The 72,089-nt window shown below is 45.3% G+C and overlaps 1 protein-coding gene and 1 pseudogene across 7 annotated transcripts; both read left to right on the top strand.

Annotated features, from left to right (window-relative positions):
* The first annotated feature begins 19,432 nt into the window (after positions 1–19,432).
* Positions 19,433–65,596, top strand: LOC148345619 (uncharacterized). Of its 7 annotated transcripts, XR_015848579.1 has the most exons (8): positions 19,433–19,587; positions 49,239–49,399; positions 62,082–62,264; positions 62,723–62,870; positions 62,966–63,015; positions 63,174–63,295; positions 63,399–63,603; positions 65,297–65,596. XR_015848579.1 is itself a non-coding variant. In XM_088325882.1 (7 exons), exons 1-7 carry the CDS (start codon positions 19,464–19,466, stop codon positions 65,409–65,411), a joined length of 903 nt encoding a protein of 300 aa, XP_088182008.1. In that variant the 5' UTR covers positions 19,433–19,463; the 3' UTR covers positions 65,412–65,596. The 7 variants fall into 7 exon arrangements, 4 of the variants coding, with proteins under 4 accessions (XP_088182008.1, XP_088182009.1, XP_088182007.1 ...); XR_015848578.1 differs by having other exon boundaries at positions 63,174–63,603; positions 65,302–65,596; XR_015848577.1 differs by having other exon boundaries at positions 63,174–63,603.
* Positions 49,570–51,141, top strand: LOC148345620 (uncharacterized; annotated as a pseudogene).
* Positions 65,597–72,089: the final 6,493 nt, after the last annotated feature.

The following is a 72,089-nucleotide window of genomic DNA, read 5'->3' as shown; positions in this document are numbered from 1 at the left end:
GAATGGCTGGATGTATTTCCAATGGTAGCTGCATTGCCGCAAAAACACCACGAAAAGGTCACTCATTAAATCAGCGGCCGTTCATTTCGAATGGCTAAGTGTATTTCCAATGGTAGCTGCATTGCCGCAAAAACGCCACCGGAGGGAGCTCATTAAATCGGCGGCCGTTCATTTCCAACAGCTCAATGTATTTTCAATGGTAGCTGCATTGCCCCAACAACACCACCGGAAGGCACTCTTTTAGTCGGCAGCCATCCATTTCGAACGGCTGGATGTATTTCCAATGGTAGCTGCATTGCCACAAAAACGCCAACTGAGGGGACTCATTAAATCGGTGGCCGTTCATTTTGAATGGCTGGATGTATTTCCAATGGTAGCTGCATTGCTGCGAAAACGCCACCGGAGGGAGTTCATTAAATCGGCGGCCGTTCATTTCCAACGGCTCTATGTATTTTCATTGGTAGCTGCATTGCCCAAACAACGCCACCAGAGGGCACTCTTTAATTCAGCTGCCATTCATTTCGAACGGCTGGATGTATTTGCAATGGTTGCTGCATTGCCGCAAAAACGCCACCGGAGGGCACTCATTAAATTGGCGGCCGTTCAATTCCAACGGCTGGATGTATTTCAAATGGTTGCTGCATTTCCGCAAAAACGCCACCGGAGGATCCTCATTAAATCGGCGGCCGTTCATTTCGAACGGCTGGATGTTATTTCAATGGTAGCTGCATTGCCGCAAAACGCCATCGGAGGACACTCATTGAATTGGTGGTTGTTCATTTCGAACGGCGGGATGTACTTCCAATGGTAACTGCATTGCCGCAAAAATGCCACCTGAGGGAACTCATTAAATTGGCAGGCATTAATTTCCAACGGCTGGATGTATTTCCAATGGTAGTTCTATTTGGGCAAAAATGCCAACGGATGGCACTCATTAAATCGGAGCCGTTCATTTCCAACGGCTCAATGTATTTCCAATGGTAGCTGCATTGCCACAACAACGCCAACTAAGGGGACCCATTAAATCGGTGGCCGTTCATTTTGAATGACTGGATGTATTTCCAATGGTAGCTGCATTGCCGCAAAAAAGCCACTGGAGGGAGCTCATTAAATGGCGGCCATTCATTTCCAACGGCTCAATGTATTTTTAATGGTAGCTGCATCGCCCCAACAACGCCACCGGAGGGCACTCATTAATTCGGCTGCTGTTCATTTCCGACGGCTGGATGTATTTCCAATGGTAGCTGCATTGCCCTAACAACGCCACAGAGGTCAATCATGATATAGGCGGCCATTCATTTCGAATGGCTGGATGTATTCCCAATGGTAGCCACATTGCCGCAGAAACGCAACCGGAGGGCACTTATTAAATAAGCAGCCGTTCATTTCCAACGGCTGGATGTATTTTCAATGGTAGCTGCATTGCCCCAAAATACCACTGGAGGGAACACATTAAAAGGGCAGGCGTTCATTTCGAAAGGCTGGATGTTTTTCCAATGGTAGCTGCATTGCCGCAAAAACGCCACCGGAGGGCACTCATTAATTCGGCGGCTGTTCATTTCGAATGGCTAGATGTATTTCTAATGTTAGCTGCATTGCCGCAAAAACGCCACCGGAGGGAGCTCATTAAATCGGTGGCCATTCATTTCCAACGGCTCAATGTATTTTTAATGGTGGCTGCATTGCCCCAACAACGCCACCAGAGGGCACTCTTTAAGTCAGCTGCCATTTATTTCGAACGGCACGATGTAATTGCAATGGTTGCTGCATTGCCGCAAAAACGCCACCGGAGGGCACTCATTAAATTGGCGGCCGTTTAATTCCAACGGCTGGATGTATTTCAAATGGTTGCTGCATTTCCGCAAAAACGCCACCCGAGGGTACTCATTAAATTGGCGGCCGTTCATTTCGAACGGCTTGATATATTACCAATGGTAGCTGCATTGCCGAAAAACGCCACCGTAGGACACTCAAAAAATTGGCGGTGTTTCATTTCGAACGGCGGGATGTACTTCCAATGGACGCTGCATTGCTGCAAAAACGCCACCTGAGGGCGCTCATTAAATTGGCAGGCATTCATTTCCAACGGCTGGATGTATTTCCGATGATAGCTGCATTGCCGCAAAAACTCCACCGGAGGACAGTCATTAAATTGGCGGCCGTTAATTTCGAATGGCTAGATGTATTTCCAATGGTAGCTGCATTGCCGCAAAAACGCCACCGGAGGGAGCTCATTAAATCGGCGGCCGTTCATTTCCAATGGCTCATTGTATTTTCAATGGTAGCTGCATTGCCCCAACAACACCACCGGAAGGCACTCTTTTAGTCGGCAGCCATCCATTTCGAACGGCTGGATGTATTTCCAATGGTAGCTGCATTGCCACGAAAACGCCAACTGAGGGGACTCATTAAATCGGTGGCCGTTAATTTTGAATGGCTGGATATATTTCCAATGGTAGCTGCATTGCTGCGAAAACGCCACCGGAGGGAGCTCATTAAATCGACGGCCGTTCATTTCCAACGGCTCTATGTATTTTCAATGGTAGCTGCATTGCCCAAACAACACCTCCAGAGGGCACTCTAAGTCAGCTGCCATTCATTGTGAACGGCTGGATGTATTTGCAATGGTTGCTGCATTGCCGCAAAAACGCCACTGGAGGGCACTCATTGAATTGGCGGCCGTTCAATTCCAACGGCTGGATGTATTTCAAATGGTTGCTGCATTTCCACAGAAACGCCACCGGAGGGTACTCATTAAATTGGCGGCCGTTCATTTTGAACGGCTAAATGTATTACCAATGGTAACTGCATTGCCGCAAAACGCCACCGTAGGACACTCAAAAAATTGGCGGTTGTTCATTTCGAACGGCGGGATGTACTTCCAATGGACGCTGCATTGCCGCAAAAACACCACCTGAGGGCACTCATTAAATTGGCAGGCATTCATATCCAACGGTTGGATGTATTTCCGATGATAGCTGCATTGCCGCAAAAACTCCACCGGAGGACAGTCATTAAATCGGCGGCCGTTAATTTCCAAAGGCTGGATGAATTTCCATAGGTAGCTACATTGCCGCAAAAACGCCACCGGAGGGCACTCATTAAATCGTCGGCCGTTCATCTTGAACGGCTGGATGTTTTTCCAATGGTAGCTGCATTTCCTCAAACACGCCACCGAAGTGAACTCATTAAATCGGCAGCTGTTCATTTCCGACGGCTGGATGTATTTCCAATGGTACCTGTATTGGGGCAAATATGCCAACAGAGGGCACTCATTAAATCGATGGCCGTTAATTTCCAACGGCTCAATGTATTTCCAATGGTAGCTGCATTGCCACAAAAACGCCAACTGAGGGGACTCATTAAACTGGTGGCCGTTCATTTTGAATGGCTGGATGTATTTCCGATGGTAGCTGCATTGCTGCAAAAACGCCACCTGAGGGCACTCATTGAATTGGCGAGCATTCATTTCCAACGGCTGGATGTATATAATAATAATAATAATAATAATAATTTCCTTGTATTGTCATTCTGTGTAACAATGTACACAGAACGAAATGTCGATTGCACCTGACCCGTTGTAGCGAGCCGATGCAGCCGCAGCCAACAGAGGGCGCCGCCGACCACGTTATCCAATGGTAGCTGCATTGCCACAAAAACGCCACCGGAGGAGACTCTTTAAATCGGCGGTTGTTCATTTCCGACGGTTGGATGTATTTCCAATGGTAGCTGTATTGGGGCAAAAATGCCAACGGATGGCACTCAATAAATCGGAACCGTTGATTTTCAACGGCTCAATGTAATTCCAATTGTAGCTGCATTGCCACAAAAACGCCAACTGAGGGGACTCATTAAATCGGTGGCCGTTCAATTCGAATGGCTGGATGTATTTGCAATGGTTGCTGCATTGCCGCAAAAACGCCACCGGAGGGCACTCATAAAAATGGCGGCCGTTTAATTCCAACGGCGGGATTCCGCAAAAACGCCACCGAAGGGTACTCATTAAATCGGCGGCCGTTCATTTCGAACGGTTTGATATATTACCAATGGTAGCTGCATTGCCGCAAAACGCCACCGTAGGACACTCAAAAAATTGGCGGTTGTTCATTTCGAACGGCGGGATGTACTTCCAATGGACGCTGCATTGCCGCAAAAACGCCACCTGAGGGCACTCATTAAATTCGCAGGCATTCATTTCCAACGGCTGGATGTATTTACGATGATAGCTGCATTGCCGCAAAAACTCCACCGGAGGACAGTCATTAAATCGGCGGCCGTTAATTTTCAAAGGCTGGATGAATTTCCAAAGGTAGCTACATTGCCGCAAAAACGCCACCAAAAGGTCACTAATTAAATCAGCGGCCGTTCATTTCGAATGGCTAGATGTATTTTCAATGGTAGCTGCATTGCCCCAACAACACCACCGGAAGCCACTCTTTTAGTCGGCAGCCATCCATTTCGAACGGCTGGATGTATTTCCAATGGTAGCTGTATTGGGGCAAAAATGCCAACGGATGGCACTCATTAAATCGGAACCGTTGATTTTCAACGGCTCAATGTAATTCCAATGGTAACTGCATTGCCGCAAAACGCCACCGTAGGACACTCAAAAAATTGGCGGTTGTTCATTTCGAACGGCGGGATGTACTTCCAATGGACGCTGCATTGCCGCAAAAACGCCACCTGAGGGCACTCATTAAATTGGCAGGCATTCATTTCCAACGGCTGGAAGTATTTCCGATGATAGCTGCATTGCCGCAAAAACTCCACCGGAGGACAGTCATTAATTTGGCGGCCGTTAATTTCCAAAGGCTGGATGAATTTCCAAAGGTAGCTACATTGCCGCAAAAACGCCACCGGAGGGCATTCATTAAATCGGCGGCCGTTCATTTTGAACGGCTGGATGTATTTCCAATTGTAGCTGCATTTCCGCAAACACGCCACCAAAGTGCACTCATTAAATCGGCAGCTGTTCATTTCCGACGGCTGGATGTAATTCCAATGGTACCTGTATTGGGGCAAAAATGCCAAAAGAGGGCACTCATTAAATCGGTTGCCGTTAATTTCCAACGGCTCAATGTATTTCCAATGGTAGCTGCATTGCCACAAAAACGCAACCGAAGGGCACTCATTAAATCGGCGGCCGTTCATTTTGAACTAATTAAATAAGCAGCCGTTTATTTCCAACGGCTGACTGTATTTCCAATGGTAGCTGCATTGCCCCAAAATACCACTGGAGGGAACACATTGAATGGGCAGGCGTTCATTTCCAACGGCTGGATGTATTTCCAATGGTAGCTGCATTGCTGCAAAAACTCCACCGGAGGGCACTCATTGAATTGGGCGCTGTTCATCTCCAAAGGATCGATTTATTTCCAATGGTAGCAGTGTGGCCGCAAAAACGCCACCAGAGGGCACTCATTAAATAGGCGGTCGTTCATTTCCAACGGCTGGATGTATTTCCAATGGTAGCTGCATTGCCGCAAAAACGCCACCGGAGGGAGCTCATTAAATCGGCAGCCGTTCATTTCCAACGGTTCAATATATTTCCAATGGTAGCTGCATTGCCCCATCAACGCCAACAGAGGGAACTCTTTAAGTCAGCTGCCATTCATTTCGAAACGGCTGGATGTATTTGCAATGGTAGCTGCATTGCCACAAAAATGCCACCGGAGGGCACTCATTAAATTGGCGGTCGTTCAATTCCAACGGCTGGATGTTTTTCCAATGGTTGCTGCATTTCCGCAAAAACGCCATCAGAGGGCACACATTAAATGGGCGGGCGTTCATTTCGAAAGATTGGATGTATTTCCAATGGTAGCTGCATTGCCCCAACAACACCACAGAGGGCACTCATTATATGGGCGGCCATTCATTTCGAATGGCTGGATGTATTTCCAATGGTAGCTGCATTGCCCCAAAAACGTCACCGGAGGGCACTCATTAAATAAGCAGCCGTTCATTTCCAATGGATGGATGTATTTCCAATGGTAGCCTCATTGCCCCAAAATACCACTGGAGGGAACACATTAAATGGGTAGGCGTTCATTTCGAAAGGCTGGATGTATTTCCAATGGTAGCTGCATTGCCGCAAAAACGCCACCGAAAGGCACTCTTTTAGTCGGCAGCCATTCATTTCGAACGGCTGGATGTATTTCCAATGGTAGCTGCATTGCCACAAAAATGCCAACTGAGGGGACTCTTTAAATCGGCGGCTGTTCATTTCCGACGGTTGGATGTATTTCCAATGGTAGCTGTATTGGGGCAAAAATGCCAACGGATGGCACTCATTAAATCGGAACCGTTGATTTTCAACGGCTCAATGTAATTCCAAATGTAGCTGCATTGCCACAAAAACGCCAACTGAGGGGACTCATTAAATCGGTGGCCGTTCATTTCGAATGGCTGGATGTATTTGCAATGGTTGCTGCATTGCCGCAAAAACGCCACCGGAGGGCACTCATTAAAATGGCGGCCGATTAATTCCAACGGCTGGATGTATTTCAAATGGTTGCTGCATTTCCGCAAAAACGCCACCGGAGGGCACTCATTAAAATGGCGGCCGATTAATTCCAACGGCTGGATGTATTTCAAATGGTAGCTGCATTGCCGCAAAAACACCTCCGGAGGGCACACATTAAATGGGCGGGCGTTCATTTCCGAAGGCTGGATGTATTTCCAATGGTAGCTGCATTGCCGCAAAACGCCACCGTAGGACACTCAAAAAATTGGCGGTTGTTCATTTCGAACGGCGGGATGTACTTCCAATGGACGCTGCATTGCCGCAAAAATGCCACCTGAGGGCACTCATTAAATTCGCAGGCATTCATTTCCAACGGCTGGATGTATTTACGATGATAGCTGCATTGCCGCAAAAACTCCACCGGAGGACAGTCATTAAATCGGCGGCTGTTAATTTTCAAAGGCTGGATGAATTTCCAAAGGTAGCTACATTGCCGCAAAAACGCCACCAAAAGGTCACTCATTAAATCAGCGGCCGTTCATTTCGAATGGCTAGATGTATTTTCAATGGTAGCTGCATTGCCCCAACAACACCACCGGAAGGCACTCTTTTAGTCGGCAGCCATCCATTTCGAACGGCTGGATGTATTTCCAATGGTAGCTGTATTGGGGCAAAAATGCCAACGGATGGCACTCATTAAATCGGAACCGTTGATTTTCAACGGCTCAATGTAATTCCAATGGTAACTGCATTTCCGCAAAACGCCACCGTAGGACACTCAAAAAATTGGCGGTTGTTCATTTCGAACGGCGGGATGTACTTCCAATGGACGCTGCATTGCCGCGAAAACGCCACCTGAGGGCACTCATTAAATTGGCAGGCATTCATTTCCAACGGCTGGATGTATTTCCGATGATAGCTGCATTGCCGCAAAAACTCCACCGGAGGACAGTCATTAAATCGGCGGCCGTTAATTTCCAAAGGCTGGATGAATTTCCAAAGGTAGCTACATTGCCGCAAAAACGCCACCGGAGGGCATTCATTAAATCGGTGGCCGTTCATTTTGAACGGCTGGATGTATTTCCAATGGTAGCTGCATTTCCGCAAACACGCTGCCGAAGTGCACTCATTAAATCGGCAGCTGTTCATTTCCGACGGCTGGATATATTTCCAATGGTACCTGTATTGGGGCAAAAATGCCAACAGAGGGCACTCATTAAATCGGTTGCCGTTAATTTCAAACGGCTCAATGTATTTCCAATGGTAGCTGCATTGCCACAAAAACGCAACCGAAGGGCACTCATTAAATCGGCGGCCGTTCATTTTGAACGGCTTGATGTATTTCCAATGATAGCTGCATTGCCGCAAAAATGCCACTGGAGGAGACTCTTTAAATCGGCGGCTGTTCATTTCCGACGGCTGGATGTATTTCCAATGGTAGCTATATTGGGGCAAAAATGCCAACGGATGGCACTCATTAAATCGAAACCGTTGATTTTCAACGGCTCAATGTAATTCCAATTGTAGCTGCATTGCCACAAAAACGCCAACTGACTGGACTCATTAAATCGGTGGCCGTTCATTTCGAATGGCTGGATGTAATTCCAATGGTAGCTGCATTGCCGCAAACAGGCCACCGGAGGGAGCTCATTAAATGGCGGCCGTTCATTTCCATCGGCTCAATGTATTTTTAATGGTAGCTGCATTGCCCAAACAAAGCCACCGGAGGGCACTCATTTAATCGGCGGCTGTTCATTTCCGATGGCTGGATGTATTTCCAATGGTAGCTGTATTGGGGCAAAAATGCCAACGGAGGGCACTCATTAAATCGGTGGCCGTTACTTTCCAACGGCTCAATGTATTTCCAATGGTAGCTGCATTGCCACAAAAACGCCAACTGAGGGGATTCATTAAATCGGTGGCCGTTCATTTCGAATGGCTGGATGTATTTCCAATGGTAGCTGCATTGACCCAAAAACGCCACCTGAGAGCACTCATTAAATGGGCGGCTGTTCATTTCGAATGGCTGGATGTATTTCCAATGGTAGCTGCATTGCCGCAAAAACGCCACCGGGGGGGTATCATTCAATCGGCTGCCGTTCATTTCCAACGGCTGGATGTATTTCCAATGGTAGCTGCATTGCCCCAAAATACCACTGGAGGGAACACATTGAATGGGCAGGCGTTCATTTCCAACGGCTGGATGTATTTCCAATGGTAGCTGCATTGCCGCAAAAACTGCACCGGAGGGCACTCATTGAATTGGGCGCTGTTCATCTCCAAAGGCTCGATTTATTTCCAATGGTAGCAGTGTGGCCGCAAAAACGCCACCAGAGGGCACTCATTAAATAGGCGGTTGTTCATTTCAAACGGCGGGATGTACTTCCAAGGGTAGCTGCACTGCCGCAAAAACGCCACCTGAGGGCACTCATTAAATTGGCGGGCGTTCATTTCCAACGGCTGGATGTATTTCCAATGGTAGCTGCATTGCCGCAAAAACGCCACCGGAGGGAGCTCATTAAATCGGCGGCCGTTCATTTCGAATGGCTGGATGTATTTCCAATGGTAGCTGCATTGACCCAAAAACGCCACCTGAGAGCACTCATTAAATGGGCAGCTGTTCATTTCGAATGGCTGGATGTATTTCCAATGGTAGCTGCATTGCCGCAAAAACGCCACCGGGGGGTATCATTCAATCGGCTGCCGTTCATTTCCAACGGCTGGATGTATTTCCAATGGTAGCTGCATTGCCCCAAAATACCACTGGAGGGAACACATTGAATGGGCAGGCGTTCATTTCCAACGGCTGGATGTATTTCCAATGGTAGCTGCATTGCCGCAAAAACTGCACCGGAGGGCACTCATTGAATTGGGCGCTGTTCATCTCCAAAGGCTCGATTTATTTCCAATGGTAGCAGTGTGGCTGCAAAAACGCCACCAGAGGGCACTCATTAAATAGGCGGTTGTTCATTTCAAACGGCGGGATGTACTTCCAAGGGTAGCTGCACTGCCGCAAAAACGCCACCTGAGGGCACTCATTAAATTGGCGGGCGTTCATTTCCAACGGCTGGATGTATTTCCAATGGTAGCTGCATTGCCGCAAAAACGCCACCGGAGGGAGCTCATTAAATCGGCGGCCGTTCATTTCCAACGGCTCAATATATTTCCAATGGTAGCTGCATTGCCCCATCAACGCCAACAGAGGGCACTCTTTAAGTCAGCTGCCATTCATTTCGAAACGGCTGGATGTATTTGCAATGGTAGCTGCATTGCCCCATCAACGCCAACAGAGGGCACTCTTTAAGTCAGCTGCCATTCATTTCGAAACGGCTGGATGTATTTGCAATGGTAGCTGCATTGCCGCAAAAACGCCACCGGAGGGCACTCATTAAATAAGCAGCCGTTCATTTCCAACGGATGGATGTATTTCCAATGGTAGCTGCATTGCCCCAAAATACCACTGGAGGGAACACATTAAATGGGCAGGCGTTCATTTCGAAAGGCTGGATGTATTTCCAATGGTAGCTGCATTGCCGCAAAAACGCCACCGAAAGGCACTCTTTTAGTCGGCAGCCATTCATTTCGAACGGCTGGATGTATTTCCAATGGTAGCTGCATTGCCACAAAAATGCCAACTGAGGGGACTCATTAAATCGGTGGCCGTTCATTTTGAATGGCTGGATGATTTCCAATGGTAGCTGCATTGCTGCGAAAACGCCACCGAAGGGAGTTCATTAAATCGGCGGCCGTTCATTTCCACCGGCTCAATGTATTTTCAATGGTAGCTGCATTGCCCCAACAACGCCACCAGAGGGCACTCTTTTTTTTTTTTTTTTTTAACTTTTTATTTCTCACACCGATTTTGACAGAGGTTTGATTCCCCCATCTTACATCAACACAAAATATATACACTTGACACATTCATAAATAACAGAAGGAACAACAAAGAACAAAAAATGCTATTAATAGAAAAGAAGAATAAATTCTCATACAATAAATCCATACAAAAAGAAATATATATATATATATATATATATATATATATATATATATATATATATACATATAAAATTAATAAATCAAAATATACACCCAAAGAAAAAAAAAAGAAAAAAAAAAAATACACACATAATAAATAGGGGGAGGTGTTTAGACATCAAGTAAAATTTGTGTGATAGGCTTCCATCTTTTCTCAAATTGGTCAAGTTTCAGTTGAAGTCTTGCAGTGATTTTTTCCATAATGTACATTTGCTTTAATTTGTCTCTCCATTGTTTTATGTCAGGAGGTTGTGGTTTCAGCCAGGACACTGTGATCATTTTCTTTGCTACCAGAAGCATTACCCTTAGTATATATTTCTGTTGACCAGACAGTAATTCTTCTGGCAAAATTCCTATTATGTAAGCCTTTGCGTCCAACCGCAACTCCCAGCCAGTGATTAATTTTATTTCTCTCTGGATACTTCTCCAAAAATTTGATATTACAGGGCAATTCCAGAAAATATGCGTAAAGTCTCCGACCCCCCCACAGTTACGCCAACATAGATTCGGGGTATTTTTATATTTTGAAGTGATAGAGGGTGTATAGAAGAATCGCATTTTTACTTTCCATTCAAACTCCCTCCATGTCGGGCTGTTGGTTATTTTGTGTCCCTCTTTCAATGTTTTTTCCCATTCGTTGTCTTTTATCGCTACATTAGTTTCTTGTTCCCATTTTTCCTTAACTGCCATGTCCTCATTACTGAGATCCATTCTCAGGGCTTTATATAGTTTTGATATAACCCCCTTTATTGATTGTCCTTTTGTATATGATATTAATAATTCCTCTACCTTAGTTGGCTCCTTACATATTTTCCCCCATTCCTCGTGTTTCTGGAGGTAATGCCTTAGTTGCAAATATTTGTAAAAATCATTTCTGGGTAGGTCAAATTCTTGTTGGAGTTGTTCGAATGATTTCATTGTCTGTGCTTCCAATACTTGGGTAATCAACATCAGTCCTTTTTGGCCCCATTTTTGAAACCCTACCTCCATAACCCCAGGTTTAAAGTCTGGATTTTTCGCTATTTTGGTAGCCCTATTCACAGATCTTGATATTTTTAATTTTTTTTGTATTGTTGACCAAGTTTTAATAGTTCCCTTAATCCATTCATTCTGGATTTTTAATTTCTTCCACCTCGTGACTGATATGTATGGTAACGATTCCACAGGCATATTTGGACAAGATCGCTGCTCCATGTCCACCCATATCGTATCTTTGTCTGTAGTAATCCACAAGATGAGTGCTCTAATTTGAGCTGCCCAATAGTAATATTTAATATTGGGTAGGTCTAGGCCCCCCTTTTCTTTAGGAGCTAACAGGGTTTTGTATTTTATTCTAGGTTTCTTGTTCTGCCAAAGGAATTTTGCTATCAACTTATTTAACATTTTAAATGTGGATGCCGGGATCAGAATTGGAAGGGATTGAAACAGAAATAATAGTCTTGGTAATATGTTCATCCTGATTGTTTCTATCCTGCCGATAAGACTTAAGGGCAAAATTTCCCATTTTTCCAAATCTTTCCTTATTTCTTTTATCAACATTCCATAATTTGCATCAAACAGTTGTGTGGTATGTGGTGTAATGGTCACCCCCAAATATTTAAACCCTTTATTTGTCCATTTAAAATCAAATCTTTCAATCACATCTGTTGGACATTTTCCTGATATCATCATTGCTATTGATTTGCTCTCATTATTTGAATACCCAGCTACTTCTCCATATATTTTAAGGCTCTCCAACAGTGGTGGTATTGATAACGAAGGTTCCTCCAGCATTACCAACAGGTCGTCTGCAAACAGTGATATTTTATGTTCTGTTCCTCCTTCATCAAATATCCCCCTTATTTGCTCATTTTGTCTAATAGATTCTGCGAGTGGTTCTATGCTTATTGCAAACAAGAGTGGGCTTAAACAATCTCCTTGCCGGACTCCTCTTTTGATTTCAAAGAAATCTGAACAGTGACCATTTACTCTAAGACGAGATTTAGGATTTTTATAGATTATTTTCACCCATTCAACAAATATTGGAGGGAAGCCAAAAGCTATAAGTGATTGATGTAAGAAGCTCCATTTCACCCCATCGAAAGCTTTTTGTGCATCCAAGCTCAGTAACATCGAGGGTTGGGTCTTAGATTTTGTGCTTGTAATTATGTTTAGTATCCTCCTAATATTGTTTGCACCCTGCCTCCCCGGAATAAACCCTGTTTGATCATTTCTAATTAATTTCGCTATAAATTTCTGCATTCTTTTTGCAAGTATGCTTGTAAGAATTTTTAGATCATTGCAAAGTAAACTAACTGGTCTATAGCTTTCACACAATATTGGGTCTTTTCCTTCTTTGTGCAGGACTGTTATGATGGCTTCCGACCATGCTTTGGGGGGATCTCCTTTTGTTAGAGCATAGTTAAATACTTTCTGCAGTACTGGTGTTAATTCTTCCTTAAAGCTTTTGTAGAACACCCCCGGGAATCCATCCGTTCCTGGTGATTTATTTATTTTTAAGTTATTTATTGTATCTTGTATTTCCTGTTTTGTAATGGGGCGAATAATTTCTAATGTATCCCCTCCTGTTAGTGTCGGTAAATGTAGTTTTCCTAAAAAGTTTTGTGCCGTGTAGTTATCTAAGTCATTTTCTGAGTCCTTGTATAATTCTTTATAATAATCTGCAAATGCTTCTGCTATACCTTTGGGTTTTACTAAACATTGTTTAGAGATAGGATGTTTTATTTGTGATATAATTCTATCCGTTTGGGCCTTTTTAAGTTGGAAGGCTAGCAGTCGACTGGCTCTATTGCCCATTTCATAGTATCTCTGGTTCACAAAGCGCAGAGCCCCTTCTGCTTTATTTGTCAAAAGTTCATCTAATTTGCTTCTGGTTGTTTTTAATACCTGTAATCTGGATTCGCTTGGTGTTTTTTTATGTTCTTCTTCTAGTTCCTTAATCTTATCCTCCAATTCCTTCTGATTCTTTAAGCGTATTCGTTTCAGCCGGGACGATATTTCAATTAATTTCCCCCTTATTACAGCTTTCCCTCCTTCCCATAATATTGATGGAGAAACCTCATTGTTGTCATTGATTTGGAAATATTCTTTTATACACCGTTTTATTTCCTGTACTACGTTTTTATCTGAGAGGAGAGATACATTCATCCTCCAATACCTAAAATGGGTTTCATTGTCTAAACTTAGTTTCAAAGTAATTGGAGAGTGGTCACTTATAGTAATATTCTCTATACCACACTCTACTACTGTATGCATATGTTGTCTTGAAATGTAAAAGTAATCAATTCTCGAATAGCTGCCATGCGGGTTTGAATAGAAAGTATAGTCTTTAGTTTGGGGATTTTTCTCTCTTCATGGATCTATCAATCCCAATTCTTTAGTTATGTTATTCAACATCCTCGACCTCTTTGTGTTTGTTCCATGTACTGAAGGATACTTGTCCACTTTGCAATTCTGTACAGTGTTAAAGTCACCTCCTAAAAGTAACATTCCCTTCGCACAGTTGGTTATTACTTTAGCTAATACTTGAAAAAATGTCCCCTTTTCCTCAACTGGTGCATAAACATTCATTATTGATATTTCCCAACCGGCCATTGACCCTATAATCATTATATATCGCCCCAGATTGTCCTTCACTTCTTTTTCGACTTTAAACGCCACCCCTTTTCCAAGTAAAATTGCTACTCCCCTCCTTTTACCATAGGATGCGTAGAACACCTGGTTCACCCATTCTCTTTTTAGCTTCTTATGTTCAATCTCGGTCAAATGTGTCTCTTGTAATAAGGCTATTGAGCTCTGCAATGTCTTGAGTTGATTCAATATCTTCTTTCTCTTGATGGGGTGGTTTAGCCCATGTACATTATATGAAACAATATTTAGATTGCTCATGCTTTGTATTGAGTCTCACTGATTTTTGAAGCATACAGAAACACTACGTTAATTACTAACACCTCCATTGACAAAACAAACCAAATTACTAACAAACATATTGACAAGCACACATAATTTCCCACCAAAAAGAAAAAAAACACACCCAAAAAACAAAAACCCATGTCTTCCAAGAGTCCAATTGGAGAGTTGTGGCTACCCTCCTGGAAATATGCACTCAGTGCGTGAACAACTTTTGTACCGTCGTCCATATTTATAACTAACTAAATATTTTAAAGTAGCTCTATGCCAATATATATACATACATTGTTTTGATTTAAAGATAACAATTTTACTTGGTATTTTACTTACTTCTAACTTATTGAATTTATAATAGAAAGGGCATATATGGTCCTTACTCTTTCTCCCCAAATCCGAATATGGCTTTGTTTTGCTCCATAGAAGCTTGTAAGTCACCTTCTATGATGGGGGTGTTCCCTTGTCTTCCTCTCGATTCCGGTCACTGTGGTCCAAATGTTCTTTGACAACATCTTTTGCAGTGTCTCCGTGTTGTCCTCTTCCACTTCGATCCCCATTTCTTTTAGCAATGTTGCTGCCTCCATCAGTGTAGAGAATGTTCTTATTCCTGAGTCCAAAAACATCTTCAGCTGGGCGGGATATGGTGATTGTGCCTTTACGTTCTTTTCCTTTAACTTTTTGATAACGTCCCTTACTTGTTTCCTCTTTTTTTGGATTTCTGTGGTGTAATCTTGGTTGAAGTAAACGGTCTTGCCTTCGTACATTGTCTTCTGCTTCCATGCTTCTTTCATTACGAATTCTTTCACTATGTAGTCGGTGAAACGTACGATAATTGCCCGTGGCAGTGCTTTACCTTGAAACTTGTTCCCCAGTGAGCGGTGTGCCCTCTCAATGCGCACATCCATATGTTCTGTTGTCGGAATGTTCGATTTAATAAAGTTTGTTATGAAGCCGATTGTGTCGTTTCTTTCGGCACCCTCAGGGATCCCATGAATTCTTATGTTGTTCCGCCGTGATCTCGACTCCAAGTCCTCACACTTTGTTGCTAGTTTGGCAGTTTGTTGGAGCAAGGAGAATGTTAATTGTTCTAGTTTTGACGTTCGCTCTTCCGTGTTAGCATGTAGCTCCTCCATGCTTTCCACCCTCCGCTCCAGCAACCCAGTGCGCTCCAGAAGTTCTTCGATGCTTTTTTCCAGTCTTGTCATCGCAATCTTGTTGTCCCGGGCTGCTTCCGTGTGTTCTTGCCGTAATTTACGGACTTCATGGAGGATGGCCGAGTCACGTCCTTCGTCAACCGATGACATTCCTTCTGCTCCCTCGATCTTTTTCTCCATAGCGCCCTTTTCCTCCACAAGTTTCCCCTTCTTGACCATGTTTTGTTGAAGAATTTCTCATAAATATGGGTCACAATTTGTACCCTTTCTGTCTTTCTCCAAGTAAGTATTACATTACTCTTTAGTGATTTTTGTCAGAGCTACTTTCCTTGCTGCCGTCTACCTCATTGCGCCACCGGAAGTCCCCCCCCAGAGGGCACTCTTTAAGTAGCTGCCATTCATTTCGAACGGCTGGATGTATTTGCAATGGTTGCTGCATTGCCGCAAAAACGCCACCGGAGGGCACTCATTAAATTGGCAGCCATTCAATTCTAACGGCTGGATGTATTTAAAATGGTTTCTGCATTTCCGCGAAAACGCCACCGGTGGGTCCTCATTAAATCGGCGGCCGTTAATTTCGAACGGCTGGATGTATTACCAATGGTAGCTGCATTGCCGCAAAAACGCCTCCGGAGGACACACATTAAATGGGCGGGCGTGTATTTCCAATGGCTGGATGCATTTCCAATTGTAGCTGCATTGCCGCAAAATGCCACCGGAGGGCACTCATTAAATTGGGGGTTGTTCATTTCGAACGGCGGGATGTACTTCCAATGTTAGCTGCATTGCCGCAAAAACGCCACCTGAGGGCACTCATTAAATTGGCGCGCAATAATTTCCAACGGCTGGATGTATTTCCAATGGTAGCTGCATTGCTAAAAACGCCACCGGAGGGCAGTCATTAAATCGGCGGCCGTTAAATTCCAACGGCTGGATATATTTCCAATGGTAGCTACATTACCAGAAAATACGCCACCGGAGGGCACTCATTAAATCGGCGGCTGTTCATTTCCGACGGCTGGATGTATTTCCAATGAAGCTGTATTGGGGCAAAAATGCTAACGGAGGGCACTCATTAAATCGGTGGCTTATAATTTCCAACGGCTCAATGTATTTCCAATGGTAGCTGCATTGCCACAAAAACGCCAACTGAGGGCACTGATTAAATCGGTGGCCGTTCATTTCGAACGGCTGGATGTATGCTAATGGTAGCTGCATTGCCGCAAAAACGCCACCGGAGGGCACTCATTAAATCGGCGGCCGTTCATTTTGAATGGCTGGATGTCTTTCCAATGGTAGCTGCATTGCCGCAAAAACGCCACCGGAGGGAACTCATTGGTGGCCGTTGTTTGCCCAATTCCGACTCCCGTACAGAATCCCACCTCTCGCATGAACACACATTCTGCTCCGCTTCCAACAAAAGCGATCGTATTCTATATAAAACGCTTATTAAAACAATAAAGCGAGCTATTCATAACAATGGGGGTTGTCTAGATAACGCGTTTATTTAAACATTAAAGCGTGATCGTATTCTACAAAATGCGTTTGTTCATGCGGATGAAAAAGTCACCAACGTCAATGGACGCTTCCGACAAATGCAATCGTATTCTATATAATACGCTTTTTAAAAAAATAAAGCGAGCTAATTGTAATAATTGGGAGATCCTAGTCTATATAACGCGTGTATTCAAATAATAAAGTGCGATCGTATTCTACAAAATGCGATTGTTATCGTGGATGAAAAATTCACCAACGTCAATGTACGCTATGATTTCCGCAATCACAACTAATTGTACACAAATAGCATTTATTTGATGTACTATAATAGCCTTATGTAATGTCTTTTTTATTGTGAATGAAACCGTGGTTGCATTGGATCCCGCGGTGTAAACAAATGGTTGTTGTTTTTTTCATTTAAAATTGGACTTCCCTGCCTATACTGTTTGCAAAATAAGACACGCTTTAAACCTTATGTTTTGGGGTTTTGGGATCCAACTACAGAGGAATACCTCCACTTTGCGATGTGTTACTGAATAGGTGTTCGACAGATCTAGTTCGTTTTTATTACTACTATTAATAATAATAATAGTAGTATTATGAGAAACGTCTGAAAGTTTTCAAATTCACTGTGCTGACATATTGATGCCACAGAAGGTTACTCTACAAGTTACAAGTCTGTATCTCCAACAGAGTCTATTTTAGCAAGGTAGTCAGATTTTTGCCTGCCCAAATTCCCCCCGCTAACTCCTGAATAAAAACTCCAAATGACCACAAATTCACTGTGATGACTTATTGATGCCACAGGAGGTTGCTCTTGAAAGTACAAGTCTGTATCTCCAACAGAGTCTATTTTAGCAGGGGAGTCAGATTTTGGTGGGTATGATGCCTGCCCATCCCCCCCCCCCTGCTAACTCCTGAATTAAAACTCCAAATGACCCCAAATTCACTGTGCTGACTTATTGATGCCACAGAAGGTTACTCTAGAAATTACAAGTCTGTATCTCCAACAGAGTCTATTTTAGCAGGGGAGTCAGATTTTGGTAGGTAAGATGCCTGCCCCCCCCCCCCCCCCCCCCCCCCCTGCTAACTCCTGAATTAAAACTCAAAATGACCCCAAATTCACTGTGCTGACTTATTGATGCCACAGAAGGTTACTCTAGAACAGGGGTCGGGAACCTATGGCTGGCGAGCCATATATGGCTCTTTCTATGAGTATCTGTGGCTCAGAGACCAATTTGATTGCATGCAAAATTTCTCCATCTTGTTCAAAACCGGAGTTGTCTATCCTATTCAGGTACACGTAGACCAAATCAAAACTAAATCCGAAGGTAACACTTCACAGTATATATAGGGCACGTTTTTCACTACAATTTACAGTCAAAGTGTCACACAAAAAAAGGGGGAAAAAAAACTCGTTTTGGCTGTACAACGCTAAAGAATCCTTTATTTAAAAGTTCACAATACAATCTGTGTTCAGTGTTCAGATACTTTATGATGAATCCACAGAACTGTAAATACGCCAAAACACCGGAAGAGAACTTAGTCATTTGATTGGGTGAGTGGGAGGGATGGGTGGAGCTATGCAAAAAGTACAAGCATTCCCTCCCATCTCTCGCCAAAGGTAAGCACATAAGGCTCCCTATTCTCAGAATGTTGTGACGTTTTTACAAAATAAATGCTTGCATCTGGTTTTGAAACCAATATGTATGAAAAAAAAAGGTCAAAAGGAGTTGAACCGATCTTGAGTAATTGCAAGAAAGAGACAAGTTTAAAGTGGTCTGTTTGTTGAATTTGGGACAGGGGCTCTGGCATTATTCTCTTTTCATAATTTTTATCAAATCATCAAAAATAAATGTGCTGAAGACTAAGCTTTTGTCTGGGGCGCCGGTTTAGCAATTTAGTAAATTTGTCTTATAATATATGGTGTGGCTCTTTCCCAAAATAAAATTAATATTTTTTGCTTTTATGGCTCTTTGAGTCAAAAAGGTTCCCGACCCCTGCTCTAGAAGTTACAAGTTTGTATCTCCAACAGAGTCTATTTTAGCAGGGGAGTCAGATTTTTTTGCCTGCCCAAATCCTACCACCAATGCTAACTCCTGACTAAAAACTCCAAATGACCCCAAATTCACTGTGCTTACTTATTTATGCCACAGAAGGTTACTCTTCAAGTCACAAGTCTGTGTCTCAAACAGGATCTATTTTAGCAGGGGAGTCAGATTTTGGCAGGTAAAATGCCTGCCCAATTTCTCCCCCCCCATGCTAACTCCTGAATTAAACCTCGGAATGACCCCAAGTGTGGTGTCGTGTAATACACTTCCTTTCCTGCGGTGTCGCTGTATACTAATGTGCAGCCTTGTACTTGTGCTTGAGAACTACCGAGGAAGAAGTTAAGTAGACACTCTATGAATGTACCGTCCGTGCCTGTCCTGAATCTATTACTACAATCCTACTACATAAACAACATATCGGCGACGAAGATGACTTGGATCAGAATCTCACAACCACTTGCTTTGCTTGAAACCCCAGGTGAGCGTACAATGTTGTACATCACGTGGATTTAGATGTTCGAAAATTAGCTGCTAGCATTGACTGCAAACAACATACCGGACAAACGAAAACGTGAACTACTGCTGCACTGTTCAGGCACAGAAGGTCAGAGAATTTTTCTTTCCCTTCCCGACACTGGCACTTCTTACAAATCCGCCTGTGATGCGCCAGAAAACTTTCTTTGTACCGAAGATGAATGTCGTGGCTGAGAGTAGCAAGTTCCGTCAGCGTGCTCAGAGACCGGGCGAGACGACTGGTCAGTTCATTGCTGCATTGAGGGAATTAATTACAAACTGTGACTTGGCACGTTTGCTGATGATATGATTAGGGATCAATTCATTGATCGAGGATCAGAGAACGCTTGCATTGCAGCAAAAACGCCACCGGAGGGCACTCATTAAATCGGCAGCCATTCATTTCCAACGGCTGGATCTATTTCCAATGGTAGCTGCATAGCAGCATAAACGCCACCGGAGGGATCTCATTAAATCGGTGGCCATTCATTTCAAACGGCTGGATGTATTTCCAATGGTAGCTGGCATGCCGCAAAAACGCCACCAGAAGGCACTCATCAAATTGGGCGCCGTTGATTTCCAGAGGCTCGATGTATTTCGAATGGTAGCTGCATTGCCGCAAAACGCCACCGAAGGGCACTCATTAAATCCGCGGTTGTTCATTTCGAACGGCGGGATGTACTTTCAATGGTAGCTGCATTGTAGCAAAAACGCCACCTGAGGGCACTCATTAAATCAGCGGTTGTTCATTTCCAGCGGCTGGATGTAATTCCAATGGTAGCTGCATTGCCGCAAAAACGCCACCGGAGGGCACTCATTAAATCGGCGGTTGTTCATTTCGAACGGCGGGATGTACTTCCAATGGTAGCTGCATTGCCGCAAAAACGCCACCTGAGGGCACTCATTAAATTGGCGGGCATTTATTTCCAACGGCTGGATGTATTTCCAATGGTAGCTGCATTGCCGCAAAAACGCCACCGGAGGGCAGTCATTAAATCGGAGGCCGTTAATTTCCAACGGCTGGTTGAATTTCCAATTGTAGCTGCATTGCCGCAAAAACACCACCGGAGGGTACTCATTAAATTGGTGGCCATTCATTTCCAACGGCTGGATCTATTTCCAATGGTAGCTGCATAGCAGCATAAACGCCACCGGAGGGATCTCATTAAATCGGTGGCCATTCATTTCGAATGGCTGGATCTATTTCCAATGGCAGCTGCATTGCCGCAAAAACGTTACCGGAGGGCATTCATTAAATCGGCGGCCGTTCATTTCGAACGGCTGGATCTATTTCCAATGGTAGTTGCATTGCCGCAAAGACGCCACCGGAGGGCATACATTACATGGGCGGGCGTTCATTTCGAAAGATTGGATGTATTTCCAATGGTAGCTGCATTGCCCCAAAAATGCCACCGGAGGTACCTCATTATAGAGGCGGCCGTTCATTTCGAATCGCTGGATGTATTTCCAATGGTAGCTGTATTGCCAAAAAACGCCACCGGAGGGCACTCATTAAATAGGCGGCCGTTCATTTCGAAAGCCTGGATGTATTTCCAATGGTAGCTGCATTGCCTCAAAAACGTCACCGGAGGGCACTCATTAAATTGGTGGGTGTTCATTTCCAACAGCTCAATGTAGTTCCAAAGGTAGCTGCATTGCTGCAAAAACGCCACCGGGGGGTCTCATTCAATCGGTTGCTGTTAGTTTCCAACGGCTTGATGTATTTCCAATTGTAGCTGCATTGCAACAAAAACGCCACCGGAGGGAACTCATTAAAACGGCAGCTGTTCATTTCCAACGGCTGGATGTATTTCCAATGGTTGCACAGCATTGCCGCAAAAACTCCACCGGAGGGAACACATTAAATAGGCGGGCGTTCATTTCGAATCGCTGCATGCATTTTCAATGGTAGCTGCATTATCGCAAAAACGCCCCCGAAGGGCACTCATTAAATCGGCGGCCGTTCATTTCGAATGGCTGGATGTATTTCCAATGGTAGCTGCATTGCTGCAAAAATGCCACCGGAGGGCACTCATTAAATCGGCTGCCGTTCATTTCCAACGGATGGATGTATTTCCAATGGTAGCTGCATTGCCGCAAAAATGCCACCGGAGGAAACTGATTAAATTGACGGCCGTTCATTTCGAACGGCTGGATGTATTTCCAATGGTATCTGCATTGCTTCAAAAACGCCAACAGAGGGCACTCATAAAATCGACGGCTGTTTATTTCCAACGGCGGGATGTACTTCCAATGGTAGCTGCATTGCCGCAAAAACGCCACCTGAGGGCACTCATTAAATTGGCGGTTGTTCATTTCCAACGGCTGGATGTATTTCCAATGGTAGCTGCATTGCCGCAAAAACACCACCGGGGGCACTAATTAAATCGGCCGCAGTTCATTTTGAATGGCTGGATGTATTTCCAATGGTGGCTGAATTGACGCAAAAACGCCACCTGAGGGCACTCATTAAATCGACGGTTGTTCATTTCCAACGGCTCAATGTGTTTCCAATGGTAGCTGCATTGCCGCAAAAACGCCACCGGAGGGTTATCATTAAATCGGTGGGCATTCATTTCCAAATTCTGAATGTATTTCCAATGTTAACTGCATTGCCGCAAAAACGCCACTGAGGGCATTCATTAAATTGGCGGCCGTTCATTTCCAACGGCTCAATGTATTTCCAATGGTAGCTGCATTGGCGCAAAAATGCCACCGGAGGGGACTCATTAAATCGGCAGCCTTTCATTTCCAAAGGTTAGATATATTTTCAAAGGTAGCCTCATTGCAACAAAAACGCCACCGGAGGCACTATTAAATCGGCAGCCGTTCATTTCGAACGGCTGGATGTATTTCCAATGGTAGCTGCATTGCCGCAACAACGCCACCGGGGGCACTCATTAAATCGGCGGCAGTTCATTTTGAATAGCTGGATGTATTTCCAATGGTGGCTAAATTGCCACGAAAACGTCACCGGAGGGCACTCGTTAAATCGGCAGCCGTTCATTTCGAACGGCTGGATGTATTTCCATGGTAGCTGCATTGCCGCAAAGACACCACCGAGGGCACTCATTAAATAGGCAGGCGTTCATTTCCAACAATTCAATGTATTTCCAATGGTATCTGCATTGCCGCAAAAACGCCACCGGAGGGAACTCATTAAATCGGCGGCCGGTCATTTCCAACGACTCAATGTATTTCCAACGGTAGCTGCATTGCCGCAAAGACGCCACCTGAGGGCACTCATTAAATCGGTCGCCGTTCTTTTCGAACGGCTCAATGTGTTTCCAAACGTAGCTGCATTGCCGCAAAAACGCCACCTAAGGGCACTCATTAAATCGGCGGTTGTTCATTTCCAACGGCAGGATGTATTTCCAATGGTAGCTGCATTGCCGCAAAAACGCCAATGGAGGGCAGTCATTAAATCGGCAGCCGTTCATTTCCAACGGCTCAATGTATTTCCAATGGTTGCTGCATTGCCCCAAAAACGCCAACTGAGGGAACTCATTAAATCGGCAGACGTTCATTTCGAATGGCTGGATGTATTTCAGATGGTAGCTACATTGCCGCAAAAACGCCACCTGAGGGAGCTCATAAGTCGGCAGACGTTCATTTCCTACGGGTCAATGTATTTTCAATGGTAGCTGCATTGCCTCAAAAACGCCATCGGAGGGCACTCATTAAATAGGCGGCTGTTCGGTTTCAAACGGCTAGATGTATTTCCAATGGTAGCTGCATTGCTGCAAAAATGCCACCGAGAGCACTCATTAAATCAGTGGGCGTTCATTTCCAACGGTTCAATGTATTTCCAATGGTAGCTGCATTGCCACAAAAACTTCACCGGGGGGCACTCATTCAATTGGCTGCCGTTCATTTCGAACGGCTGGAGGTATATCAGTTGGTAGCTGCATTGCCGCAAAATGCCACCGGAGGGCATTTATTTAATTGGCTGTCATTGATTTCCAACGGCTGGATGTGTTTCCAATGGTAGCTGCATTGCCTCAAAAACGCCACCGGAGGGTTCTCATTAAATCGGTGGGCATTCATTTCCAAAAGCTGAATGTATTTCCAATGTTAGCTGCATTGCCGCAAAAACGCCAACGAGGGCATCTATTAAATTGGCGGCCGTTCATTTCCAACGGCTCAATGTATTTCCAATGGTAGCTGCATTGCCGCAAAAATGCCACCGGAGGGCACTGATTAAATCGGCCGCCTTTCATTTCCAAAGGTTAGATATATTTCCAATGGTAGCAGCATTGCCCCAACAACGCCACCGGAGGGCACTCTTTAGGTCAGCGGCTATTCATTTCGAGCGGCTGGATGTATTTCCAATGGTAGCTGCATTGCCGCAAAAACACCACCGGAGATTAATCATTAAATCGGCAGCCGTTCCTTTCGAACGGCTGAATGTATTTCCAATAGTAGCTGCATTAGCGCAAAAACGCCACCAGAGAGCACTCATTAAATCGGTGGGCGTTCATTTCCAACGGCTCAATGTATTTCCAATGGTAGCTGCATTGCCACAAAAATGCCACCAGGGCGCTCTCATTCAATTGGCTGCCGTTCATTTCGAACGGCTGGAGGTATTTCAGTTGGTAGCTGCATTGCCGCTTAATGCCACCGGAGGGCACTCATTAAATCGGCGGTTATTCATTTCGAACGGCGGGATTTACTTCCAATGGTAGCTGCATTGCCGCAAAAACGCCACCAGAGAGCACTCATTAAATCGGTGGGCGTTCATTTCCAACGGCTCAATGTATTTCCAATGGTAGCTGCATTGCCCCAAAAACGCCAACTAAGGGGACCCATTAAATCGGTAGACGTTCATTTCGAATGGCTGGATGTATTTCAGATGGTAGCTACATTGCCGCAAAAACGCTACCTGAGGGAGCTCATAAGTCGGCAGACGTTCATTTCCTACGGCTCAATGTATTTTCAATGGCAGCTGCATTGCCGCAAAAACGCCATCGGAGGGCACTCATTAAATAGGCGGCTGTTCGGTTTCAAACGGCTGGATGTATTTCCAATGGTAGCTGCATTGCTGCAAAAATGCCACCGGAGAGCACTCATTAAATGAGTGGGCGTTCATTTCCAACGGTTCAATGTATTTCCAATGGTAGCTGCATTGCCACAAAAACTTCACTGGGGGCACTCATTCAATTGGCTGCCGTTCATTTCGAACGGCTGGAGGTATATCAGTTGGTAGCTGCATTGCCGCAAAATGCCACCGGAGGGCACTCATTAAATCGGCGGTTGTTCATTTCGAACGGCGGGATGTACTTCCAATGGTAGCTGCATTGCCGCAAAAACGCCACCTGAGGGCACTCATTAAATCGGCGGTTGTTCATTTCCAACGGCTGGATGTATTTCCAATGGTAGCTGCATTGCCGCAAAAACGCCACCTGAGGGTACTCATTAAATCGACGGTTGTTCATTTCCGACGGCTGGATGTATTTCCAATGGTAGCTGAATTGCCGCAAAAACGCAACGGAGGGCATTTATTTAATTGGCTGTCATTGATTTCCAACGGCTCAATGTGTTTCCAATGATAGCTGCATTGCCGCAACAAGGCCACCGGGGGGCACTCATTAAATCGGCGGCCGTTCATTTCCAACGGCTCAATGTATTTCCAATGGTAGCTGCATTGCCGCAAAAACGCCACCGGAGGGCACTCATTAAATCGGCCGCCTTTCATTTCCAAAGGCTTGATATATTTCCAATGGTAGCTGCATTGCAACAAAAACACCACCGGAGGCACTATTAAATCGGCAGCCGTTCATTTCAAACGGCTGGATGTATTTCCAATGGTAGCTGCATTGCCGCAAAAACGCCACCGGGGGCACTCATTAAATCGGCGGCAGTTCATTTTGAATGGCTGGATGTGTTTCCAATGGTAGCTGCATTGCCGCAAAAACGCCACCGGAGGGTTCTCATTAAATCGGTGGGCATTCATTTCCAAAAGCTGAATGTATTTCCAATGTTAGCTGCATTGCCGCAAAAACGCCACCGAGGGCATCTATTAAATTCTCGGCCGTTCATTTCCAACGGCTCAATGTATTTCCAATGGTAGCAGCATTGCCCCAACAACGCCACCGGAGGGCACTCTTTAGGTCAGCGGCTATATTCATTTCGAGCGGCTGGATGTATTTCCAATGGTAGCTGCATTAGCGCAAAAACGCCACCAGAGAGCACTCATTAAATCGGTGGGCGTTCATTTCCAACGGCTCAATGTATTTCCAATGGTAGCTGCTTTGCCACAAAAATGCCACCAGGGGGCTCTCATTCAATTGGCTGCCGTTCATTTCGAACGGCTCGAGGTATTTCAGTTGGTAGCTGCATTGCCGCTTAATGCCACCGGAGGGCACTCATTAAATCGGCGGTTGTTCATTTCGAACGGCGTGATGTACTTCCAGTGCTAGCTGCATTGCCGCAAAAACGCCACCGGAGGGCACTCATTAAATCGGCGGGCGTTCATTTCAAGCGGCGGGATGTATTTCCAATGGTAGCTGCATTGCCGCAAAAACTTCACCGGAGGGCACTCATTAAATCGGTCGCCTTTCTTTTCGAACGGCTCAATGTGTTTCCAATGGTAGCTGCATTGCCACAAAAATGCCACCAGGGGGCTCTCATTCAATTGGCTGCCGTTCATTTAAACGGCTGGAGGTATTTCAGTTGGTAGCTGCATTGCCGCTTAATGCCACCGGAGGGCACTCATTAAATCGGCGGTTGTTCATTTCGAACGGCGGGATGTACTTCCAATGGTAGCTGCATTGCCGCAAAAACGCCACCGGAGGGCACTCATTAAATCGGCGGGCGTTCATTTCAAGCGGCGGGATGTACTTCCAATGGTAGCTGCATTGCCGCAAAAACGTCACCGGAGGGCACTCATTAAATCGGTGGCCGGTAATTTCCAACGGCTCAATGTATTTCCAATGGTAGCTGCATTGCTGCAAAAAACGCAAACTGAGGGCACTCATTAAATTGGCGGCCGTTCATTTCGAATGGCTGGATGTATTTCCAATGGTAGCTGCATTGCCGCAAAGACGCCACCGGGGGACACTCATTAAATCGGCGGCCGTTTATTTTGAATGGCTGGATGTAATTCCAATGGTGGCTGAATTGCCGCAAAAACGCCACTGAGGGCACTCATTAAATAGGCAGGCGTTCATTTCCAACAATTCAATGTATTTCCAATGGTATCTGCATTGCCGCAAAAACGCCACCGGAGGGAACTCATTAAATCGGCGGCCGGTCATTTCCAACGACTCAATGTATTTCCAATGGTAGCTGCATTGCCACAAAAACGCCACCGGGGGGCACTCATTCAATTGGCTGCCGTTCATTTCGAACGGCTGGATGTATTTCAGTTGGTAGCTGCATTGCCGCAAAATGCCACCGGAGGGCACTCATTAAATTGGAGGTTGTTCATTTCCAATGGCTGGATGTATTTCCAATGGTAGCTGCATTGCCGCAAAAACGCCACCAGAGAGCAGTCATTAAATCGGTGGGCGTTCATTTCCAACGGCTCAATGTATTTCCAATGGTAACTGCATTGCCACAAAAATGCCACCAGGGGGCACTCATTCAATTGGCTGCCGTTCATTCCGAACGGCTGGAGGTATTTCAGTTGGTAGCTGCATTGCCGCATAATGCCACCGGAGGGCACTCATTAAATCGGCGGTTGTTCATTTCGAACGGCTGGATGTACTTCCAATCGTAGCTGCATTGCCGCAAAAACGCCACCGGAGGGCACTCATTAAATCGGCGGGCGTTCATTTCAAGCGGCGGGATGTACTTCCAATGGTAGCTGCATTGCCGCAAAAACGCCACCGGAGGGCACTCATTAAATCGGTGGCCGTTGATTTCCGACGGCTCAATGTATTTCCAAGGGTAGCTGCATTGCCGCAAAAACGCAAACTGAGGGCACTCATTAAATTGGTGGCCGTTCATTTCGAATGGCTGGATGTATTTCCATGGTAGCTGCATTGCCGCAAAGACGCCACCTGAGGGCACTCATTAAATCGGTCGCCTTTCTTTTCGAACGGCTCAATGTGTTTCCAATGGTAGCTGCATTGCCACAAAAATGCCACCAGGGGGCTCTCATTCAATTGGCTGCCGTTCATTTAAACGGCTGGAGGTATTTCAGTTGGTAGCTGCATTGCCGCTTAATGCCACCGGAGGGCACTCATTAAATCGGCGGTTGTTCATTTCGAACGGCGGGATGTACTTCCAATGGTAGCTGCATTGCCGCAAAAACGCCACCGGAGGGCACTCATTAAATCGGCGGGCGTTCATTTCAAGCAGCGGGATGTACTTCCAATGGTAGCTGCATTGCCGCAAAAACTTCACCGGAGGGCACTCATTAAATCGGTGGCCGGTAATTTCCAACGGCTCAATGTATTTCCAATGGTAGCTGCATTGCTGCAAAAACGCAAACTGAGGGCACTCATTAAATTGGCGGCCGTTCATTTCGAATGGCTGGATGTATTTCCAATGGTAGCTGCATTGCCGCAAAGACGCCACCGGGGGACACTCATTAAATCGGCGGCCGTTTATTTTGAATGGCTGGATGTATTTCCAATGGTGGCTGAATTGCCGCAAAAACGCCACTGAGGGCACTCATTAAATAGGCAGGCGTTCATTTCCAACAATTCAATGTATTTCCAATGGTATCTGCATTGCCGCAAAAACGCCACCGGAGGGAACTCATTAAATCGGCGGCCGGTCATTTCCAACGACTCAATGTATTTCCAATGGTAGCTGCATTGCCACAAAAACGCCACCGGGGGGCACTCATTCAATTGGCTGCCGTTCATTTCGAACGGCTGGATGTATTTCAGTTGGTAGCTGCATTGCCGCAAAATGCCACCGGAGGGCACTCATTAAATTGGAGGTTGTTCATTTCCAATGGCTGGATGTATTTCCAATGGTAGCTGCATTGCCGCAAAAACGCCACCAGAGAGCAGTCATTAAATCGGTGGGCGTTCATTTCCAACGGCTCAATGTATTTCCAATGGTAACTGCATTGCCACAAAAATGCCACCAGGGGGCACTCATTCAATTGGCTGCCGTTCATTCCGAACGGCTGGAGGTATTTCAGTTGGTAGCTGCATTGCCGCATAATGCCACCGGAGGGCACTCATTAAATCGGCGGTTGTTCATTTCGAACGGCGGGATGTACTTCCAATGGTAGCTGCATTGCCGCAAAAACGCCACCGGAGGGCACTCATTAAATCGGCGGGCGTTCATTTCAAGCGGCGGGATGTACTTCCAATGGTAGCTGCATTGCCGCAAAAACGCCACCGGAGGGCACTCATTAAATCGGTGGCTGTTGATTTCCAACGGCTCAATGTATTTCCAAGGGTAGCTGCATTGCCGCAAAAACGCAAACTGAGGGCACTCATTAAATTGGTGGCCGTTCATTTCGAATGGCTGGATGTATTTCCATGGTAGCTGCATTGCCGCAAAGACGCCACCTGAGGGCACTCATTAAATCGGTCGCCTTTCTTTTCGAACGGCTCAATGTGTTTCCAATGGTAGCTGCATTGCCACAAAAATGCCACCAGGGGGCTCTCATTCAATTGGCTGCCGTTCATTTAAACGGCTGGAGGTATTTCAGTTGGTAGCTGCATTGCCGCTTAATGCCACCGGAGGGCACTCATTAAATCGGCGGTTGTTCATTTCGAACGGCGGGATGTACTTCCAATGGTAGCTGCATTGCCGCCAAAACGCCACCGGAGGGAGCTCATTAAATCGGCGGGCGTTCATTTCAAGCGGCGGGATGTACTTCCAATGGTAGCTGCATTGCCGCAAAAACTTCACCGGAGGGCACTCATTAAATCGGTGGCCGGTAATTTCCAACGGCTCAATGTATTTCCAATGGTAGCTGCATTGCTGCAAAAACGCAAACTGAGGGCACTCATTAAATTGGCGGCCGTTCATTTCGAATGGCTGGATGTATTTCCAATGGTAGCTGCATTGCCGCAAAGACGCCACCTCAGGGCACTCATTAAATCGGTCGCCGTTCTTTTCGAACGGCTCAATGTGTTTCCAATGGTAGCTGCATTGCAGCAACAACGCCACCGGGGGGCACTCATTAAATCGGCGGCCGTTTATTTTGAATGGCTGGATGTATTTCCAATGGTGGCATAATTGCCGCAAAAACGCCACCGGGGGGCACTCATTCAATTGGCTGCCGTTCATTTCGAACGGCTGGATGTATTTCAGTTGGTAGCTGCATTGCCGCAAAATGCCACCGGAGGGCACTCATTAAATTTGAGGTTGTTCATTTCCAATGGCTGGATGCAATTCCAATGGTAGCTGCAATGCCGCAAAACGCCACCGGATTGCACTCATTAAATCGGCGGTTGTTCATTTCGAACGGCGGGATGTACTTCCAGTCGTAGCTGCATTGCCGCAAAAACACCACCTAAGGGCACTCATTAAATCAGCGGTTGTTCACTTCCAACGGCAGGATGTATTTCCAATTCAGATTCAGATTCAGATTCAGATCTACTTTATTGTCATTCTAGTACACGTGTATACAGAACGAAATGTCGATGCATCTGACCCCCACAGTTTCCTTGAATGTACAGATATAAATAATGTTGTATTGTATTTTGGCTACGTGTAGTATTTTACCATAGTGCCGATAGTGCAAGAAGAGTAGCTAACCCGATGTGCAAAATGGGCAGTCAGGTTAACAAGTCAGGTACACAGTAACATTAACACTGTAACAATAACGCTGTAATTACAATAGTGCAGAGAGCAATGTGCAAGGAGTGGCAAGCTATAAAAAAAACTGCCAGTAGTGCAAAAGTCAGATTAGCCGCCGTTTAGATTTAAGTTAACTATATGTTAGATTGACCATTTAACAGTCTAATGGCCAGGGGGACTAGACTATTGCGGAGCCTGGTGGTCCTGCACCGCACACTGCAGTACCTCTTCCCAGAGGCTAGCAGAGTGAACAGTCCATGATGGGGGTGAGAGGGGTCCCCGGTAATGTTTTTTGCATGGGATAGGCAGTGCTTCTGGCCAATGTCCTGAATGGAGGGAAGTGTAGTCCCGATTATTTTCTCTGCTGTCCTCGTTACCCTCCTCACACTACCCCAGTCGGTAGCGCTGCAGCCTCCACACCACACAGAGATACAGTTGGTCAGGATACTCTCTATGGTGCCCCTGTAGAATGTAATGAGGGAGGGTGGGGGCAGGTGGGCTCTCCTCATCCTCCGCAGGAAGTACAGGCGCTGCTGTGCCCTCTTAACCAGTGATGCAGTGTTTACGGACCAGGTGAGTTTGTTTGTAATGTGCACCTTGTTGATGCAAAGTGGGGCATGGTTGGGCTGGTTTTTCCTAAAGTCGACAATGATCTCTTTAGTTTTGTCGACATTCAGGACCAGGCTGTTGTCCCTGCACCAGCCCACCAACTGCTCCACCTCCTCTCTGTAGGCCAGATCGTTGTCATCCCTGATGAGGCCCACCACTGTTGTGTCGTCAGCATACTTCACGATGTGGTTTGTGGCGGACCTAGGGACGCAGTCGTGTGTCATCAAGGTGAACAGCAAGGGGCTTAGGACGCAGCCTTGGGGGGAGCCCGTGCTGAGGTAGATGACATCTGAACTGTTCTGACCTATCCGCACTGATTGGGGTCTGTCACAGAAGTCCAGCAGCCAGTTCCGCAGGGGGGTGTTGAAACCCAGGAGTCTCATTTTGTCAACCAGATGTTGTGGGATGATGGTGTTGAATGCTGAACTGAAGTCCAGGAACAGCATCCGCACATGGGTGTTCTTCTCCTCTAGATGTGTCAGGCTCAGGTGAAGCGCAGAGGAGATGGCATCCCTGGTGGAGCGGTTTGTCCTGTAGGCAAACTGAAAGGGGTCGAATGAGGAGGGGAGACTGGAGGTGATGTGCTCTTTAACCAGTCTCTCAAAGCACTTCATTATGATAGGAGTCAGTGCAACGGGCCGGTAATCGTTGAGTGATAAGATCTGGGGTTTCTTTGGCACTGGGATGATGTTGGCAAATTTGAAGCATGATGGTACTTTGGCTTGGTCTAGCGAGGTGTTGAAAATGTCTGTTAGTACACAAGCCAGCTGATCGGCGCACTCCCTAAGTACCCGCCCCGGAATGTTGTCCGGGCCTGGAGCCTTCCTTGTGTTGACCCTTCTCAGGGTCTTCCTCACGTCAGATGAGTCCAGGTGGAGTGCTCTTTCGTCCTGATTTGGAACCGCTTTCGCTGCAGGGGTGCCGTTTTGTGCCTCGAACCTTCCAAAGAATTTGTTGAGGTCATTCAGAAAGTCCATGCTAGTGTTCTGCACTGGGGCGGTGGTTGACTTGTAACTGGTGATGGCCTGAATGCCTTTCCACATATCCCTGGTGTTGGTTGTGCTGAGGAAACGTTCCTGGATTGCCGCAAAACGCCACCGGAGGGCACTCATTAAATCGGCGGGCGATCATTTTGAGCGGCGGGATGTACTTCCAATGGTAGCTGCATTGCCGCAAAAACGCCACCGGAGGGAACTCATTAAATCGGTGGCCGTTAATTTCCAACGGCTGAATGTATTTCCAATGGTAGCTGCATTGCCGCAAAAACGCCAACTGAGGGAACTCATTAAATCGGTGGCCCTTCATTTCGAATGGCTGGATGTTTTTCCAATGGTAGCTGCATTGCCGCTAAAACGCCACCTGAGGGAGCTCATAAGTCGGCGGCCGTTCATTTCCAACGGCTCAATGTATTTTTTAATGGTAGCTTCATTGCCGCAAAAACGCCACCGGAGGGCACTCATTAAATCGTCGGCCGTTAATTTCCAACAGCTGGATGTATTTCCAATGGTAGCTGTATTGCCGCAAAAACGCCATCGGAGGGCACTCATTAAATAGGCGGCTGTTCGGTTTCAAACGGCTGGATGTATTTCCAATGGTAGCTGCATTGCTGCAAAAATGCCACCGGAGGGCATTCATTAAATCGGTGGCCGTTAATTTCCAACGGCTCAATGTATTTCCAATGGCAGTTGCAGTGCCGAAAATCCCCAACTGAGTGCACTCATTAAATCGGCGGCTGTTCATTACCAACGGCTCAATGTATTTTCAATGGTAGCTGCATTGCCCCAACAATGCCACCGGAGGGCACTCTTTAAGTCAGATGCCATTCATTTCGAACGGCTGGATGTATTTTCAATGGTAGCTGCATTGCCGCAAAAACGCCACCGGAGGGTTCTCATTAAATCGGCGGCCGTTCATTTCGAACGGCTGGATGGATTTCCAATGCTAGCTGCATTGCCGCAAAAACGCCACCGGAGGGCACTCATAAATCGGTGGCCGTTCATTTCCAACGGCTGAATGTTTTTCCAATGTTAGCTGCATTGCCGCAAAAACGCCACCAAGGGCATTTCTAAATTGGCAGCCGTTCATTTCCAACGGCTCAATGTGTTTCCAACGGTAGCTGCATTGCTGCAAAAAACGCCACCGAGGGGCACTCATTAAATTGGCGGCCGTTCATTTTGAATGGCTGGATATATTTCCTATGGTGGCTGAATTGCTGCAAAAACACCACCGAGGGCACTCATTGAATTGGCAGGCGTTCATTTCCAACAATTCAATGTATTCCCAATCGTAGCAGCATTGCCGCAAAAACGCCACCGGAGGGAACTCATTAAATTGGCGGCCGTTCATTTCCAACGGCTCAATGTATTTTCAATGGTAGCTGCATTTCCCCAACAACGCCACTGGAGGGCACTCTTTAAGTCAGCGGCCATTCATTTCGAACGGCTGGATGTATTTCCAATGGTAGCTGCATTGCCCCAACAACGCCACCGGAGGGCACTCTTTAAGTCAGCGGCCATTCATTTCGAACAGCTGGATGTATTTCCAATGGTAGATGCATTGCGGCAAAAACGCCACCGAAGGGCATTCATTAAATCGGCAGCCGTTCATTTCGATTGGCTGGATGTATTTTCAATGGTAGCTGCATTGCCGCAAAAACGCCACCGGAGGGTTCTCATTAAATCGGTGGGCCTTCATTTCCAACGGCTGAATGTATTTCCAATGTTAGCTGCATTCCCGCAAAAACGCCACCGAGGGCATTCATTAAATTGGCGGCCGTTCATTTCCAACGGCTCAATGTTTTTCCAATGGTAGCTGCATTGCCGCAAAAACGCCACCAGAGGGCACTCATTAAATCGGCCGCCTTTCATTTCCAAAGGTTCGATGTATTTCCAATGGTAGCTGCATTGCCGCTAAAACGCCACCGGGGGGCAGTCATTAAATCGGCGGCCCTTCATTTTGAATGGCTCGATGTATTTCCAATGCTGGCTGAATTGCCGCAAAAACGCCACCGGAGGGCACTCATTGAATTGGCAGGCGTTCATTTCCAACAATTCAATGTATTTCCGATGGGTAGCTGCATTGCCGCAAAAACGCCACCGGAGGGAACTCATTAAATCGGTGGCCGTTCATTTCCAACGGCTCAATGTATTTTCAATGGTAGCTGCATTGCCCCAACAACGCCACTGGAGGGCACTCTTTAAGTCAGCGGCCATTCATTTCGAACGGCTGGATGTATTTCCAATGGTAGCTGCATTGCCGCAAAAACGCCACCGGAGGGCATTCGTTAAATCGGCAGCCGTTCATTTCGAACGGCTGGATGTATTACCAATGCTAGCTTCATTGCCGCTGTAGGAGAAAATGTAGGTTCGATAATCTTTTAAGTCTTCTTTCGTGATTGAATTAAGTACATCGGAAACCAGCCATGAGGGGGAGCCTTTTATTTCGTCATCCCAAAAGAACTCAGAGAACTCCAGACATAACAATGCTTTTATAGCTTCAGTTTGAGTACAACCCATAAGCGGCCCTAGTCCTCAGTAATCAACAAGGAAGATGCTGTCGTACCCTTATTAGGACATGTTGTTCGCCTCAGTTTGCTCAGAGAGTCCTTGAAGAAGGGCCTTGCAGGTCTCATGCCCTTTTAGGGAAACTCAACTGTCTTGCCAAGGATCTTCTCGAATGATGTCAACATTCCCTCACTACTGTAAGCAATGTAAGCAAGTCTTTCTACATTTCTAAATGTAAGCAACTCTATTCTACAAATGCAAGTCTATTTTCCACAACACCGCAAAAATGCCACCGGAGGGCACTCATTAAATCGGCGGCTGTTCATTTCCAACGGCTGGATGTATTTCCAATGGTAGCTGCATTGCCGCAACAAGGCCACCGGGGGGCACTCATTAAATCGGCGGCCGTTCATTTCCAACGGCTCAATGTATTTCCAATGGTAGCTGCATTGCCGCAAAAACGCCACCGGAGGGCACTCATTAAATCGGCCGCCTTTCATTTCCAAAGGCTCGATATATTTCCAATGGTAGCTGCATTGCAACAAAAACACCACCGGAGGCACTATTAAATCGGCAGCCGTTCATTTCAAACGGCTGGATGTATTTCCAATGGTAGCTGCATTGCCGCAAAAACGCCACCGGGGGCACTCATTAAATCGGCGGCAGTTCATTTTGAATGGCTGGATGTGTTTCCAATGGTAGCTGCATTGCCGCAAAAACGCCACCGGAGGGTTCTCATTAAATCGGTGGGCATTCATTTCCAAAAGCTGAATGTATTTCCAATGTTAGCTGCATTGCCGCAAAAACGCCACCGAGGGCATCTATTAAATTCTCGGCCGTTCATTTCCAACGGCTCAATGTATTTCCAATGGTAGCAGCATTGCCCCAACAACGCCACCGGAGGGCACTCTTTAGGTCAGCGGCTATATTCATTTCGAGCGGCTGGATGTATTTCCAATGGTAGCTGCATTAGCGCAAAAACGCCACCAGAGAGCACTCATTAAATCGGTGGGCGTTCATTTCCAACGGCTCAATGTATTTCCAATGGTAGCTGCTTTGCCACAAAAATGCCACCAGGGGGCTCTCATTCAATTGGCTGCCGTTCATTTCGAACGGCTCGAGGTATTTCAGTTGGTAGCTGCATTGCCGCTTAATGCCACCGGAGGGCACTCATTAAATCGGCGGTTGTTCATTTCGAACGGCGTGATGTACTTCCAGTGCTAGCTGCATTGCCGCAAAAACGCCACCGGAGGGCACTCATTAAATCGGCGGGCGTTCATTTCAAGCGGCGGGATGTATTTCCAATGGTAGCTGCATTGCCGCAAAAACTTCACCGGAGGGCACTCATTAAATCGGTCGCCTTTCTTTTCGAACGGCTCAATGTGTTTCCAATGGTAGCTGCATTGCCACAAAAATGCCACCAGGGGGCTCTCATTCAATTGGCTGCCGTTCATTTAAACGGCTGGAGGTATTTCAGTTGGTAGCTGCATTGCCGCTTAATGCCACCGGAGGGCACTCATTAAATCGGCGGTTGTTCATTTCGAACGGCGGGATGTACTTCCAATGGTAGCTGCATTGCCGCAAAAACGCCACCGGAGGGCACTCATTAAATCGGCGGGCGTTCATTTCAAGCGGCGGGATGTACTTCCAATGGTAGCTGCATTGCCGCAAAAACGTCACCGGAGGGCACTCATTAAATCGGTGGCCGGTAATTTCCAACGGCTCAATGTATTTCCAATGGTAGCTGCATTGCTGCAAAAAACGCAAACTGAGGGCACTCATTAAATTGGCGGCCGTTCATTTCGAATGGCTGGATGTATTTCCAATGGTAGCTGCATTGCCGCAAAGACGCCACCGGGGGACACTCATTAAATCGGCGGCCGTTTATTTTGAATGGCTGGATGTAATTCCAATGGTGGCTGAATTGCCGCAAAAACGCCACTGAGGGCACTCATTAAATAGGCAGGCGTTCATTTCCAACAATTCAATGTATTTCCAATGGTATCTGCATTGCCGCAAAAACGCCACCGGAGGGAACTCATTAAATCGGCGGCCGGTCATTTCCAACGACTCAATGTATTTCCAATGGTAGCTGCATTGCCACAAAAACGCCACCGGGGGGCACTCATTCAATTGGCTGCCGTTCATTTCGAACGGCTGGATGTATTTCAGTTGGTAGCTGCATTGCCGCAAAATGCCACCGGAGGGCACTCATTAAATTGGAGGTTGTTCATTTCCAATGGCTGGATGTATTTCCAATGGTAGCTGCATTGCCGCAAAAACGCCACCAGAGAGCAGTCATTAAATCGGTGGGCGTTCATTTCCAACGGCTCAATGTATTTCCAATGGTAACTGCATTGCCACAAAAATGCCACCAGGGGGCACTCATTCAATTGGCTGCCGTTCATTCCGAACGGCTGGAGGTATTTCAGTTGGTAGCTGCATTGCCGCATAATGCCACCGGAGGGCACTCATTAAATCGGCGGTTGTTCATTTCGAACGGCTGGATGTACTTCCAATCGTAGCTGCATTGCCGCAAAAACGCCACCGGAGGGCACTCATTAAATCGGCGGGCGTTCATTTCAAGCGGCGGGATGTACTTCCAATGGTAGCTGCATTGCCGCAAAAACGCCACCGGAGGGCACTCATTAAATCGGTGGCCGTTGATTTCCGACGGCTCAATGTATTTCCAAGGGTAGCTGCATTGCCGCAAAAACGCAAACTGAGGGCACTCATTAAATTGGTGGCCGTTCATTTCGAATGGCTGGATGTATTTCCATGGTAGCTGCATTGCCGCAAAGACGCCACCTGAGGGCACTCATTAAATCGGTCGCCTTTCTTTTCGAACGGCTCAATGTGTTTCCAATGGTAGCTGCATTGCCACAAAAATGCCACCAGGGGGCTCTCATTCAATTGGCTGCCGTTCATTTAAACGGCTGGAGGTATTTCAGTTGGTAGCTGCATTGCCGCTTAATGCCACCGGAGGGCACTCATTAAATCGGCGGTTGTTCATTTCGAACGGCGGGATGTACTTCCAATGGTAGCTGCATTGCCGCAAAAACGCCACCGGAGGGCACTCATTAAATCGGCGGGCGTTCATTTCAAGCAGCGGGATGTACTTCCAATGGTAGCTGCATTGCCGCAAAAACTTCACCGGAGGGCACTCATTAAATCGGTGGCCGGTAATTTCCAACGGCTCAATGTATTTCCAATGGTAGCTGCATTGCTGCAAAAACGCAAACTGAGGGCACTCATTAAATTGGCGGCCGTTCATTTCGAATGGCTGGATGTATTTCCAATGGTAGCTGCATTGCCGCAAAGACGCCACCGGGGGACACTCATTAAATCGGCGGCCGTTTATTTTGAATGGCTGGATGTATTTCCAATGGTGGCTGAATTGCCGCAAAAACGCCACTGAGGGCACTCATTAAATAGGCAGGCGTTCATTTCCAACAATTCAATGTATTTCCAATGGTATCTGCATTGCCGCAAAAACGCCACCGGAGGGAACTCATTAAATCGGCGGCCGGTCATTTCCAACGACTCAATGTATTTCCAATGGTAGCTGCATTGCCACAAAAACGCCACCGGGGGGCACTCATTCAATTGGCTGCCGTTCATTTCGAACGGCTGGATGTATTTCAGTTGGTAGCTGCATTGCCGCAAAATGCCACCGGAGGGCACTCATTAAATTGGAGGTTGTTCATTTCCAATGGCTGGATGTATTTCCAATGGTAGCTGCATTGCCGCAAAAACGCCACCAGAGAGCAGTCATTAAATCGGTGGGCGTTCATTTCCAACGGCTCAATGTATTTCCAATGGTAACTGCATTGCCACAAAAATGCCACCAGGGGGCACTCATTCAATTGGCTGCCGTTCATTCCGAACGGCTGGAGGTATTTCAGTTGGTAGCTGCATTGCCGCATAATGCCACCGGAGGGCACTCATTAAATCGGCGGTTGTTCATTTCGAACGGCGGGATGTACTTCCAATGGTAGCTGCATTGCCGCAAAAACGCCACCGGAGGGCACTCATTAAATCGGCGGGCGTTCATTTCAAGCGGCGGGATGTACTTCCAATGGTAGCTGCATTGCCGCAAAAACGCCACCGGAGGGCACTCATTAAATCGGTGGCTGTTGATTTCCAACGGCTCAATGTATTTCCAAGGGTAGCTGCATTGCCGCAAAAACGCAAACTGAGGGCACTCATTAAATTGGTGGCCGTTCATTTCGAATGGCTGGATGTATTTCCATGGTAGCTGCATTGCCGCAAAGACGCCACCTGAGGGCACTCATTAAATCGGTCGCCTTTCTTTTCGAACGGCTCAATGTGTTTCCAATGGTAGCTGCATTGCCACAAAAATGCCACCAGGGGGCTCTCATTCAATTGGCTGCCGTTCATTTAAACGGCTGGAGGTATTTCAGTTGGTAGCTGCATTGCCGCTTAATGCCACCGGAGGGCACTCATTAAATCGGCGGTTGTTCATTTCGAACGGCGGGATGTACTTCCAATGGTAGCTGCATTGCCGCCAAAACGCCACCGGAGGGAGCTCATTAAATCGGCGGGCGTTCATTTCAAGCGGCGGGATGTACTTCCAATGGTAGCTGCATTGCCGCAAAAACTTCACCGGAGGGCACTCATTAAATCGGTGGCCGGTAATTTCCAACGGCTCAATGTATTTCCAATGGTAGCTGCATTGCTGCAAAAACGCAAACTGAGGGCACTCATTAAATTGGCGGCCGTTCATTTCGAATGGCTGGATGTATTTCCAATGGTAGCTGCATTGCCGCAAAGACGCCACCTCAGGGCACTCATTAAATCGGTCGCCGTTCTTTTCGAACGGCTCAATGTGTTTCCAATGGTAGCTGCATTGCAGCAACAACGCCACCGGGGGGCACTCATTAAATCGGCGGCCGTTTATTTTGAATGGCTGGATGTATTTCCAATGGTGGCATAATTGCCGCAAAAACGCCACCGGGGGGCACTCATTCAATTGGCTGCCGTTCATTTCGAACGGCTGGATGTATTTCAGTTGGTAGCTGCATTGCCGCAAAATGCCACCGGAGGGCACTCATTAAATTTGAGGTTGTTCATTTCCAATGGCTGGATGCAATTCCAATGGTAGCTGCAATGCCGCAAAACGCCACCGGATTGCACTCATTAAATCGGCGGTTGTTCATTTCGAACGGCGGGATGTACTTCCAGTCGTAGCTGCATTGCCGCAAAAACACCACCTAAGGGCACTCATTAAATCAGCGGTTGTTCACTTCCAACGGCAGGATGTATTTCCAATTCAGATTCAGATTCAGATTCAGATCTACTTTATTGTCATTCTAGTACACGTGTATACAGAACGAAATGTCGATGCATCTGACCCCCACAGTTTCCTTGAATGTACAGATATAAATAATGTTGTATTGTATTTTGGCTACGTGTAGTATTTTACCATAGTGCCGATAGTGCAAGAAGAGTAGCTAACCCGATGTGCAAAATGGGCAGTCAGGTTAACAAGTCAGGTACACAGTAACATTAACACTGTAACAATAACGCTGTAATTACAATAGTGCAGAGAGCAATGTGCAAGGAGTGGCAAGCTATAAAAAAAACTGCCAGTAGTGCAAAAGTCAGATTAGCCGCCGTTTAGATTTAAGTTAACTATATGTTAGATTGACCATTTAACAGTCTAATGGCCAGGGGGACTAGACTATTGCGGAGCCTGGTGGTCCTGCACCGCACACTGCAGTACCTCTTCCCAGAGGCTAGCAGAGTGAACAGTCCATGATGGGGGTGAGAGGGGTCCCCGGTAATGTTTTTTGCATGGGATAGGCAGTGCTTCTGGCCAATGTCCTGAATGGAGGGAAGTGTAGTCCCGATTATTTTCTCTGCTGTCCTCGTTACCCTCCTCACACTACCCCAGTCGGTAGCGCTGCAGCCTCCACACCACACAGAGATACAGTTGGTCAGGATACTCTCTATGGTGCCCCTGTAGAATGTAATGAGGGAGGGTGGGGGCAGGTGGGCTCTCCTCATCCTCCGCAGGAAGTACAGGCGCTGCTGTGCCCTCTTAACCAGTGATGCAGTGTTTACGGACCAGGTGAGTTTGTTTGTAATGTGCACCTTGTTGATGCAAAGTGGGGCATGGTTGGGCTGGTTTTTCCTAAAGTCGACAATGATCTCTTTAGTTTTGTCGACATTCAGGACCAGGCTGTTGTCCCTGCACCAGCCCACCAACTGCTCCACCTCCTCTCTGTAGGCCAGATCGTTGTCATCCCTGATGAGGCCCACCACTGTTGTGTCGTCAGCATACTTCACGATGTGGTTTGTGGCGGACCTAGGGACGCAGTCGTGTGTCATCAAGGTGAACAGCAAGGGGCTTAGGACGCAGCCTTGGGGGGAGCCCGTGCTGAGGTAGATGACATCTGAACTGTTCTGACCTATCCGCACTGATTGGGGTCTGTCACAGAAGTCCAGCAGCCAGTTCCGCAGGGGGGTGTTGAAACCCAGGAGTCTCATTTTGTCAACCAGATGTTGTGGGATGATGGTGTTGAATGCTGAACTGAAGTCCAGGAACAGCATCCGCACATGGGTGTTCTTCTCCTCTAGATGTGTCAGGCTCAGGTGAAGCGCAGAGGAGATGGCATCCCTGGTGGAGCGGTTTGTCCTGTAGGCAAACTGAAAGGGGTCGAATGAGGAGGGGAGACTGGAGGTGATGTGCTCTTTAACCAGTCTCTCAAAGCACTTCATTATGATAGGAGTCAGTGCAACGGGCCGGTAATCGTTGAGTGATAAGATCTGGGGTTTCTTTGGCACTGGGATGATGTTGGCAAATTTGAAGCATGATGGTACTTTGGCTTGGTCTAGCGAGGTGTTGAAAATGTCTGTTAGTACACAAGCCAGCTGATCGGCGCACTCCCTAAGTACCCGCCCCGGAATGTTGTCCGGGCCTGGAGCCTTCCTTGTGTTGACCCTTCTCAGGGTCTTCCTCACGTCAGATGAGTCCAGGTGGAGTGCTCTTTCGTCCTGATTTGGAACCGCTTTCGCTGCAGGGGTGCCGTTTTGTGCCTCGAACCTTCCAAAGAATTTGTTGAGGTCATTCAGAAAGTCCATGCTAGTGTTCTGCACTGGGGCGGTGGTTGACTTGTAACTGGTGATGGCCTGAATGCCTTTCCACATATCCCTGGTGTTGGTTGTGCTGAGGAAACGTTCCTGGATTGCCGCAAAACGCCACCGGAGGGCACTCATTAAATCGGCGGGCGATCATTTTGAGCGGCGGGATGTACTTCCAATGGTAGCTGCATTGCCGCAAAAACGCCACCGGAGGGAACTCATTAAATCGGTGGCCGTTAATTTCCAACGGCTGAATGTATTTCCAATGGTAGCTGCATTGCCGCAAAAACGCCAACTGAGGGAACTCATTAAATCGGTGGCCCTTCATTTCGAATGGCTGGATGTTTTTCCAATGGTAGCTGCATTGCCGCTAAAACGCCACCTGAGGGAGCTCATAAGTCGGCGGCCGTTCATTTCCAACGGCTCAATGTATTTTTTAATGGTAGCTTCATTGCCGCAAAAACGCCACCGGAGGGCACTCATTAAATCGTCGGCCGTTAATTTCCAACAGCTGGATGTATTTCCAATGGTAGCTGTATTGCCGCAAAAACGCCATCGGAGGGCACTCATTAAATAGGCGGCTGTTCGGTTTCAAACGGCTGGATGTATTTCCAATGGTAGCTGCATTGCTGCAAAAATGCCACCGGAGGGCATTCATTAAATCGGTGGCCGTTAATTTCCAACGGCTCAATGTATTTCCAATGGCAGTTGCAGTGCCGAAAATCCCCAACTGAGTGCACTCATTAAATCGGCGGCTGTTCATTACCAACGGCTCAATGTATTTTCAATGGTAGCTGCATTGCCCCAACAATGCCACCGGAGGGCACTCTTTAAGTCAGATGCCATTCATTTCGAACGGCTGGATGTATTTTCAATGGTAGCTGCATTGCCGCAAAAACGCCACCGGAGGGTTCTCATTAAATCGGCGGCCGTTCATTTCGAACGGCTGGATGGATTTCCAATGCTAGCTGCATTGCCGCAAAAACGCCACCGGAGGGCACTCATAAATCGGTGGCCGTTCATTTCCAACGGCTGAATGTTTTTCCAATGTTAGCTGCATTGCCGCAAAAACGCCACCAAGGGCATTTCTAAATTGGCAGCCGTTCATTTCCAACGGCTCAATGTGTTTCCAACGGTAGCTGCATTGCTGCAAAAAACGCCACCGAGGGGCACTCATTAAATTGGCGGCCGTTCATTTTGAATGGCTGGATATATTTCCTATGGTGGCTGAATTGCTGCAAAAACACCACCGAGGGCACTCATTGAATTGGCAGGCGTTCATTTCCAACAATTCAATGTATTCCCAATCGTAGCAGCATTGCCGCAAAAACGCCACCGGAGGGAACTCATTAAATTGGCGGCCGTTCATTTCCAACGGCTCAATGTATTTTCAATGGTAGCTGCATTTCCCCAACAACGCCACTGGAGGGCACTCTTTAAGTCAGCGGCCATTCATTTCGAACGGCTGGATGTATTTCCAATGGTAGCTGCATTGCCCCAACAACGCCACCGGAGGGCACTCTTTAAGTCAGCGGCCATTCATTTCGAACAGCTGGATGTATTTCCAATGGTAGATGCATTGCGGCAAAAACGCCACCGAAGGGCATTCATTAAATCGGCAGCCGTTCATTTCGATTGGCTGGATGTATTTTCAATGGTAGCTGCATTGCCGCAAAAACGCCACCGGAGGGTTCTCATTAAATCGGTGGGCCTTCATTTCCAACGGCTGAATGTATTTCCAATGTTAGCTGCATTCCCGCAAAAACGCCACCGAGGGCATTCATTAAATTGGCGGCCGTTCATTTCCAACGGCTCAATGTTTTTCCAATGGTAGCTGCATTGCCGCAAAAACGCCACCAGAGGGCACTCATTAAATCGGCCGCCTTTCATTTCCAAAGGTTCGATGTATTTCCAATGGTAGCTGCATTGCCGCTAAAACGCCACCGGGGGGCAGTCATTAAATCGGCGGCCCTTCATTTTGAATGGCTCGATGTATTTCCAATGCTGGCTGAATTGCCGCAAAAACGCCACCGGAGGGCACTCATTGAATTGGCAGGCGTTCATTTCCAACAATTCAATGTATTTCCGATGGGTAGCTGCATTGCCGCAAAAACGCCACCGGAGGGAACTCATTAAATCGGTGGCCGTTCATTTCCAACGGCTCAATGTATTTTCAATGGTAGCTGCATTGCCCCAACAACGCCACTGGAGGGCACTCTTTAAGTCAGCGGCCATTCATTTCGAACGGCTGGATGTATTTCCAATGGTAGCTGCATTGCCGCAAAAACGCCACCGGAGGGCATTCGTTAAATCGGCAGCCGTTCATTTCGAACGGCTGGATGTATTACCAATGCTAGCTTCATTGCCGCTGTAGGAGAAAATGTAGGTTCGATAATCTTTTAAGTCTTCTTTCGTGATTGAATTAAGTACATCGGAAACCAGCCATGAGGGGGAGCCTTTTATTTCGTCATCCCAAAAGAACTCAGAGAACTCCAGACATAACAATGCTTTTATAGCTTCAGTTTGAGTACAACCCATAAGCGGCCCTAGTCCTCAGTAATCAACAAGGAAGATGCTGTCGTACCCTTATTAGGACATGTTGTTCGCCTCAGTTTGCTCAGAGAGTCCTTGAAGAAGGGCCTTGCAGGTCTCATGCCCTTTTAGGGAAACTCAACTGTCTTGCCAAGGATCTTCTCGAATGATGTCAACATTCCCTCACTACTGTAAGCAATGTAAGCAAGTCTTTCTACATTTCTAAATGTAAGCAACTCTATTCTACAAATGCAAGTCTATTTTCCACAACACCGCAAAAATGCCACCGGAGGGCACTCATTAAATCGGCGGCTGTTCATTTCCAACGGCTGGATGTATTTCCAATGGTAGCTGCATTGCCGCAAAAATGCCACCGGAGGGCACTCATTAAATCGGTGGCCGTTAATTTCCAACGGCTCAATGTCTTTCCAATGGTAGATGCATTGCCACAAAAACGCCAACTGAGGGGACACATTAAATCGGTTGCCGTTCATTTCCAACGGCTGGATGTATTTCCAATGGTAGTTGCATTGCCGCAAAAACGCCACCTGGGCGCTGTTCATTTCGAACGGCTTGATGTATTTCCAATGGTAGCTGCATTGCTGCAAAAACGCCACCGGAGGGTACTCATTAAATCGGCGGCTGTTCATTTCCAATGGGCGGATGTATTTCCAATGGTAGCTGCCTTGCTGCAAAAACGCCATCGAGGGCATTCATTAAATAGGCGGCCGTTCATTTCCAACTTCTCATTGTATTTCCAATGGTAGCTGCATTGCTGCAAACACGCAACCGGAGACACTCATTAAATCGGCTGCCGTTCATTTCCAACGGCTCGATGTAGTTCCAATGGGTGCTGCATTGCCCCAAAAACGCCACTGGAGGGAACTCGTTAAATTGGCGACCGTTCATTTCCAATGACTCATTGTATTTCCAATGGTAGCTGCATTGCTGCAAAAACGCAACCGGAGACACTCATTAAATCGGCTGCTGTTCATTTCCAACAGCTTGATGTATTTGTTAGCCCATTTGTAGCAATGACAATAAAGGTATGTTCTATTCTATTCTATTCTATTTCCAATGGTAGTTGCATTGCCGCAAAAAGCGACCGGAGGGATCTCATTAAATCGGCGGCCGTTCATTTCCAACGGCTCGATGTATTTCCAATGCTAAGTGCATTGCTGCAAGAATGCCACCGGAGGGCACTCATTAAATCGGCGGCTGTTCATTTCGAACAGCTGGATGTATTTTAGCTGCATTGCCGCAAAAACGCCACCGGAGGGCACTCATTAAATCAGCGGCCGTTCATTTCGAATGGCTGGATGTATTTCCAACGGTAGCTGCATTGCCGCAAAAATGCCACTGGAGGGCACACCTTTTAATCGGCGGCCGTTCATTTCCAACGGCTGGATGTAGTTCCAATGGTAGTTGCATTGCCGCAAATACGCCACCTGGGCGCTCATTAAATCTGCGGCTGTTCATTTCGAACGGCTTGATGTATTTCCAATGGTAGCTGCATTGCTGCAAAAACGCCACCGGAGGGTACTCATTAAATCGGCGGCTGTTCATTTCCAATGGGCGGATGTATTTCCAATGGTAGCTGCCTTGCTGCAAAAACGCCATCGAGGGCATTCATTAAATAGGCGGCCGTTCATTTCCAACTGCTCATTGTATTTCCAATGGTAGCTGCATTGCTGCAAAAACGCAACCGGAGACACTCATTAAATCGGCTGCCGTTCATTTCCAACGGCTCGATGTAGTTCCAATGGGTGCTGCATTGCCCCAAAAACGCTACTGGAGGGAACTCATTAAATTGGTGACCGTTCATTTCCAATGATTCATTGTATTTCCAATGGTAGCTGCATTGCTGCAAAAACGCAAGCGGAGACATTCATTAAATCGGCTGCCGTTCATTTCCAACAGCTTGATGTATTTCCAATGGTTGTTGCATTGCCGCAAAAAGCGACCGGAGGGATCTCATTAAATCGGCGGCTATTCATTTCCAACGGCTCGATGTATTTCCAATGCTAAGTGCATTGCTGCAAGAATGCCACCGGAGGGCACTCATTAAATCGGCGGCTGTTCATTTCGAACAGCTTGACGTATTTCCAATGGTGGCTTCATTGCCCCAAAAACGCCACCGGAGGGATTTCATTAAATCGGCGGACGTTCATTTCCAACAGCTCATTGTATTTCCATTGGTAGCTGCATTTCCTCAAAAACGCCACCGAGGGCACACATTTATTCGGCGGCCGTTCATTTCCAACGGCACGAAGTATTTCCAATGGTAGTTGCATTGCCCCAAAGACGCCACCGGAGGGCATTCATTAAATCGGTGGCTGTTCATATCCAACGGCTCATTGTATTTCCAATGGTAGCTGCATTGCCGCAAAAACGCCACCGGAGACAGTCATTAAATCGGCTTCCGTTCATTTTCAACGGCTGGATGTATTTCCAATGGTAGCTGCATTGCCGCAAAAACGCCACCGGAGGGAACTCATTAAATCGGCAGCTGTTCATTTCGAACAGCTTGACGTATTTCCAATGGTGACTTAATTGCCGCAAAAACGCCACCGGTGGGCACTCATTAAATCGGCGGCCGTTCATTTCCAACGGCTCGATGTATTTCCAATGGTAAGTGCATTGCCGCATGAACGCCACCGGAGGGCACTCATTAAATCGGGGGCTGTTCATTTCGAACAGCTCGATGTATTTCCAATGGTAGCTAAATTGCCGCAAGAACGCCACCGGAGGGCACTCATTAAATCGGCGGCTGTTCATTTCGAACAGCTTGACATATTTCCAATGGTGGCTTCATTGCCCCCAAAACGCCACCGGAGAGCACTCATTAAATCGGCGGCGGTTCATTTCCAACGGCACGAAGTATTTCCAATGGTAGTTGCATTCTCCCAAAAACGCCACCGGAGGGCACTCATTAAATCGGTGGCTGTTCATATCCAACGGCTCATTGTATTTCCAATGGTAGCTGCATTGCCGCAAAAACGCCACTGGAGACAGTCATTAAATCGGCTTCCGTTCATTTTCAACGGCTGGATGTATTTCCAATGGTAGCTGCATTGCCGAAAAAACGCCACCGGAGGGCACTCATTAAGTAGGCGGCAGTTGTTGTGCCCAAATCCGACTCCTGTGCAAATTCCTCCCCCCCTTCGCGTGAACGCGCATTCTGCTGCGCTTCCAACAAAAGCGATCGTATTCTATATAAAACGATTATTAAAACAATAAAGCGAGCTAATTATAACAATTGGGAGATCCTTGTCAATATAACGCGTTTATTTAAACAATAAAGCGCTATTGTATTCTACAAATTGCGTCCGTCAACGCGGATGCAAAAGTTACAATTGTAAATGTACACTTCCGACAAAAGCGATCGTATTCTATATAATACGCTATTTTAAAAAATAAAGTGAGCTAATCATAACAATTGGGAGATCCTAGTCTATATAACGTGTTTATTCAAACAATAAAGTGCGATCGTATTCTACAAAATGCGTTTGTTAACGCAGATGAAAATTTCACCAACGTCAATGTACGCCAGACCTGGGCACTCCGGTCCTGGAGGGCCATATGTTCTGCATGATTTTTGAGGTTTCTCTGATCCAATACAGGGGATTCCAATCACCAGTATCGTTAACGAGCACTTGCTAGCTTGCTAACGAGGTTATAATTTGTATCACCTGAGTTAAAGAAGAGCAAACTTCAAAATCTGGCAGGACGTATGCCCCTCCAGGACCGGAGTGCCCAGGTCTGATATACGCTCACATTTAGGCCAATCCCCTAAAATAGTTTAAAAAAACTGTAGGAGCTAAGAATCACACTATCACAGCAAAGACACTCCGCAATCATTTTGTCTCGGGCTTAAAATGACACAAAGATTTCCCTTTCCATTTCTGAGTTCCGTCCAAAATGTTCCCTTTTTTTTTTGTCCAAGCAATTTGTACTGAAAAAATATTTGACCAAAAAGACCAACATTTAGCACTTTTGAGGTAAAATATTTTATTTAAGTTTATAAGTGCTCCATATGTGTATGTAGATAGATGGATAGACTGGCTGGCTGGCTGGCTGGCTGGCTGGCTGCTAGACAGACAGATAGAAAGACAGACAGATAGAAAGACAGATGGACAGACGGACAGACGGACGGACGGATGGACAGGCACATAGATTGACAGACATATACAAAGATTGACGGACAGACAGACACAAAATAGCCCTTCTAGAGGGACGTGTCCCTGAGCTAGAGCAGTTTAAAAGGAAAATGTTAGGTGCCGCGGACACCACTGCTAGCGTGGGTTGTAGCGAACCTGCTAGTCCGGTTAGCATTAGCCCTAAACGGCATGCTAATCGAGGTTAGCCAATCCAGTCACATAATAAGTTCAGCCCCCTAGCTAGTCCCACTCCACCCCGGTCTACTGGAGCCCGCACCCTAGTTATAGGTGACTCCATCACCCGTAACATAAAGATTAGCACCCCAGCCACAATTATGTGTATATCTGGGGCCAGAGCACCCGACATTGAGGCTAATTTGAGGGAGCTGACATGCAAATCTAGACACCAGGACAGGGCTAGCTACACCGATATAGTCATTCACGTCGGCTCTAATGATACTAAAATGAGGCAATCTGAGATTACAAAGGAAAATATTGCTAGGACCTGTAATCTCGCCAGAAAGATGACTCTGCATCTGTAATTGTCTCTGGCCCCTTGCCTGCGAGAGGCAATGATGAGAGGTTTAGCAGACTAGTCTCACTAAACCGGTGGCTGGCAAGTTTCTGTAGTCAGCAGGGATTTAGGTATGTGGATAACTGGCCTGCTTTCTGGGGCCGACCTGACCTGCTTAGGAGAAACGGCCTTCACCCTAACTGGGAAGGTGCTCTCACTCTTTCTAAAAATATATTACTGTTTAAGCCTTCCATGACAGGGTACACTAGTGCAGGCCAGGTCACAGGTGATGAACCTGAGTGAACCTGTGATCACGGGTGTGGAGTCTGTATTGCTAGGGCTAACTAGCGCTATGCTAGATTCACATAGTTTTTGTAGTTTAGAGCGTTCCATTGCCTGCACCACACACTCTGAACTGTACTGTGTTCAATAGCATCTTCTTCTGTGCTTCTTACCTCTGATTTTCCCTTGTTAGGTGAGGAGGGAGAAGAAATAACATTATTTTCTACCACTAGTCATCCTGCTACTCCACCTGTCAACAATATTCCTGTGGTATGGAATTCGGGCCGCATCTGCCGCCATGCAAAGCACAAGACGCAGGACTGGCAGTATAATCCTGTGGAGGTTACCACCAAGGTAACCATAAGGTTCAAAACTCGGGAAAGTGCTCAGCTCAGTCCACAGTGCTGAAGCTTGGCCTTCTGAATATTAGATCACTAGCCTCCAAAGCTTTACTTGTCAACGACCTTATTAATGAAAACAATCATAAACTTGTTGGCCCTTGTAAGACCTGGTTAAAACCAAATGAGTTTGTAGTGTTAAATGAGGCTTCTCCCTCTAACTTTGTCGGAAAGTAAGTTGAAATTTACTCCTGGTACCCCTACTGTTATTAAAACGTTTTAAGCACTTGTTATGAGGTCTTTTATGTCAACACCAATTTATGTAGTTGTTGTGTATCGCCCACCCTGACCATACTTAAATTTTTTGGATGAATTTTCGGAACTGTTAGTAACTTATGCGGACAATGTTGTAATTATTGGTGATTTTAATGTTCACATAAAATCAAATTCACTTGCAAATTCTTTTAAGTCACTGATTGATACATTTGGTTTCAATCAAATAGTTGATGTGCCCACTCATAAAGATGGGAACACTCTAGATCTTGTTCTGACCCGGGGCGTAGTAGCCTCAAATGTTACAGTGTTACCTTATCCTAATGCCATCTCTGATCACGATCTTGTTAAGTGAGAGGTGCTGTTCAATGTTTACAGTAATAAGGAAAATTTAGGTTTTAGCAGTCGCAATATCCGCCCTGCAATGGGATTAACTTTAAAAGAACTATTACCTACGGTAACTGCAGCCTTCCCTTCGTACACTGGGTCTGTTGACTCACTCACAAACAACTTTAATACTGCTTTGGTTAATGTTCTTGTTTCTGTGGCGCCCCTAAGGCATACATTTCGACCTAAGAAGCATACACCTTGGTTTACTGAAGAAACCAGGTCACTCAAACAAGGTTGCAGGAAACTTAAACGAAATTGACGCACTACAAAGCTGGAGGTCTTCCGACTGGCCTGGTGTGACAGCTTGCTGAAATATAAAGTAGCTCTTGCCTCAGCTAAAGCATCGTTTTTCTCTAAGATTATCGTTATACATAAGAGTAATCTGAAATTTTTGTTTGTCACAATTGCGAAACCTTCCAGACAACAACTTAACCCAAATAGCTCTACTTATTCTGCTGATGACTTTATGGAATGTTTTAATAGAAATATTCAACTCATTAGGAATGAAATTTTAAATGTACGCTCTACAACCTCATCCTACCTCAAAAATGTGGAGGTGTTAAGAAAGGAATGTGTCGGCGGTTGTTTAGAAACATTCTCCAGTTTCAATGATTTGTCCTTTGATAGTCTAACACAGATGGTTAGTAGGGCCAAACAAACTACTTGCCTGCTTGATCCGTTTCCAGTTTCATTGGTGAAGGATCTGTTTGGGATCTTAGGACCATCAGTTTAAAATATTATTAATATATCGCTATCCTTGGGTATTATTCCTTTAGCTTTCAAGTCTGCCGTCATTAAACCCTTGCTTAAGCAACCTAACCTTGATCCAGAAAGCCTAGGTAATTATAGGCCAGTGTCAAATCTGCCATTTTTACTTGAAAAGGTCGTTGCACAGCAGCTAAATGACTTTGTGTCAGAAAATACCCTCTTTTGAACTGGCCAGTCAGCATTTAGGGCAAATCACTCTTCTGAGACAGCCCTGGCTAAAGTAACCAATGATCTCCTTTTAGCAATATATTCCGGTGCCTCATCAATGTTACTGCTACTGGATCTCAGTGCTGCTTTTGATACTGTCGACCACAACATATTGCTTGTTCGTCTGGAATGCATTGGTATCTCAGGAACTGTACTCTGGTGTTTTAGGTCCGACCTATCAGACAGGATGCAACGTGTTAACTAAGGCAATCTGACCTCTAAACACTCTGATGTCCCCTGTGGAACACCACTTGGTGACATTATCTGCAAGTATAATCTTAGTTTCCATTTCTATGCAGATGGCACTCAACTGTATGTGCCACTGGAGACAACTGGACAGTTAAATTTTCAAAATCTGGAGGCTTGCCTTACTGAGATTCAAAGATGGATGTCACTTATTTTTTTGCGCCTTAACCGAGAAAAAAACTGAAATGTCGATTATTGGTCCAGCTCACTGTTGTGAGTTTTTTTTTCAAACACTGCCCTGAACCTAGACAAATGTAATATCACCCATAGTGACTCGGGTCAAAAATCTAGGTGTTATATTTGATCCTAATCCGTCGTTTCAGTCACACGTGAAAAATATTACTAGAATAGTTTTCTACCACCTCCGTAATATTGCGAAGATTCGTTTGATGCTGTCCAAATCAGATGCAGAGGTTTTAATTCATGCTTTTATTACTTCTCGGCTTGATGACTGTAATGCAGGGGTCGGGAACCTTTTTGACTCAAAGAGCCATAAAAGCAAAAAATATTAATTTTATTTTGGGAAAGAGCCACGCCATATATTATGAGACAAATGTACTAAATTGCTAAACCCGCACCCCAGACAAAAGCTTAGTCTTCAGCACATTTATTTTTGATGATTTGATAAAAATTATGAAAAGAGAATAATGCCAGAGCCCCTGTCCCAAAATCAACAAACATACCACTTGTCTCTTTCTTGCAATTACTCAAGATCGGTTAAACTCCTTTTGACCCTTTTTTTCATATATATTGGTTTCAAAACCAGATGCAAGCAGTTATTGTGTAAAAACGTCACAACATTCTGCAAATAGGGAGCCTGATGAGCTCACTTTTGGCGCAGACAGCGTAGGGCGAGAGATGGGAGGGAGTGCTTGCACTTTTTGCATAGCTCCACCCATCCCTCCCACTCACCCAATCAAATGACTAAGTTCTCTTCCGGTGTTTTAGCGTATTTACAGTTCTGTGGATTCATCATAAGGTATCTGAACACTGAACACAGATTATATAGTGAACTTTTATATAAAGGATTCTTTAGCGTTGTAAAACCAAAACAAGTTTTTTTTCCCCCTTTTTTTGTGTGTTACTTGACTGTAAATTGTAGTGAAAAACGTGCCCTATATATACTGCAAAGTAATATCCTGTTATTTAGCTTTGGTTTGGCTTTGCGTGTATCAGAATAGGATAGACAACTCAAGTTTTAAGCAAGATGGAGAAATTTTGCATGCAATCAAATTTGTCTCTGAGCCACAGATACTCATAGAAAGAGCCATATATGGCTCGTGAGCCATAGGTTCCCGACCCCTGCTGTAATGTATTGCTTTCTGGTCTCCCCATGTCTAGGTTCAGAATGCGGCAGCTAGACTTTTGACTAAGACGAAAAAGTTTGAGCATATTACTCCTGTATTGGCCAACTTACACTGGCTCCCAGTCCACTTAAGATGTGACTTTAAGGTTCTCTTATTAACATACAAATGTTTGCATGGACTTGCACCCTCTTATCTGATTTGATTTCCCCCTATGTTCCTGCACGGAGTCTCCTCTCGGAAAATGCCGGTTTACTTGTGACTCCGAGAGCCAAGAAGTCTGCAGGCTTGAGAGCGTTCTCCATCCGGGCCTCGGTGCTATTGAATGCCCTGCCTCCGGAGATAAGATCTGCAACCTCAATGGAAGTTTTTAAATCAAGGCTTAAGACACACTTCTTTTCCAAAGCTTATGATTGATGCCCACCTCATATTCTGTACTGTCCTGTCTTTTTCCGACTGCCTGGCTGGTGGTGATACGAAGGAGAAGGACGATTTGAGATGAGTCAGTGGACCAGCGTTTGACCTGAAGCATGTCAACGCCTGCATTGACCAGCTGGCAGAGATGGGAAGCTGCGTCGTGGCCGTCATAGACTTTCTGGACTAATTTACAGGCTGGGGGCGTCGTTGCTGTCATGCACTTTCCGGACAAATTTTCAACATGTTACCTAGTGTTTACTATGTTTGTGTACTGTAATGCTAAATCTAATTCACCCTGGTCATCCTGAAAGGGGGATTACCACTTGTGAGGTCCCATCTCAAGGTTTCTCTTTTTCCTCACGCTGAGGTTTTGAGTTGTTCCTTGCCCGCATGTTGGTTTAAGATCAGGTAATTAGTTTTGATTGCTTCAGCAAGGCACGATTACATTGCCAAGTGCTGTAAGCACAGGGCAATGTAGTTGTGCTTGCAACTATTATAATCCTCCGAGATATTATTATTATATCTATCTTCTTCCGCCGACTTTTAACGGGGAACTCCTCCCAGAGCTTTTAGAATACCCCATCGATTCATATATCAAAAATTTCGGCCCGACCGGGACTCTTGTTGTGTGTCTATTCACAGCGATAGGAGTCCCCATCCGGAATAATGGGTTTTGAAATTCTCCCATCCGTAATACATGGGCCCATTCATTTCTATGGGTAGTCATGGAAACGAGGGCTTTTCCAGACGGTAGTCATAGTAAGCAGGGACTGTCCAGGGTGGCCCGACCCAAATTTCCTTTAACCATGGGTAAATGGTGAATTCCAAAGAGTGGATGCTAGCGAGAGGATGCTAACTATGTGCGCCGCTAGCAAAGTGTTGGGCTGGCATAGCCAGCCACAACATTAGCGCAAGCTAGCTGTAAACACTGTTGGTGATCAGTTGCCAGCCCAAGTATTAGCGATGAGAGGTTGATGCTATGCTTACTAATGCTAGCAGTAAAAACTGTTGGTGACAAGTTGGGCTGGCTAAGCCAGCCCAAGTATTCGCTCAAGCTAGCTGTAAACACTGCCAGCAATGGGTTAGGCTGGCACAGCCAGCCCAAGTATTAGCGCAAGCTAGCTGTAAACACTGTCGGCAATGCTAACTTCTTCATAGTAAAATTTTTTGGTAATTTTGGCTACATTTTAACGACTTCATATTTACAACTTATGCTAATGGCCTCATGTTAATGAGTTATGCTAACAGGTACATTTTAAAAAGTGATGCTAACGGCTAAATGCTAACTTTTTCATGCTAAAATTTTTTGGTAAAGGCAATATTTTAATGACTTCATATTTACAAATTATGCCAATGGTCTCATGTTCACTGCAAAAATTGAAAGTATGGACTAGTGTAATTTACTTGAATTCAGTGTATTTATCTGATCACAATTTTTTGGGACTTATTTACTTATTCAGGCTGAAGATAGTTAAGATACTATCACTTGTTTCAAGAAAATTAATATTGTGCCAACTAACTTATATTATTCAAGTAATTGTAAGCAAATGTATCTTAAATTGTCGAAGAGATAGCCTAGAGGCATATTAACAACTCAGCTTAAGGATATTTTTTACTTGTTTCAAGACTCACATCAACTTGTTTTAAGAATGGAACCAAACTCTTTGAGATAATGTAAGAATTGATTTTATGAATCATCATATGTATTCATTTACTCAGGTACAATTCAGTGTCGCAGTGTGAATGGTTGTTTGTCTGTTTGTGTTAGCCATGTGATGAGGTGGCGACTCGACCAGGGTGTACCCTGCCTTACGCCCGAGGTAAATGGGATAGGCTCCAGCCCTCCCACCCGTGACCCCGAAAGGGACAAAGCGGTAGAAGATGGGTGGATGGATGGACAATTTAGTGTTCAATATTAAACCTTTTACTCTTGGTACGATGTTTTAAGAATAGACATTAGCCAGTTAAGGTAGCAGGTGTAGCCTTAACTATAAAGCAATGTGGGAAACAATGTCTAGTCTGTAAATGTCACTAAACTTAAACATGATTTTATCAATTTAGTCGACCATTAACAATAACAAAGCATGAACTTTTCTCAAAACACTGTGGGGAATACCTCAACTACTTTAAGTTATAGCTATGGTTACATGTTTGGTAGACGCCTTCATCCAACATGACATACCCATCAAAACACCAATCTCATCTCATCTCATTAGCCGTACCGCTTATCCTCATTAGGGTCGCGGGGGGGCTGGAGCCCATCCCAGCCATCTTCGGGCAGTGGGCAGGGGACACCCTGAACTGGTTGCCAGCCAATCGCAGGGCACACAGGGACAGACAACTCATTCGCTCATTCACACCTAGGGACAATTTGGACCGGCCAATTCACCTGAAATGCATGTTTTTGGAATGTGGGAGGAAACCGGAGTGCCCGGAGGAAACCCACGCAAGCACGGGGAGAACATACAAACTCCGCACAGAAAGTCTGGAGCTGGATTTGAACCCACGACAGGTTCCCATGACATGAACTGTGCCGCACAAGCGCTAACCACTGCGCCGCCGTGCTGCCCCTCAAAACACCAATATAATGTTAAAAAAAAAATAATCAGGAGATTTGTGTAAGAGGTCCTTAAGTTTGATTGGCTTGTAGGCACAACAGCACTCATGCAGTTTCCATCTTAATCCCCAGCTCTGCATTTCACCACATGGTTTTTTCACATATTTACATTGTATCCGCTTGGCAGGGGCTAAACACACACAAATATCTTGCCAATCACATGCACAAAGTGGCAACATAGAACGAACATGTTAAAATTGCATAGAATCACATTTAATTCTGCGTCCAAAGTCCGGAGCCAGCTAGGCCTTGCTCATACAGATAGCCCCCACAAACCTCAGTCCAAATATCAAATATATTTAGTGTTTGTCAAAATGTAAACTCATGCATAAATGAGCACAATTTCTGCCGTTCATAATGTGTCATTTTAAACACTCGAATTCAAGAGCACACCAGTTAAGTCATATTTTCTAAAAACGTATATCTTTTCATTAAATGGTGCAAAGTGGTATGCAGTGTAATCAGCTAATTTCTCCAAATCTATGAACTCTGTTGCCAGGGCAGCATTTGGTACAGCGATTTCATAAGACAATAAATCTCGAATGAAATCCAATGTATCATATATTTGATATTCGCAACAAAATAAAGATGAATCTACAACAAAAATATTATTTATCAAACCTAAAAGTAAGAAGCGTGTCTTTTGAATCCGTGATGATGAAAGTATTATTATTTAGTTATTGCGGTTAATGGGGACCAAAACCACCCCCAAAAATTGAAAATCCGCGAAGTAGCGACGCCCCTTCCAAAATGCTTGAAAAAATAAAAATAAAATAATATATATATTTTTTTATTATTTTATTTTATTATTATTTTTTAGACCTGCAAAGCTCTGAACCTGCGAACGTGGAACCACGAAGTAGCGACGCCCCTTCAAAAATGCTTTAAAAAAAAAAAAAATATATATATACATATATATATATATATATATATATATATATATATATATATATAGATATATAGATATATAGATATATAGATATATATATATAGATATACACGGGGGGACAGACATCTCACTCGCTCATTCACACCTAGGGACAATTTGGACTGGCCAATTCACCTGAAATGCATGTTTTTGGAATGTGGGAGGAAACCGGAGTGCCCGGAGGAAACCCACGCAAGCAGTGGGAGAATATACAAACTCCGCACAGGAAGTCTGGAGCTGGATTTGAACCCACGCAGGAGGTTCCCATGACTTGCCGCGCATATATATATATATATATATATATATATATATATATATATATATATATATATATGTATACCGTATTTTCCGCACTATAAGGCACGATGTGTTAAGAATAGACATTTAAGCCTTTATTTTTTTTTAAAGCTGACCATGCGCCTTATAATACAGTGCGCCTTATTTATTGATCAATATTAGTTCGCAAAGTCTTGCAACTAACTTGCAGCCGCCAACTAGTTTTCCCCCGAACATCAAGTAGTCCGCGGTGTATGCTGAGATTTATTTACCGGCGTTTCATTGGCTAACCAATGTGTCAATCGTCATTTGAATCGATCACTATTGGCCAAAGTTATTCGGAGGTCTAGGGGCGGATCCTTTTTATCATTTACAGGCTAGCATTGGCTTAAACGGCAAAACAAAGCCTGCAATTGGCCAAAAAAGATGCGTCAATCATCAGTTGAATCGATCACTATTGGCTAAAGTTATTCGGAGGTCAAGAGGCGGATCCTTTTTATCATTTACAGGCTGGCATTGGCTTTCACGGCTGAACAAAGCCTGCATTTGGCCGAAAAAGATGAATTTGTATAGCACGTGGCTGACGGCATACAGAAAGCATTTTTTACTATACTGTATTTGTAAATATTTTATTCTGGATTTACTACATTCACGGATATAAGAGGACCACGGCTGCACATTATCATGAACACAACGACTTCGGTGAGCTACTCCGGCTATATATCTTGTTTCAGACTGAACTAGATTTTTCTGTGATAAGCGGTGCAGATAATGGATGGAATAGAGTGTCTATTTTTAAATTAAACTCAATTCCAAGTGTTTATTGTCATATGCACAGTAAAGTTGCGAGTGAAAAAGAAAATATAAACTAGGGAATGGTTGGCATTTCTTGAATCCCAAGACTTTAACCTTCTGAATGATGGAACGATGCATTTGAGTGACATCGTACGGACACAGCATCCGCACGTGTTCTCGACACGTATTTGCGTCTTTGCAAGCTTTGGGAATATTAAGGGGGTAATAAGTTGGACTGAACTATCTGACTGTTTTGTCCACGTTCCCATTGTAGCGCCTTATAATCGGGTGCGTCTTATGTATCTCAAAAATAGGACCAAAAACTATTTTTTCGGGGTGCACCCTATAACCCGGTGCGCCTTATAGTGCGGAAAATACGGTATATATAAATACAGTGCATCCGGAAAGTATGCACAACGCTTCACTTTTTCCACATTTTGTTATGTTACAGCCTCATTCCAAATTGTATTAATTTAATCTCTTATCTAAAAATTCTACACAAAACTTTTTTTTAAAACTTTTTTTGAATTTTTTAAAAATAGAAATCTCAGAAATCACATTTACATAAGTATTCACAGCCTTTGCCATGAAGCTCAAAATTGAGCTCAGGTGCATCTTTTTTCGACTGATCATCCTTGAGATCTTTCTACAGCTTAATTGGAGTCCACCTGCAGTAAATTCAGTTGATTGGACATGATTTGGAAAGGCACACACCTGTCTATATAAGGTCCCACAGTTGAGTGTGCATGTCAGAGCACAAACACCAAGCATGAAGTCAAAAGAACTGTCTGTAGACCTGCGAGACAGGATTGTCCTGAGGCACAAATCTGGGGAGGGATACAAAAAAAATTCTGATGCTTTGAAGGTCCCAATGAGCACAGTGGCCTCCATTTTTTGTAAATGAAAGACATTTGGAACCACCAGGACTCTTCCTAGAGCTGGCCGGCCTTTCTAAACTGAGCGATCGGGGAAGAAGGGCCTTAGTCAGGGAGGTGACCAAGAACCCGATGGTCACTCTGTCAGAGCTCCAGCGTTCCTCTGTGGAGAGAGGAGAGCCTTCCAGATGGACAACCATCTCTGCAGCAATCCACCAATCAGGCCTGTATGGTAGAGTTGCCAGACGAAAGCCACTCTTTAGTAAAAGAAACATGGAAGCCCGTCTGGAATTTGCCAAAAAGCACCTGAATGACTCTCGGACCATGGGAAACAAAATTGTCTGGTCTGATGAGACAAAGATTGAACTCTTTGGTGTGAATGCCAGGCGCCATGTTTGGAGGAAACCAGGCACCGCTCATCACCAGGCCAATACCATCCCTACAGTGAAGCATGGTGGTGGCAGCATCATGCTGTGGGGATGTTTTTCAGCAGCAGGAACTGGCAGACTAGTCAGGGTAGAAGGAAAAATGAATGCATATAGAGATATTCTGGATGAAAACCTGCTCCAGAGCGCTCTTGACCTCAGGCTGGGGCGAAGGTTCATTTTTCAGCAGGACAACGACCCAAAGCACACAGCCAAGATCTCAAAAGATTGGCTTCAGAACCACTCCGTGAATGTCCTGGAGTGGCCCAGCCAGAGTCCAGACTTGAATCCGATCGAACATCTCTGGAGAGATCTGATAATGGCTGTGCACAAACGTCTCCCATCCAACCTGACTGAGCTTGAGACTGTATTTGCTGCCAAAGGTGGATCAACAAAGTATTAAGCAAAGGCTGTGAATACTTATGTAAATATGATTTCTTAGTTTTTCTATTTTTAATAAATTCAAAAAAAAACTTTTTCACATTGTCATAATGGAGTATTTTGTGTAGAATTTTGAGATAAGAGATTAAATTAATACAATTTGGAATGAGGCTGTAACATAACAAAATGTGGAAAAAGTGAAGCACTGTGAATACTTTCCGGATGCACTGTACATATATGCTTTATATATATAAAGCACGGTGGGGCAGTGGTTAGCGCATGTGCGGCACAGTTCAAGTCATGGGAACCTCCTGCGTGGGTTCAAATCCAGCTCCAGACTTCCTGTGCGGAGTTTGTATGTTCTCCCCCTGCTTGCGTGGGTTTCCTCTGGGGACTCCGTTTTCCTCCCACATTCCAAAAACATGCATTTCATGTGAATTGGTCCAAATTGTCCCTAGGTGTGAAAAGAGCGAGTGAGATGTCTGTCCCCGTGTGCCCTGCGATTGGCTGGCAACCAGTTCAGGGTGACCCCTGCCCACTGCCCGGAGATGGCTGGGATGGGCTCCAGCCCCCCCGCGACCCTAATGAGGATAAGCGGTACGGCTAATGAGATGAGATGAGATATATATATATATATATATATATACAAATATAATTTGTATTATTTTTTTAGACCCGCGAAGCTCTGAACCCGCGAACGTCAAACCGCGAGTAGTAGTAAGTAAGTAGCGAGGTCCCACTGTACTCTAATCAAATCGAGTTTGGTTGTGTTGATGGTGTCGTCGTCGTTAAGTCACTCAAGGCGCATAAGGTAATCCATAGTAGCGCCAGACTCGCTCGTGGGAGGCTCCGTAGTTCTCCGAAGGAGAGGGGGCTGCAACTGTCCTGTGCCGCCAGGCCTGACGGGGTGCGACCCAAGCAAACCAAGCAGACGAAGCCTCTAAAGTCCTTAGTACGTTCGGACAGGGCGGTGCATGATTTATGGAAGCCCCTTGGGCAGATAGCACAGGTGATTGGGGTGTGGTCGGAGTGAATGGTTCGAAAGCACCACTGGCATTTGGACTGGAGGCCAGGATTGCTCTCGAAGTCGCCCGCCCTAAGAAGAACAGAGAGAGGAGAGTAGAAGAGAGAGAAAGAGAGGGACAGATAGAAAGAGAGAAAGACAGACAGAGTAAAACGCAAAAAGGGGGAAAAGAGAGTGAGAGAGGTGGGGAGAGAGTAGGAAAGAGAGGGATAGAGAAAATGAGAGACAAGAGTGTAAAGGGGGAAGAGAGAAAAGGAGAGACAAAGAAGGAGAGAGGACCAAGAAAGAAAGAAAGAGCGAGTCTGAGTGGACTGAGTTGGATTCGTAAGGCTCCCCCTGGAGAGAGCCCTTCGCAGGACACCACGGGAAGGTTCCTAGTCTTTGTCCTCTGTTGATGGTGTTGCACACGTTAGGTGCTAGTTTCCGCCTTTTTCGCGCTGGAGAATTTTATATCAAAACAATAGGGATGCCATTTTCAATGCAAGTGACTGACCCGTACAGTGTTCTAACTAAAACTGGATAGTCTTTACTTCGAAACACAAATGTAATATTTATAAATGAGAACACTATATTTTTCCCCTGAGATAGTTCATAGATTTTGTTTAATAATTGTATATTGCGTTCCTTTATATGGTTCCGCCCATTTATTCAGACCTACTTGGACTCGCTTATACAACCCCAACGTTCGACGAACTCCATTCGGTATTTTGACTTCGAGAGAAGTGAAAACACTTTTACAATTAAAAGGTTTGTATTGTCTTAACATTTAACAAGAAACAATGTGATTAAAAATAAAATATTATACTTAACGGTATTTATGCAAAGTTAACGGTTTAAATCAATGATCGTTTTGTAAGGGGTTAGCTCGAGTTTTAAGCTAACCCCTTAAAAAACGGTCGTTGATTTAAACCGTTAACTATGGAATTGAGCTAACCCCTTACAAAATGGTCGTTGATTTAAACTGTTAACTATAATATATAACGTTAAAACTAGTCCACATTACGACAAGAGCCTGTACTAATCTAAGCGACCAGGATTACATGTTACACAGTTTCTCTCTTTGTTCAGCATGAATATAAATTCATATACAGTATCCAGACATGCATATTCTGATTTTGCAAAACATCAGGACTCCATGCAAAACGCAGGGGGCTACACCAGCAAGGGGAAAAAAAGAGACGCCTTGAGTTTGGCATCACAGAGAAAGAAGATGAGGGGGATTTTGACTCCAGCACTTTCACTGTCATTGTCTCCCCAATCTGAAGTAGCACCATCAGCAGCCCAGAAAGTGAAGGGGACCCCCAAGTCATAACCAGCACTCCAGCAAAACAAGCTGATGCTCTCTGTAATTTTATAAAACAAAATGTAGCATTCACAATGGAGTAGACCCATTCATTGAAATTACACAAAATACAAGATAAATCAGCACTGCACATAGTTCTACTTCTTTTAGGAGGGCACAGACAACATCTCCAGCTTTTATTGAAATTTTCAACTGGTGGGCTGAACAGAAACAAGAAAAAGCAGAAAAGGACAAGGCCAGGCACCACAAAACTCTCATAAATACTATTGTTTTACAGGGGGGTGAAAATGTTGACCTTGTAATGTTTGCCTTTTCCTGTTTCTAATCAAGTAATATTAATGAATGTCTTCATTAGCTGTAGTGGACATTTTGTCTTTGTTCCAGTAGAAACAATAGCATGAATAACATTAGCAAGAAGCAAATAATTTTGACCTCAACTGTGTTGTGATATTTTCTTTTACCTTTTTAGAATGTAGGCAGGACAGCCGCATGGCCATATCGCAATACCAAACAGAACAGAGCTGATGTGGCACAACTTCTTGACCTTGAGTTTGAGGGGAAGAGGGCCTTCATTGATTCGGACACAATAAGGGAACAAGACAGACCGGCAAAAATATTGAAGGCATATCCATGCTTTCGAGATATTGATCATGTAAGTATGATCACAATTCACACTTTGATTCAGTTGAACAGTGAAATTGTTCTTTTGAACATTGGGTGCATACTGCTTTGATACATTAAATAGCTGTTTCAGACCCCATTTCCATGCAGGAAAACCTTTCATGTATTTTCTCTGAAAAATGAAAATGAGCAATCTGGTTTTATTTCTGCATGGAGACAGGGAAAACAGCATTTATGCATTGTGGTGTGATTTTTCCTTCTTTAGAATATCTGATAGTCCATCTGTTTCGCATGTTATTTGCAACACACCTGTCTATTAGCGTTTTATCATCAGTGTGAATAGAATTATTTTCACAAATGGAGGAGGGGAAGGGGAACATAGTTTTTCAGAATACCTCTCTACATATAATTGTTGTTTTCAAGTGATGCTTTAACTACTATGTGTTGGATATTTCCATACAACACTTCTTTGTGTCTTCCCCACCAAAGGTTCTTGATGAACTAAGACGAATAATAGACAACAACAACTCCAACTACGTGCAAGAGCTGAGGGAGCGGTGGCTCGAATTCAAATCTAGATTATGCCTCTATGGGGTTTACAAGAGGGCAATGAAACCTCCAATGTCACTTTCAGCTGGTAAGAACAGCCAACATAATACCAATAGAATCTGTATCCTTGTTTGTTTCTGTATACTGACAGACAAATATTTGATTTGATTTTTTTTTTTTTAGAAGAGCAAGCAATAAACCTCTTGACCATGCTGCTCATTCATGTTCTTCTGGTAAGTCACAAACTTTTACATAAGTGCATACTAAACTTTCTCAAATATGGCTGCTCCTTTTGTTGGTCCTCTATTCTGTTCATACTAAATTGTCATGTTTAGTCGGGGAATGGAGGGATGTGATTGCTGTCCTACTGATGTTGTGTTTTTCTGTTAAGCCCACAGAGGACCCCGAGACGTTCCTGAACAGAAGGCCACTCACCACACCACTCCTTTTGGTGGATGAAAATCTCGACTCCTTTCTCTGCCTTGGAACCGAAGCAATCCCATCACCCAAAAGGTACCTAGGGGATGCAGTATTCTACATAATTGCATACTATTATGTATTAAATATGACCTACCCTAAATGTGTGGCCTCTGTTCTTTCCCTTCTACAAACTGAGGTCCTGGGGGACTCAATCCATGACAAAGATGCCACACCAGCTTTCAAACGAGCAAGAAGTGATTGGATGGCCTTTTTTGCATAACTTTGTATAATGCTGCCTCCCCTCGGGAACACACCCACACACCCATCCATGGACGTACTTTGAGAACTTTTTCTGTTATAAACATTTGTGACCCCTTACGCTTTGGCCTCTCAGTCTCCCTGTAAGTGTGTGTTTTAATTGCCTTGTTTTGAGTTTAAGCATTGATTTAAAAAAAAACAACCCAACTGATGTTCTTAAAATTAGACAAAAAAGAATGTTTGCAGTTCTCTTTTAGAAATTGGTAACTTGCACTCTATATTCTGTAGGCAAAAAAATGTGTTGTCTGTTTGACAGTTCACTGATACATGTGTAAGTGATAACTTTGATTTAGATTCAGATTCAGATCTACTTTATTGTCATTCTAGTACACGTGTATACAGAACGAAATGTCGATGCATCTGACCCCCACAGATTTACAGTTCGCCAACAAACGTTTCAAGATCTTGTCAAGAAAATGAGTATTTTTGTTACTGGTATGTCAATTGTGTTTTGTGATAATGACAAAGGTTTGTGGTTTGCCAATAAAATGGTAATTTTCACATTAAAACTATTTTTGCATTTGTATAGTATATCGAAACGTAGAGAATTTCTTGAAACAAGACTTCCTCGCCTAAGATTTTTATTACTTATTACAAGCAAATGTATCTTGTTTTTGACCCATTTTCTAATTTATTTTCAACTTAATACAAGAATATTGATCTTGTTGTAACCTTCATGCTAACTACTTTTGAGCAATCCTGGCTTAAACCCAGTTTGTTTCTAAACAATAATTCTCCAAAACAAGCACAAATATCTTAAAATGAGACAAAAAAAAAACTTGACAAGTACACTTAATAGTATTACTGCATATAATAACATTTTTAGGTATCTTATTTTCTTTTTTTTTTTTTCTTGTTTCAAGAAAACTTTATGAGTCGGATTTTCTTGCTGCACTGGCAGATAATTTTGCTTGAAACAAGTAAATTTCCTGCAATAGTGGCTAGATTTTCTTGTTTTTTTAGAGGCAGTTTTTGCAGTGTTGACGAGTTATGTTAATGGGTAACTGCTAAAGAGTGATTCTAACGGCTAAATGCTAACTTCATGCAAAAAGATTTTGGTAATGGCAATATTGTAACGAATTAATATTTAAAAATTATGCTAATGGCCTCATTTGATGAGTTATGTTAACGGATACATGCTAAAAAGTGATGCTAAAGGCTAAATGCTAACTTCTTCATGCTGCAAAATTATTCTAATGCTAACATGCTAACGACTCAGCAAATTGAATGGGCTCAATGCATTCCGGATGGGCCAATTAAAATCGAACGGCCCATTCTATTTGAACATGTATATTTCAAAAGTTTTTAAAGTGTAATAACAGTGTTATTACTATGGTTTTTACCATGAATGTGTTTTTTAGACCTCCACAAGGCATATCCTTGTTGCTAACGGTTGTGGGCCCATCTCAAATGAACTTGCCAGTACCGGTGTGGGGGGGCAGAGTCCCCCCACATAACCAAGTAAAAAATAACAGAAACATCTCTCTGAGCTAAAAACTTTATGCTAACTCATAATGCTAACAACCGGGGTTATATATACATACCGGGATCATCTTCCAGATCAATCACAACTCTTACAATTGCCGCGGGAATTGTCTAGTTGTGTAATTGTAATCCTGTGCAGTCCTTGTCATGATTGCCGAAGTGAAGACACCTGTGGCAATCGTTTGGCACGCCGGAGCGCGCTCTCTAATTTGCCGACGTTCACTTCTTAACCAGTCAGCGTCCAGACAAGGACGTCCGATTGTACTCCTGTGTTCCTGTGTGTTTTGCCAGATTAGCAAGTACCAAAGACTACTCTCCTGTTTTGATTCCTGCCTTCGGTTCCGACCTGTTTCTGCCCCATGTTTACGAGCTACTCTCCTGCCCTGGCCATCGACCTCCCCGCTAAGACGTATTGATTCTGCCTACCTGTCACGGGACTGCCGTCCGTCCAATCGCTGCGAGCCTTCAGCTCCCGCTAAGAGAAGTGCGACTTCCGCATCACGAAGCGACCTGCTCCCCACAATCAACGATCACTGGATCGTGGGTGCCAGCTTACATCTCTTTTCAAATAAAACTTAGAAACTAACGCAATTGGGTTCCCGTCTCCGTTCCTGGTTCCTGACAGTCCTTTGAGACATTTTTGTGATTTTTGCGGTGGTGAGAGGACGCTAGCGTGTATGTCGCCGCTTCTCACTCCCAAAAACTTTTTCGAAGTCTACTTTTTCACTGGCCTCTCTCCCTCGTCATGGCGTGCCAAAACATCGCCGCTTTTGGACTATTCCCGATTCCTGAACGTCAGGAGTCGTTCTGCCACCATCCAGTGACAGGATTGCTCCAGTATTCCATCGCGGATCTTCTCCGGATCCGGTGGATTGCACTGAGGCCCCCGCCACCGGAGCTGCTCCACCATCCTGACATCGCTCGCCTGCCTCGACGCCGCTACATTCACCGCGGATCGCGCAGGCACGTCGAGTATAGAAACCCCGGCTCAATCACCTCAACCTGGTCCACTTCTCGACGCCCTCCCTTAAACTGCAGCCGTAGGGCTAACTGCCATGCATTAGCCCGCCTAGCTAGGTCGGCTAACAGCACTGCCGCCGTCAAACATGACACATCCGCCGTAAACTTTGGATTGCTGAACGTCCGCTCACTCACGAACAAGGGCCACCTAATCCAAGACGTCCTTGCCGAACGAAAACTCGACTTCCTCGTTTTAACAGAAACTTGGCAACAAACAAATGACTTCGCTGCTCTAAATGACTCCACCCCCCCCAGCTTTGTTTACATCTGCCGTCCCCGTGGCAACGGCCGTGGAGGAGGTCTCGCGGTAATTCACCGTGAGAAGTGGAAAGTCTTGCCTGTACCTGTCACTGCATTGACTTCCTTTGAGTGTCTGGTGATTAAGCTCCCAGGACCCACGCCAACCATCATTGCTTCAATTTATCGCCCCCCAAAGCCACATAGTGATTTTATCAATGAATTCTCCAGCTTAATTTCACATTTATCCACTCTCTCGCCAAATTTAATTTTATTGGGAGATTTCAATATTCACATGGACAATCCCAACCTGCCACTCACCAGAGACTTTACATCTTGCCTGGAGAGTCTTGGGATACACAGCCTTATTGACTTCCCCACCCACATTAAAGGCCACACATTGGACCTGGTCTGCTGCTCCGGCCTCTCTACTTCCAAGCCCACTTCCAACGTCTTTCCTGAATCTGATCATGTCCTCCTCACTTTTAACACCGTACTCTGTCTCTCTACTGTCAAAACCTCCCGTCTCATTTCTTTTCGTAATACCAAAAATATCAACATTGACACCCTCTGCTCCATTATTGACCGTTCCCCACCCCCAGAAGCTCTTTCAAGCCCGGATGAGCTCACCTCTCACTACAATACCTGCCTCACAAATATTCTAAATTCTATTGCCCCCCTGAAAACCAGGACTGCCTCATTCTCCACATCTGCCCCCTGGTTTACACCCGCTCTTCGGTCAATGAAATCAAAGAACCGCCAACTTGAGCGACTTTATAAGAAAACCGGCCTCACCATCCATAAGGACATGTACACTACCCATACTGCTAAATACAAGGACCAAATTACACAAACCAAATCCAGCTACTATTCCGGCCTCATCCTTTCCAACGAAGGAAATTCAAGAACTCTCTTCTCTGTCATGAACAAAATCCTCCAGCCACCAAATTCTCTCCCCCTCCACCTGTACTCCACAGCAACCTGCAACTCCATAATGGAGTACTTCAATCACAAAATCCTTAAGATTCACCACCAACTCCATCAAAACCTGTCTGCTCCCTCCCCATCTGAATTTCCTTCTGCTTGTCACTTCTTCTCCAGTTTTGCTCCACCCACGACTGCTGAATTATCCAACCTCATACTCAAATCCAAGCCCACCACTTGCCAGCTTGATCCCCTCCCTTCATCCCTTGTTAAATCCTGCCTCCCTTCTCTGCTTCCTCTCATATCTGCCATTATCCACTCCTCACTCTCTTCTGGTATCGTCCCATCACTTTTCAAAACCGCTGCTGTTACCCCTACGCTGAAAAAACATGGTGCCGACCCCAACAACTTTGACAACCTTCGCCCCATCTCCAACCTTCCATTTATTTCAAAAATCCTTGAAAAAACTGTTGCTGCTCAACTCCACTCGCACCTGTCCCTCCACTCTCTCTATGAGCCCTTTCAGTCTGGTTTCCGCCCCCGCCACAGCACAGAGACTGCCCTAATCCGTATTGTAAATGATCTCCTCATAGCATCTGACTCCGGTTTGGTCTCCATCCTCATCCTCCTAGACTTGAGCGCCGCCTTCGACACAATCTCTCACCCTATCCTCCTCAATAGACTCTCCTCCATTGGTCTCACTCATACGCCCCTCAGCTGGTTCCATTCCTATCTCACTGGCCGCACTCAGTTTGTCCAGCTGAAATCTTTCACCTCAAAGCCCTCCCTAGTCACCACAGGTGTACCCCAGGGATCTGTCTTAGGTCCTCTTCTCTTCATCATCTACCTCTTGCCTCTTGGTCATATCCTCCGCAAATTTAATATCCAATTTCACTGCTTTGCTGATGACACCCAACTCTACCTCTCCTGCAAACCAAACTCCATACTCCCACCTCCCTCCCTCACCTCTTGCCTTTCCGAACTCAAATCATGGTTCACAACAAACTTTCTTAAATTAAATGCCAATAAAACTGAATTCCTCCTTCTTGGCACCAAATCCACTTTATCCAAAGTAAACAACTTCTCTCTCAACATCGACAGCTCCTTAGTGTCCCCCTCCCCCCAGGTCAAGAGTCTGGGTGTCATCCTGGATAGCATGCTTACCTTCCACTCACATATCAACACCATCACCCGCACTGCTTACTTCCACCTCCGCAATATTACCAGACTCCGCCCTTCCCTCACCCCCCGCACCACTGCTATTCTCGTCCACAGTCTTGTCACATCCCGCCTTGACTACTGCAATGCTCTCCTCTTCGGCCTTCCTCAAAAGTCCCTCCATAAAATTCAGCTGGTTCAAAACGCCTCTGCTCGCATCATCACAAAAACATCTTCCCAGCAGCACATCACCCCCGTTCTCCAACAGCTACACTGGCTTCCTGTTCAGCATCGCATCAGCTACAAACTCATCCTATATACATATATGGCCATCCACAACCTGGCTCCTCCTTACCTGTCCGACCTTCTCCAGGTGCACGTCCCCACTCGCTCCCTCAGATCCTCGTCCTCCCTCCGACTGTCAGTGCCCCCTGCCCACCTGAGCACCATGGGAGCCAGAGCCTTCAGTTGCGCTGCTCCCAAGCTTTGGAATAATCTACCTCCGGACCTCCAAAACTGCACATCTCTCTCCACTTTTAAGTCCCGTCTAAAAACACACCTGTTCAGGACTGCCTACAACACATAGCTTCTCCATTTCCTTTGTTTTTATGATTTTATGTCCTGTTTTTATTTATTATTTCGTTTACAACTTTTTAAATTGTATTTTTTCATTGTTTGTACAGTGTCCTTGGGTGGCCTGAAAGGCGCTTTTAAATAAAATGCATTATTATTATTATTATTATTAAGGGCTTTATAAATGAATCTGACTTGACTCGACAAGGCTTAAAACACACTTATATTATAAATTATAAGAATGACCTATATACCATTTTGACAGTATCTGTGTACTGTTTGTTAATGCTACATCCATTGCAACCCGGTCAACCTTTTTATTTTAAACTTTTATTCTTCATTATATATTGTACTTTTCTTTTTTTAAATAAAAAAAAATTAACGTGACAATTTGTTAATGCAACATCCATTACAGCCTCGTCATTCTGGAAGGGGGATTACCTCATTTGCGGTACCTTCTCAAGGTTTCTTCATTTTCCTCATGCTGAGATATTTGAGTTTTTCCTTGCCCTAATGGATGTTTAAATCAGATGGTGCAATGATAGTCTGTATTTTGCAATAGTCTGATCTCTGCAGCCCTTTGAGACTACTTATGATTAAGGGATATACAAAAAACATTACTTGGCCAGCCATCTCCGGGCAGTGGGCAGGAGACACCCTGAACTGGTTGCCAGCCAATCACAGGGCACACAGGGACAGACAACTCATTCGCTCATTCACACCTAGGGACAATTTGGACCGGCCAATTCACCTGAAATGCATGTTTGGGTGTAAATTACTGTTCGATTACATTCCCAACAAATACAAAGACTGAATGGTTTAAGTTGTATTACATTCCCAAAAAATGAAGACGAAGTGGTTTTGGTAAATCGAAATGACGGTTAAACCCGGAGCAGTCGAGGCGACGTAGGTACACCCCCATTTCATGTTTTCCCTTTATTTTTTAGATTTGTTGGGTTGGTGATCGTTTATATGTGATTTATTGATCGAATCATATGACAGATGTATCGCAAAATAGTCAGTAGAACAACGCAGACACATCTGGGTCATGCTCAGACCTGAGTCTCATAGGAGCAGTGTCATTTGGGTGCCCTAAGCACAAATGCTTTATGGTGCCCCCCATCACCACCACACAAAAAAATTGAAATTGAAGTTCTCAGTGCAATTTTTTTATTCACAAAACACTGCAACAAACACGAGAATTAAATGAGAAATGTTCCTTGTGTTTCTTTTGGATTAATAGGGTGAGGACGTTTTCATTTGTTATTTTTAAAATATTGTTTTAACATGCTTTGTATGTGATTTGTGTTAGTAATTTAGTGCTGTTAAAATAACGCCCAACTATCTGAGTTTGATAGCTTTGTTTAGAAAAATGTGATTACCAAACTGTTTAATCTTTTTTTAAATTTCTGTTTTGTTTTTACAATTCGGTTGTATTCTTGCTTTAAAAAAAAAATCTAATACGCAGAATAGTTTTCATATTATAGGGCGGTCGCGTGAGACCCGCATCTAAGAGGCCAGTGCGCCGGAGCGGTCACATCTAATAGGCCATATGAGCCAGTGTTATGCCGAGAAATGCATCCCTGCCGAGATTTGCATCCTCTCGCTACCATATCCATTTTTACCTCGTTTTATCTCACTTTTATATCACTTTTCGGGAATGTAGTGGCGAATATATAACCAAAACCTCTTTGTCTTGCATTTGTTGGGAATGTAATACAACTTAAAGCATTCCGTCTTTGTGTTTGTTGTGAATGTAATCGAACGGTAATGCACACCGTATACAATACACTTTTGAGCAGGTAACATGTTTATTTTGCCTTTTTCTATTCAAATCGCTTGTATTTAAACTGTTATGCCCTCTATTATGAAGCTTATTTCAGCATAATAAGCTTTACTGTAGAGTGCATAACAGTTCTCAAAAGTGACTCAAAAGTACCAGGGTTGCTGGGGTGCTCGAACCCCCCCCAACTATCTTTTAGTAGTGGGCAGAGAAAACTATGAACTGATGGCTAGCCAAATTGCATGTCACAGAATCAAGAAACTCACTCACTCATTTACATCTAGGGACAATTTGGACCGGCGAACTAACTATGCATGCATGTCTTTGGAATATGGGAAACCAGAGTGCCTAGGGAGAATATGCAAACCCCGCGGCACCTGGACTTGAACCCTAAATCTCCGCACTGTGGGTTGTACGCTAACCGCCCACTTGCTGTGCCGCCTCTAAAAAAAAAAAACTGCGCTGATTAAACATTCCACTTGTCATGGTCGCCTTGGCGACCGGTCTGCCCCGCCCCCTGGGCCCAGCTGAAGCAGTTCAACTAATCGAGTGTCTGCTATTTAAGGCTGGATTGTGGGCTTTGCGGGTGCGGGCTCATTACATATACACACTCCCGGTCTGTTATGCCTTGTCCTGTTTTAGTTTAAAACATTGTCCGTTCTGTTATGCCTTGTCCTGTTTAGTTGGGTTGGAAGAATCAACTGTTTTTTTCGTCATGTCCCAGAGTTTTGGACAACTTTTATTTTGTTAAATAAAACTTTTGGATCGTTACGCAATTGAGTTCTCCCTTCCTGCCTCCTGCCTCCGTTCTGGTCCGATCATTCCTTCCACTCCACTCCGTCTCGTGACAGAATGAGCCCGCCAACATTTGAACTCAGCGAACGATCCCTGCGCGATTTGGGGAGAGCTGGAGGACGCCGTTTGGCAAGCAGAGGTAACCTTCCCTGCCCGTTCGAACCACGGCCCGCCCGTCGTGGCCATTGCTGTGCCTCGAATGGGGTCCCGGGAAGAATTGACGCCTGCCTGTTCGACTCTCATGCCTGCCTGCCCGACTCCCGTGCCGATTGCCTGCTATTCCGTCTCCCCTGCGTGCCAGTACGACTCCGACTCCGCGGCCTGCCAGTCCGACTCCGACTCCGTGGCCTGCCAGTCCGACTCCGACTCCGCGGCCTGCCAGTCCAACTCCGACTCCGCGGCCTGCCAGTCCGACTCCGACTCCGCGGCCTGCCAGTCCGACTCCGACGCCTGCCAGTCCGACTCCGACTCTGCCGCCTGCCAGTCCGACTCCGACTCTGCCGCCTGCCAGTCCGACTCCGACTCTGCCGCCTGCCAGTCCGACTCCGACTCTGCTGCCTGCCAGTCCGACTCCGACTCTGCTGCCTGCCAGTC

The sequence above is a fragment of the Urocampus carinirostris genome, unplaced genomic scaffold, assembly GCF_059441175.1.
Source record: "Urocampus carinirostris isolate Australia breed hairy pipefish unplaced genomic scaffold, RoL_Ucar_1.0 HiC_scaffold_40, whole genome shotgun sequence".
NCBI lineage: Eukaryota > Metazoa > Chordata > Actinopteri > Syngnathiformes > Syngnathidae > Urocampus > Urocampus carinirostris.
This window is presented reverse-complemented; position numbering and strand designations above follow the sequence as displayed.

Excerpts from the sequence above, each read along its gene's own strand:
- LOC148345619 (XM_088325880.1), top strand. The coding sequence starts at position 19,464 with ATGAATGTACCGTCCGTGCCTGTCCTGAATCTATTACTACAATCCTAC. Across the intron at positions 49,400-62,081 it reads CTGTGGAGGTTACCACCAAG|AATGTAGGCAGGACAGCCGC; the intron begins GTAACCATAAGG and ends TTACCTTTTTAG. Across the intron at positions 63,016-63,173 it reads TGCTCATTCATGTTCTTCTG|CCCACAGAGGACCCCGAGAC; the intron begins GTAAGTCACAAA and ends TTTTCTGTTAAG.